Consider the following 68874-nt stretch of genomic DNA (forward strand, 5'->3'; position numbering starts at 1 on the left):
TTTTACGATAGAAAGTTTAGAAATAAACTCTCCACCCTGCAGGTGCTTGGCAGCGAAAGTGAAGGCATAAATAACACGAAATGCATAGCTGTCAATCCGGGTAGACTAGCCAAGGGAGAAGGAGGGGGAACTTTTGTCGAGCTTGATTATGGTGGGGGTTCCAATCAAATTAACGCTTCAATTGTTGGCATTTGATGTTGAAGATTCGTTTTGTTAAGGTAACCACTAAAATTAACCTGCTTGAAATTAATTATTTTGTTGAATCAAAACTGTAAAAATGTGTCCTCTACAAAACAGACATTAATCATATTTATTACTTTAGAAAGTTATTTTTATTTTTTTGTATGTGCACTAATCATATTTCACATGTCATTTTGCAAGATATGTATTATATGATGTTCAGTTTTATACTATAATTTTAAGGATTTAGTTAGGGAATCTAGTTGCACCTTGTTAAACTTCTACTCATTTTATCATTTACGTATGGTAAAATAATTAATTTTGCTGTACCCTTATGTTAGGTATGTCTTTTTTTGACATAATTAGATAATTGATTCATGCGATGAACAAAATAAATATTTTTACATAGTTAGATAATTGATAATATCATATTGAAAAGATAAATGTAAAATAAACTGTTAAAAAATTCTTTAAAGACAATGTAATATAATATTAAGATATAATAAATTATGTCTTAATATAAAATTGTGAATAACTTTCTTGTAAACATTAGAAATTATATCATACATATAATTTCATGTGAAAATGATTATAAATAATGTAATATAACACTTAAATATAAATATTTTTCCAATTCAACAAAAATGTTATCTTTAATAGAAACTAATGCATTCAAATTTAACACTAATTCGATTGACAAGATAGAAATTATTTTCAAGGTTCTATTGTATACTTGCACTGTTTTAAATGTAAGTTTTTTGAAATTATTCAATTTACTCATAATTTTACAGTTGGATTGTGTAAAATTATCTCGTATATTCATTAGCAACACTATCTAATATTGATTACTCCTTGGTGGTAGTACTTCCGCAGTTAGTCATTTAATACTTTACTATTCATTCCTGTTGAGTTTCTCTTGCTCTTAGGTTTCAATTTTCTCTTTTGGAAAATTTTTAGGATTCACCATGCTAGCAACAAAATGATTCCAATTTAGTCGTCGTTCTTGGCAACTTGTTAGTAAAAACAGGTTGTCGAATCTATAAGAACGTGAAGCATTTTTAAAGTCATATACTAGTTAAGTTAATTAGAAAATAAATGAATGGGTTGTGCTCAAGTTTGTTTAACTTCGTAAGTAGATGACTTTCTTTGACCAAAATTTTGGTACTTTTAAAATAAATAAAATTCCGTATGCGGATATTAGTTCGAAAATTTCCAGTCGTGTTGCCTAATTTTATTTGAACAATTTTTTTCTACTTTTTTATGGTCTAAGTAATAAATAAAAAACTCATCAATTTATAAAATCAGCGTCTAACTATTTTACTTAAATCAAATTTATTTAAATTTTATGTAAATTGCAAAATACTGATACATTATGTAATAATATTAGTGATTAAGTTTAGATTAAATGTGTTTTTTTTTCTTGAATTTTTAGAAATTAGTTTTTTAAAATTTTTTGAATCAGTTTAGTTTTTTATTTTTAGAAATGTATAAATTTAATCATTTAAATCAAATTTTGTTTTTATTTAACTTTTTCAAATGCAAATTAATTAAAAATAGAATTTAGATATTTACAAATGAATAACTAAATTGGTTCAAAATTTTCAAAAAATATTTAATTTATTAAATTTCAAGGATAATTACTAAAATGTCACCTATAACATCAAAGTTTTATATGTTAATCTTAATATTTTTAATCTTAATATTTACCTTCAATTATTTTGCCACAACGGAAATATCTCAATAAAATTGACAACTTGATAAAGAAAGGTAAAATTGTTTTCATAATTAACAAACACTTTCTTGAATTTGGTATGTTGAGAAGATTTCTAACTTTATACGAAATCTACAAAAAGAAAAAAAAATCCAATTACGATCGAAAATAATTAAACCTTATGCTACCAAAGAAAGGAAATCTAACTAATTTTTGTTTCCTCTAAACCAAAGTTACTTTTGTAAATATATAAACACATAAAAATTAAAAGTGATAAAATATTTATAATTTATAATTAATATTTAAAATTTTAAAATATCACAATAAAAAACAAACTTCACTAATTTCACTAATATTTTATAATTACTTTGTAGATTGAAAAAATCTAAAATTGTTTTTAAATAGAATCGCATTATAATTATGTTCAAATAACATTTTTCTAAAATAAAAACATTGGTATTCATGACCGAATCGAAATATTACTCTATTCCAAATTCAAGTAAAAAGTTCAAATAAAATTTATATCAATATTAACAAAAACATAACGTATATTAATTTAAAGTTATTGTGTTTTTCATGTATTTTATAATAACAAGAGATATATTTAGGAATTTATATTATAGAATATGAATATTGATGAAATATTGACATTTTGATGCTTGCTCGGGAAAGGGAGCAATTTACCCTAATACATATGTGGTCGACAAATAGCAAATAGAAATTCAGCAATGGGCAGGTAACTAGTTAATAAACATTGCAGTTTCCATAATGAACATCCAAGAAAGAAAGAAAGAAAGAAAAGCTAGGGCAAAGAGACAGAGTTGCTTATGAGAATTATGCCTATTCCGCGAACATGACCATAAATTCCAAAACGGAAAAAAAGAGGCAGAACATCTTGAATTTCACCATTAAGTTCAACTAAGACTCTCCTACGGTAAAACTAACTTAAACAAAACTCAGGCAAAGAACAAACTATGACCTTACAGCAGGAGGGTGCAAAAGCTCATGTTGCCGGTGTAAATAGACTGCCGGATTACATCACCATACCTCCATCAATGGTGAAAACCTGCGCCAACCAATTCTTGTCTACATAAATGCTTTATGTGATAAATGAAAATAGTGTTAACTCAAAATGGAAATACACGTAAACAACGTTAGTTATAGAACCCCAATGCATAACTTTATTTTAACATGTAGAGAATAGTTTGATCCATTTTACTTCCCTATTTTACCTGCCCAGTGATGTAACTAGAAGCTTGATTAAGAGCTAAGAATTCCACCAGTCCAGCAACTTCCTCTGGTTGGCCATATCTTCCTGAATCCAAGTTAAAAACGGCAAGTTAACAAAAAATTCAACAATTTAGAACCTCCATTAAAGTAGTCCCGGTGTTCACCTAATGGGATTGTCTCCAATATCTTTTTCTCAATGTCCTGTCCTAACTTGGCAGTCATGTCAGATGCAATAAACCCCGGAGCAACTGCATTAACCTGGTAAAGGAAACCAGGTTTAAGTTAACTCCGTCAACTGACATTGCAAACCTTTGATGCCAGAAAGAAAATGCATAGATTTTTGGTAAATTACGGTGATGTTTCTGCTAGCGTATTCCTTTGCAACTGTTTTTGTCAGGCCAATTACTCCTGCTTTTGCAGCACTATAATTGGCTTGTCCAACATTGCCAACCAAACCAACAACTGACGCAATATTGACTATCCTTCCCTGCAAAAAACAATTTACATGAAAGTGAAGATCTTGGTTACCATTAGCTGTCATCTTGCAAACCATAAAATAAGATAGCAGTAGAATGGATGCTAAAAGCACTAAATTTACAAAAGGATTCGTTGGAAAAAATATTTCCAGTTCAGGAATAATTAATCACTTCACATATTAATGATAATTACAATGATTAACGGGTAACCAGTCATTGAATTAATTAACCACTTGAGCTGTCCATTGAACTTTTTCACCAAGGATTTCTCCAAACAAAGAATCATAACAAAAGAACAATTTAGCGGTATGTCACCTTCTTTTCTTCATCATAACTTTAGCAGCAGCCTGCAAAAACAAACTAGTTCAGATCCAATTGGAAACAAGAGACAAAACTAAGCTTTTGGGTTTGAGAAAATGCTTTCTTGATTAATTTATTTGTTTCAAAAATACTTGATTTATTTATTTATTTCAAAAATAATTACAGAAATGCCTCCCTATTTTAAATTTGCTTGTTATTGTTTCCAAAGACTTATACACAACATTTTAAGCAGGGTTTTTTTCAAAAAGAAAAAAAAAATTACTTACAAATCTTCAAAAACAGAAATAAGGTTATAAATTAAAACAGAAAATGATTTCTCAAACTAAACATGAATTTCACACAAACTCTGATTGAAAACATATTTACCTGTATGCAAAGAAAAACACCAGTTAGATTTAGATCAATAACCTCCTGCCATTGAGGTTTCTTCATTCTCATTAATAAACCATCTCTAGTTATTCCTGAAAGACATTACAATATTATTTGAAAATGACTGGAGAAAAATAGAGGGGAAGGAAGGGGGCTAGGTCAACCATCGGAGCCTTCCAACTTACCTGCATTGTTTATCAATACATCAACTGTTCCCCAAGCATCAACTGCCTGTAGATGTAAAAGTTACGAAGCAGCCAAAGTAGAATAAGGTAAATGTAATGATTCCAGAGTATCTGCTCACAGTTTTAATCATAGCCTCCACATCAGCTTCATTAGACACATCTCCACCAAATGTAATAGCTTGCCCACCAAATTCCTTGATCTAAAAGAAGATAGTCAAACAAATAATATTAAAACAATGTATAAATAATGCGTAACCAAACAAATCGATGCAATTCAATCACTCCTTTCCCCCGAGTAAGAGAAAACGTTAGGCATCAATGTGTTATCGGGGCAATCCTCTAGCATGGCACCACCAATTTATAATCATAACAAGCATTTTAGACAACAAAATTGATAATGACTATAATAACAAATATGCTGAGATTGTAGGATATCCGAATCTCAAGTATATCGCCAATGAAGAAAATGTAAAATAAAATAATGAAAGTAAACATAGGTTCAGACTTAGTAAATAACTCTACATTATGGCCCCAAGTATGGTATCTGCACGAAAACTATATCACACACAGCAAATGTGCGCACAAAAAAATTATCACACAAACTTCAGGAGGAAAATTTCTACCTCCTTGGAAACCTCCTCCGCTTCCTTCGATGACCTTGCATAGTTGACCAGAACCTGCAATACAAGGCCAAGTTACTAAACATCAGGATCCCAAAGCAAATCAAGATAGTATTACAGAAATGTAGACAACTTTAAGTTCTTAAGAAGGTTCCATGGAGTACTCTATATCGTGACAAAAATTTGAAAAAAAACAAAAAACAGATTTAAATGTGTCCAAAACCTGGATCTTCAACATTGCGTCACAATCGTCAGAAGCATATTTCTTATGTGTCAAATTTTAAATCTAAAGAAGTTCAACTGACTTAAACTTCACATCATCACTTTTAGTCTCAAGCAACTTAAATCGCAAACTCAAAAGCAACAATTTGAAAATGAGATACATATATACATACATAAGTACACTATGTGAAATACAAAAAAAAAAAAATCTACTGTCAGTTTCATTTTAGTTTTTTTTACGACAGCGAATAGTTCATTATAAGATTACGCTCAACGATTGGCGAAGACGAACCTTGCAACCTGCTTTACCTAACGACAGTGCAATTGCTCGGCCAATACCTCTGGAAGCTCCAGTCACCACTACAACTGGCGCTTCCACCTTCTGAGGTGCTCCGGTTCCCGCTTCCTCCAGAGTAGCGACCTGCGCTCTCACACCTGCACTTACGCGCATCAAATAATCACCAAAACTGAACACGCGGACATAATAGCGATTGAAAAGCAAAACGCAACGAAAAAAGAACAAAATCGGTACCAGAGGATCTAAACGGAGCACTCGATTGGTGACGAAGACCGGAAACGGAACGGTGATTCGGGAGAACCGGAGACCATTGCCGGATCTGACAGACTTTCCGGTTACCAGAGGCGGCGAAGTTGGCGGTTCGCAGAGCGACACAATTGGATCCGGCAATAGAAGCCATGAGAGTTCCTAAAACGCGACGAGAAGGGGAAATGGAAGAAGAAGCCAGAGAGAAAAATAAACGTGAATGACACAAAGAAAGTGTGTTTCAGTTTTTAAAACAGAGTTCTGTTGTAGTTGTTAGACTAGTGTTTGCTTTGGGAGCTCCGCAGCGAGTGAATGTTGCTAACGAGAGGGCGATGGTAACGAAGGGAGTGCGGTATGTGAGGTTGCAATTACCGTGTGGGCCCTTGTATTCCAAGGGTGTATAGAGGGTAAAATGGTAAATGAAGGTATTCTTTATACTTGGGAGCATCGTTTTCGTTGGTGGGGAATTGATACACCATTCACCTAAACTAAACCCGTGTCTGACTCACCAAAAGTATGATTAGAGCATACAACATTTTTATTTTCATCTTTCTACATCATTTACTGTCACATGTGTCTATGTGTAATAAAATAGAGGAATCTAAAAGTAATTTCTAGTTTTGTGTCTAAAACAAGCTTAATTTATTCACGTTTATTATAAAGACGTAATTGTTACTATGTCATTCAACTTTATTTCCCTGTATTTTCAAATTTACAATTTACCTATATTTTACCATTCAGTTTTTCTTTTAGCATATTTTAGCATTGTATTAATAACAAAACCACATTACTTAATAATACTGTAGAGTATGCTTGGAAGCAGATTTTTCTATAAATTGTTATAATTTATTTATAATATTGTGCTATCTCACAAGACTTGAAATAATAAATTTTTTTGATTAATGTATTATGTGAAGTATTGTTAAAAAATATTATACAAATGCAATATTAAAAATATATATTTTTATGAATGCAACTACAGTGAAACTTACAAATGTAAATTCTAATTTTTAAATTGTAGAACATAATTTTTTTTAAAATAATTTACGAAAAATATTGCTAAATTTTAGGACATAAAATTTCTTAATATATATTAAGAAGACTATTAAAAAAAATAGAATTCCTTGAAAATTTTGTCTTAAAATTAATTTCTAATATCTGAAAAGTTTCAAAATAATATACTTCGATAGAAAAAAAAAATCAGAAGTTAGAACCATATCTAAGGAGAACTATCTGACAAAGTTAAAAGAATTAAAGTTCATTTTTATATTAAAAGAATACTTTCCTCCATTTTCATCCCTTTAATTTTAAAATGCTTCAATTTTTAGCCATTTTCCAAGTTAAAAGTAATTTTTGCCACCTAAGGAGAATAAGGTGTATATATATAATTTTCTGGTTGTAAACAGTTTTTCATTCACATATTTATTTAGGTCATATTAAAAGCCCAAGCTCCAGTAACGAGTCATAACTCGCCAAAAATAAAAGTGGAGTGCGTGATGACAGAAAGCTTCAGTTTTACCTCTTTTATAACTTTGCCATTCCAGCAAGACAACCCTAGCAAAATTTGTATTCAGAACAAGTAAAATAACAGATCAGAAAACTGTTATCTGTTTACAAACTTCTAAACTGTTTAGATCAGATGCAGAGTCAGGAGCTACAGTTTTAAAACGTTTTACATAGAGACCAATTAAGCACTCTTTTGTGCAGGTTTCTTCGAATTGTTTTTCCGCCGAACCTTCACTAAAGCTTTTTTTAAATCCTACAACAGAAAAAAGAAAAATGGAGATCACACGAATCAGTCATGCTACAATATTTATCTCAAGAATCCATATTCATCAGAAGAATAATAATAATAATAATAAAGACATATGTATATGTAATTGCTCAAGCCTGGTTGACCCAAGCCATATACACTAATATAGACCTAATCAGATAACTCGCTCGAGCCACTTAAGCAACCAGCAATAACTTAAGTACCATTTTGAACTACTTCTGACACAAACTGGTCCAGGAATTGGCCTCAATCACAACGCCTAATCTATAGGAAGATTTGGTGTGGCGATACCATCATAATATAAATCCAAGTAGTGAATGAAAGTTAAGGTGCCAGGTACAGAAGTAAGAAATGTTGAATTCTCAATGGTTTCAAATTGAGTTTTATTTGGTGCACTGTCATCTACAATATTAACCAATAAAAAATTTGATAGGTATGACAGTGTAAATATAAGCTAAAAACCAAAAATTGGATTAAATAGTAAACCTGCAACAAACCCAAACTACATCTAACTATCTTGCAAGTTAAAACAATATAAGCTAGCTTCGTACTTACCCCATCAGGTTCATTTTGAATTGTCCCTCGGGTCCAAAGACCCTCCAAGTTGTAGTAAGCTCTGGCCTTTTCATCAAGTGCATGAACTATCACTTTACCTAAACATAAAAAAAAAATTGAACCAAAAAGGGAAAGCAAGGCAAGGCATGTCAGAACTATAAATCCAATAATTGAAAGTTTTAATAACATAAAAAGCAATGTTCACCGATCTAGAAAATCATACATCATCCAAAAATAAGAGATTGATAGAAGAAAAGTGACAAAGAAAAGACCTACTAAACGCTAAAAACTAACAAAGAAATTCTTTCCCCGAAGCCTTGTCAAGCCACGGGATGCTCTGAGCAATCAAAGGAGTTAACAAGTAAGTGATCCATCAAAGAATCATTAAATTGCAACACCTCTCGAAGTAGATAAAAAGAATTAAACCACAATGTTAGATTAGTTGTAACAGATAAAATTCAATTAATTCTTCAATAGAAGAGTCATAATGTTGAAGGGCAGCCTCACCCACACTTTGGCCCATGGGCTGCAGGTTATACTTCCCCATGCAGATTGACGGGTTTAAATGTCCAGCCCACCCGCACTTTTTTACAGGAGATTGTGGGCCGGCTCACATGACTCGTCTTACCTTGTCATCCCTAATTACCCAAGAACAGTAACTCGCTGGCTCCATTCACCAGTGAAGAAATTGGAATAAGTGCAAGAAAGAAAATCAGAGGTTGGAGAGTGTGGAAACTGATTATCTTGTCTGACTTTATGAAATATCACATAGTAACATAGGCTAAGACAATAATGATGTGGAACCAACAAGTTAATTTAACAACTTTCTGGTACTAACAAAGAAACTAGTCACACAGGTAGCACACTCAATTAGCTAGGAAAGAGTATAAGTCTCCACTTAAACTGCATCAGTAGCTCTCAGATGTGAGTTTCAACCACTATCTGCATACTGGTTTACTACTTTATAACATCACACAACATCTATCGTGTGGATGGAATTGACGTCTCTGAAAAAGAAGACCCTATTAAAGATAGTCAACAAGTTCTTCGTAAATATGAATTATTGGCAAGGCCTGTGAATACCTAACATTCCTAAAAGAATAGAACATTTAGCAACCGCAGTCAAGATGCTAATTCATGACATTGTATCTGTTACCAGCCATTATCACTACTACAATTTTGTTGACTCGGACAAATTTCTTCAAAATTACTTTAGGTGAGAAAAATATAAATAAAATAAATGAATGTCTTCGTAAGTTAAATTAGCTTATTGCACAAGGTAGAAAATAAAAAAATAAAAAAATTATATAAGAACAATTCTACAAATTTGGGTATGTATAAATTAATTCTAACCGAAGAAACTATCTCTTGAAGAAGATTGTCCAAACGACCCGTAATGAATTTTCTAAACTCAACAAAATGAACACAAACAATCATTATAAAAGCACGAGATACCAGAATCAATGACAATCCACTTTCCTCCAGCTTCCCCTTCTACACTCGGTAGCATCATTCGTTCAGCTCCTCTCTGTTTCTGTTTAGCCTGGTTAATTACACAAAAATGAAAACCACTTTTGAGTTTCAATCGAAAATCAATAATGGAAATATAGCGAGAAAAGGGACGAAGAAAGGAGGGTGTGGTGCCTTGTAAATTAGGGCTTGGGCGATGTTCTTGACGTGCCAGGTGGACCTGCCAGTGGCGAGAACCATGAAATCAGCCCAATCGCAGTGCTTGGGAACTGGTATCACCTTAACGTCGTCAGCTTTGATATCCGTCAGAACCTTCTCGATATCCGGCAGATCCAGAAGGCAGTTACGGCCGTCAACGGCGGACAAAGAACAAAACCCTACGTTCTTCTTCCATGGTTGATGAAGAAGAGTCTCTGAATATCGCAAACACGTTCGAGTTCGAAGAAGTCCCCACATTCGAGTTCCACGCTCGAATCAAACCAGAGCAGAGCGAGTGAGTTAGCGAATAACCCTTGGTAACGCGACGACGCCGTTTTCATTTCTAGTTTTTTTTTTTTTCGCTGGCCATTAATCTATCCGCATTGGCAATTTTTCCTCTGTTGTATTCTGGATTGAATTTGGTTAAAAACATTATTTAAATGATTTGATACCATTTTGTTCATATTATCATACGGATTATTTTAATTAATGTCATCATTTAATTTTTTTTATGGCCTCTTCAATTATATTATAAAGTCTTAATATTTTAGTATCAAATGGTCATTTTGTTTTACTATTATTAATTTTTTTAATTCGGTCATATAATTTCTTTAAAATCACTGGTCGTTTTCACTTTCAGTAAGTTACCAACATAAGATGGAGACAAGAGATTTAAAATTATAGTAAAAGTAGAAAAAAAAAGAGAGAGAGGAGATATATCACATGTAAAATATAACATCCAAAAATTATAAATATATTAAGTTATTTGGGCATCACTTACCAGGAAATATAATTCATAGCATATCTAGTAAAGAGTTTTCAGTATAAATTACAGTCCATTAAAAAAATTAAAAAAAAATTAAAGAAAATATCAAAGCACTTCAAAGCATATGGACTATAATTGATATATTTCTCCACACAGATTATATACATTAACTATCCTGAGTTCATATCATTCGTTCATAATATGGTGATATATTAAAATATGATAATTGTATAAGAAGAAAATAAAACAAACAAAAAAGTAAAGTTAATGTAAAATAAAAAACTTAAGGTGTTTTTGAAAATGTAAACATATAAAAATATTCTTTAAACTAGTATATAATGAAATGTTACTCTCGTGTCTCCAAAATTTTATTATAAGTTATAAAAATTAATCCTTATTATTCGCATTAGTTGGCTAGTTTGAAAAAAAATAGAACAAACCAAATAGGCAAATAAGTAGGACATAATGAAGTGAAGAGTTACGTATTATTTTTCGTACAATTTTTTTAAATTTACTAATCAATCTTTTTTTTTATCATCCAATGAAATGTACCCAAATTTAATTATAAGTTACAAAAATCAACACTCATTGCTTGCACTATGTGACTGACTTGAAAAAAAAAAACAGTCAAAACCATATAGACAAATAAGTGGGACGTAATAAAAAAATAACTGAGGAGCTACGTATTACTTTGCGTACGATGTATTAAAATTTATTAATCAATATTTTTATCATCCAAATTGCTTGCACTAGGGGACTGGATTGAAGAGAAAAATAAGCCAAACCAAATAGGAAAATAAATGGGGCACAATGGTGGGGAGCTGCTTAAAACTTTTCGTACAATTTTTTAAAATTTCTTTATCAATCTTTTTTTTGTTATCATTCAAAGGGATGCACTTCTTATGTACCACAAATTTGATTATAAGTTACGAAAATCATCCCTTATACTTGCATTAGGTGACTGGATTGAAGAGAAAATAAGTCAAACAAAGTAGGAAAATAAGTGGGACATAATATACAAATAAGTGGGAAGCAACATATCACTTTTGTACAATTATTTAAAATTTACTAATAATTTTTTTTTTATCATCCAATTGGATGAACCTCTTATATACCCCGAATTTTATATGTTACACAAATCAACCTTATTGTTTGAACTAGTTATAATCAACCTACGTAAATAAGTGGGGCGTAATAAACAAATAATTGGGAGTTACTTAATACTTTTCGTAAAATGTTTTAAAATTTATTAATCAATTTTTTTTATCCAATGGGATGTATATCTTGTGTACCCGAATTTTATGATAAATTACAAAAATTAACCCTTATTGCATGCACTAGGTGGCTGGCTAGAAAAAAATATAGGTCAAACCAGATAGACAAATAAATGGAGAATAATAAATAAGTGGAGAGCTACGTATTACTTTTTGTACAATATTTTAAATTTAATTAATCAATCATTTTGCGATGTAGCTCTTATGTATCCCGAATTTTATTATAAGTTACAACAAAACAAACACTTATTGTTTACAATAGGTGGCTGGCTAGAAAAAAAAAACAAATAGGCCAAACCAGATAGACAAATAAATGGGGAATAATAAGTAAATAAATAAGTAGAGAGCTGCGTATTACTTTTCGTACAATATTTTAAAATTTATTAATCAATCTTTTTAGGATGTACCTCTTTTATGTTCCCGAATTTTATGATAAATTACAAAAATTAACCCTTATTGCTTGCACTAGTGGCTGGCTTGAAAGAAAAAGTAGGTCAAACAAGATAGGCAAATAAATGAAAAATAACAAATAAATAAGTAGAGAGCTGCATATTACTTTTTTGTACAACATTTTAAAATTTATTAATCAATCTTTTTGGGATGTACTTGTATCCGAATTTTATGATAAATTACAAAAATCAACTTTTATTGCTTGCACTAGGTGGCTGGCTAGGAAAAAATATAGGCCAAACCAGATAGTCAAATAAATTAGGAATAATAAATAAATAAATAGAGAGCTACATATTACTTTTCGTACAACATTTTAAAATTTATTAACCAAACTTTTTGGATGTACCCTTTTGTTCCTCAATTTTATCATAAATTAAAAAAATCTACCTTTATTGCTTGTACTAGGTGGCTGGCCTGAAAAAAAAAGGTCAAACCAAATAAACTAATAAATGGGAAATAATAAATAAATAAGTGGAGAGTTGTGTATTACTTTTCGTATAATATTTTAAAATTTATTAATCAATCTTATTTGGATGTACATCTTATGTACCCGAATTTTATGATAAATTACAAAAATTAACATTTATTGCTTGTTCAAGGTGGCTGGCTAAAAAAAATAGGTCAAACCAGATAGACAAATAAATAAGGAATAATAAATAAATAAGTGGAGAGCTCCATATTACTTTTGGTACAACATTTTAAAATTTATTAATCAATCTTTTTGGGATGTACCTTTGATGTACTCAAATTTTATGATAAATTACAAAGATCAACCTTTATTGTTTGTCCAAGGTGAGTGGCTAGCAAAAAAAATAGGTCAAACCAGAGAGGCAAATAAATGGAGAATAATAAATAAATAAGTTGAAAGCTGCGTATTACTTTTTGTACAACATTTTAAAATTTATTAATCAATCTTTTTGGCATATTACTTTGCGTACAATGTTTTAAAATTTATTAATCAATTTTTTTTTATCATCTAATGGCATGTACCTCTTATGTACCCCAAATTTGATTATAAGTTACAAGAATCAACTCTTTTATTGCTTGCAGTAGATGGTTAGGTTGAAAAAAAGAGAGAGGCAAAACTACATAGGCAAATAAATGGGACGTAACAAAAAGATAATTGGGGAGCTGCATATTACTTTGCGTATAATGTTTTAAAATTTATTAATCAATTCAATTTTTTTTATCATCCAATGGCATGTACCTCTTATGTACCCCGATTTTGATTATAAGTTGCAAAAATCAACGTTTATTGCTGGTACTAGGGGGCTGACTTTAAAAAAGAAGAAGGAAAACTAGATAGACAAATAAGTAGGACACAAAGAACAAAAGGTGGGGAGCTGCTTAATACTTTTAGTATAATTTTTGAAAATTTATTGATCAATCTTTTTTTTTATTATCCAAAGGGATGTTGTTCCACAAATTTGATTATAAGTTACAAAAATCCCTTATTACTTGCACTAGGTGACTGACTTGAAAAAAAAAGACTTAAAATTAAAAGAAAATAATTAGAAAAAACAGGAGCTGACATGTGACATGTACGGTTAAAAAACGTTGACTATGTAAATACAGTTAGTAAAAATGACTATATTGATCAAAATTTGACAAAAATAAAGACCTAATTGAACACAAAACGAAAATGATAAACAAACTGAATAAAAATAACAAAAATAAGGACGAAATTGTATATTTAAGTTTTTTTTATGTCACATTATTTAATAACGTTTCTATTAATTTGAATGAAGAAAATAATTGAGTAACTTAAAAAAATTAATTGTAATTTTAAAAAATAATGAAATCAAATTGAAAAAAAAAGACCCCTAAAAGTCTTTCCACTCTTTTCTTCAGAGAAAAAAAGCTTTATGCATTTCACAGTTTATAAATAAATTAATAATTAGGAGGTCAATTTTGTTTATCCAAATCAAATAAAGTCATTTAAGAAATTTACGTGTGAAACCGGGATTCTTGTATTGAGTCAAGATGAATAAAATAAATAATATATAAACAAATTTACAAATTTGTTATCTCCAACAAAAAAAATTGAGTACAAAACTAAACTTTAACTATTGTTTACACTTTTTCGAGAAGCACATACTTACAAACAATGTATAAGAAGAGGAGAATGATGACAAATTGAAAAAGATATTTCTTTTGGAAGATCTATGATGCAACCATGCGACAAAAGTCAAATTTACATTTATTTGCATTCGTGCATAAGCAAAATAGCTTTATCTTATGTCAACATCGATGACCATTTTTCTATAGAAATATTCTTCTGCCATCATTTTCGTTTTTGTATTAAATATTTTCCACAACTCTCATGTTTAAATGTTGAACTAGTCGAACTAGGAATCGCTGCGCTACAATCGCAAAGTTGAAAAACATGTTTTGTTTACTTGACTACTACTTGTTTGATGTTTGTTATACATGTTAAACAGGGTTTTGCATCTCAAACAGTATTTTTACCTATTTTATTTTATTAATGTATATTTAGAGAGTTGTGTTGGAAGTTTCGTGTATTTTATTAATGTATATTTTGAGAGGTTATGTTGAAATTCTCGTATCAAGATAAGACAATTTTATAGTATATATATATATATATATATATATATATATATATATATATATATATATATATATATATATATATATATATATATATATATATATATATATATATATATATATATATATATATATATATATATATATATATATATATATATATATATATATATATATGGGGTGTAGGTTTAAAATTTACTTCTAACATGGTATTAGAGTCATTTTTTAAAAAACTTATCCTAGAGAGATTTATTGGACATTTTGTTTCACCCTCACTGCTAACGGACCACCCATTAATTTCTAGAGCACGAACATTTTGTTACATGTTAAACTTCTTCTTACAAGCCAGCCGATTTTGTGGGATTGAGTTACGCTTAAAGCCTATTTCTAATATGGTATTAGAGTCATTTTTTAAAAAACTTATCTTAACATTTTATTGGACATTTTGTTTCACTCCACTACTAACCACCAATTAATTTCTAGAGCACGGACATTTTGTTACATGTTAAACCTCATCTTACAAACCCATTTTGCGAGGTTGAATTATACTTAAAGCTTATTTCTAACATGATATTAAAATCATTTAAAAAAATATATCCTAACGAGATTTATTAGATATTTTGTTTCACCTATGATTGACGGATCACCCGTTAATTTATATAGAATACGGAAATTTGAATTTAGAAATTATTGTTTTTGTTTTTTTCCTTTTTCCCCTGTTTTTATTGAATCAAATGAAGAAAACACATCGTTATCCAGTGGCAACTTCTTCAAATAGTTGATCATAGCACCGGACTATTTAAGTTACCATAATAGGTTTTTGTGGCAAAGAGGGAAAAGATGTCAAGTCTTAATCATTAACTATTCATCGACGCATATTTCACAGTCTCATGATAAAGGAATTTTTTCAAACTGAATTTTCAAAGGCTTTGTCCCCTCCATAATTACCCTACAAGCATAATTTTATGCTACACGTACCCTAATTTGTTCACCTATTTGTACGTAGTTTTGATAGATGTATGATTACATGCATAATTTATTATATATGTTGGACAATAAATATAAATAAATAGAGAGATAAATGAATAAATAAAAGTGTCGTATTTATCACAAATTATTATTATTTTTTGTCTCCGGAGGCACCTCTTCCTCACTTTCTCTCATTTCTCATTAAAACTTCCTCACTTTAATGAATACAATAAATTTATAATATTTATATTTAGATATTAGGCTTGGATTCATAACAATAAACTCTAATGACATTTTTCAAAAATATATACTTTCATGAATAATGTACACATTTTTCATACTTTTAAAATTGCTGTATAATTTCGCTATCAATATCTAAATTAATTAACTTCAGAAGTATACTTAGTTGTATAATATGTTTAATTTTTACAATTTGTGAAGAAAATCAATAGGCCTATTATGCTTATTTCGGGGGCAATACCCAACTCATTATAAAGTATATATATATATATATATATATATATATATATATATATATATATATATATATATATATATATATATATATATATATATATATATATATATATATTCTTTTGCGTAATTTGTTTAAAATTATAACAAAAAGCTCTGGTTTTGACTGTTTTTTTTTTTATTTTTATTTTTAAAATAAACATGTTGATTTTTTTCTGGTGTGTTTAATCTCAAAATTAAAAAAAAAAACAAAAACTTGTTTTTTTTAAGAATTTTTTAATACTTATTAAATAAGCAATTTTAAAATTATATTTATTTTGTACATTCTTATTTTTTAATGAGATTAAATATGTTTTTGGTCCCTTAACGTTCAGTGAATTTTGTAATTAGTCAATTTTGAAATTTTAGACTAATTTAGTTATTCATGTCTCGAAATACGTGAATTTAGTATTTTTAATTCAATATTATTAGGTTTATTTGATATTTTGTATGTATTTCAGGATTGTCTTTGAGTTGTTTATACTATTTGACATATTTTTATTTTAATGTTAAATCAAATATTATTATAAAACGTGCTTAAAATATCAAATAAATTTAATAAATTTTGATTAAAAAATTAAATTAACGTATTTAAAGAAATTCTAAACTAAATTAATTTAAAATTTTAAAATAAATTAATTCTAAAATTCACTGAGAAAGAAGAATTACCTTATCGTTTTTAATTTAAACAAAATGAAAGCGTTTGAATCATTGGCACGTAGCCTTTTAAGTTCCCTACAACACGTATGAGTCAGGTCAATGATAACTATGTTGTTCTTCTAACTTTTTCCCACACTGTCCCACAAAAATCTATCTACTCTCAAACTTTCCTGCTACAATTGATTTATCGTTTAACACCATTTGGGCATTATATAAAATACTATTCTAGTTTAGAGCAATTTTAACTTCAAATCAACTAATTAGGACATGTCACTTGATTATTTGACAAACCCATCATCATTATTCCACTGACTGTGATAGTTCTAACTTTTTGGTGGAGCTTTAGTTTTTTGATTCATTATCGTATGTGCTTCCTCTCACTGATTGGAAATAGTTAAAATCATGATTATGTGTTTTTCAACTGCAATAACAGTTCTTAAATTTACAAGTATTCTGGTTGGAAGTGATACATTGGTTTGTCCCAATTGATAATTGGAACATGTTGTTCTGCTAGTAACTTGATTTGATCTTGTCCTTGTTTTTGGAAAAACAAAAGTTGATAATGTAGATCTTTGACTCACACTAATTTAACTGTTTTTTTTTTCTATTTTGAAAATAATAATATTTATTGTTTATATGAACTTAAACTATTTAACTGACTTTTTCTTATAGTGAATAAACAAAACTAAGACCTAACATAAAATTTAGTATATTTATTACATTAATCCAAAACTAAAATTAAAGTTATTTTTTTAAGGTTGACACTGAATATAAACTTATAATTTAAATAAACCATCTAAATTAACTTAGAACATATATAATCCCTGTCCAACTATATAAGTTAAACGGTAAATATAACAATTAGAATAATAAATTCGATTTATTATTCCACAACTATTCTCACTCATGGTTATTTATTACCTCACTCCATAACAATCCAATAGAGTAAGTAACATTCACCACACATTTAATACAGTTTCTCAGTTTCCATTTTTACGCATGTGTTTTTTCTTTTTTTTTTTCATCCATTTTCAGATTCTGGGGGTTTTGAACGTGCCAAAAATCTGTCAATGTAGCATTTATTGAATTTGGTGTGGAATTCAATAATTTGTCCCAAACTTCATTGTAATCAATTCCAAGTCTTATTGCTTGTTATGTGCAGCCACTGTATAACGACAGATTCCAAATTTTGTTTTCAGATTTGGAACATATAGCAGACATCAATGCAACGTTTCACATCCTTCGCATACCACTCTATTATTTTAATTTCTAACAAAAAAAACAAAAAAAAAAACAGTGTCCTATGAAAATAATCTTTTATTAGTTTCAGGTACTCATCCTCCTATGTTCTCAGAGAAAAATAAAATATAAGGGTCATGTTCTATCCTCTATAATATCAAACAATATTTTAACTCATTTTTTTTATTCACTTTTAACTCATCACTTCAATCACTATTAGATCATCACATCATATCACTAAAAAAAAATGATATAATAGTGATTGAAATAATAGATTAAAAGTGGATAAAAAAAATGGATTAAAATATCATTTTTCAATATCAAATATCATATTCTACACTAAATACATGCTTAAAACATCTTCTATAATATCAAATAAGTTACATGTTACTTTAGAAAACTTGAAGTGAAATTAAAATTTATCTATAAGTCCAATTTTGATAAGTATTACTTTCTAAATTTAAAAAATAAACAAAGATAACAAAAGAGTAATAAATATTTTTACGTGTTAAATAATATTTCAGATTAACATTTGAGTTAAAACATGTTAAATGTTATAATAATCTCAAACATTAATCTGAAATACAATTTGATATATCTAAAAAATTTAACTCACTTATGTTAGAATAGTTATATGTATTTATTGTTATAAACTATAAAGCAAATCCAATCAAAATTTAGGATATAAAGAAATTTTAATTTTATATCAAAGTTTAATAAATAAAAACATATTTAATAATTTTACATTCTTTAACTAACGCCCTACTTAATAAAAAATGTTAACAATTAATAAAACTATATTTTGTTTTAAATAGACTTTAACTTGAAAGGAATGTGTTGTTAGATTTTATTAAAATTCATTTTATTATGAAAATTAAATCAGTGGCATTGGTGTAAAATTGATAAGCAAAAAAAAAAAAAAAAAAGATAACTTTATAAAAACTAATCATAGAGTAAAAGGAAGAGAGACACTTAATGATGGTTTTGAAAATTACTTGATAATCCTATCCAACCTACTTTAAATGCACTTTATCCAATTCTTCATATTGTAAAACTACCCTTAAGCTTACTTGTAATCATAATTGTTACCCATTGCCAGCAAACAAATAATGAATATCACGAAACACACCAAAAAGTGTATCAACAATACCTTTCATCTACTCTACATCTCTCTACGTGAGGAAATGGTTCTTTCTACACGTCACTGTTGAGCCAGAGCACAAAGCAACTTGAACATGAAGATATTTTCATACAATTCACTAAAAAAATTGCATGCTATTTTCCAAAATAATAATCAATATATTTTATTTTAATTTCATACAATTGGGTGAACGACTTTTGTATGTTTAAATGTCTTTGATTGATTGGTTTATTTTATCTGCTGTTATGGCCAATTATATTAAATTACGTGTTGCTTGTATTTATGGTATTACTAATAAGATACATGTAAAGTTTAAAGTTTCTTAATTATGTAGATAATTTATTCACAGGAGTAGTATAAGTAATTTGTATATATATAGTTGTTTATAATATTTTTCATAATAACTATTATTTTTTCATGTTTTTTATCATTGTTTGTTGTGATCCTCACCTTTTGTTTTTGTAATAATTTTTGTATGTAATAACTATTGAGATGTCAGTATATCTAAGATATCATAATACAATAATAATTAACATAGACTTGTTTGGGAGTTAAAAGTAATTATTTTTCTTTTTTAATAGATTATTTCATATAAAGTTTTAAAAATATTTTCTAACTTTTTATAATGTTAATTGATATATACCAAAAAAAACCTTTATTTTTGTTTCATATGTTAATGGATAAATTATATTACTTCTCCATAGCAATATTATAGTTAGAAAATAAAATTATATGCTTAAAAAAACCATGCATGTAATGATTGGTTAGTTTAGTTTGTTTCGGCTCACATTTTATATAGTATAATCCAAAATAAAATATAAAAGACGTGTTTTTTTTTTATATGTTCCTCAGATATTATTTTATCTTGAGTCAACACAGTATGATAAGTTCAGTAATATTATATTGCCAAATTATGCTTCATGTTATTATAGTCTCTAGTTTTTGTTTTACTATCTTTTGTTGTTTAATTGTTATTACAACTAACGAATGTTGGCACATTAATATTAATTGGACTGATCCAGCTGATATTGTCCTTAATGGTTTAGTTGTTGCTTACAATTATGTAATATATATTTATATATATAGTATTTGCCAAAAGATGTTTTGAATATGATAAATGTAACTAACGACTGCAAAATAAACTTTCATGTATGAATATTTCTCTCCCATTTCTTGCTGTGAAAGAGAATATTAAATATTGGTATAGTACTCGAGTTGTTTAATTTTGTAGATTTTTTTTCTCATATGAATGCTAATTATTATTATTGATTTGTTTCATGTACCGACATAAAAGTAGATGAAAAACGCAATTTCGATTAAAATGACATTAAACTGTGTTTAAACATAGTCAGATTAGGGTTCTATATATTGATTTTTGTGACACAGTAAGTGTGAAGTAACTTTTTTTTTGTCGCGCGATAACATCTTATTTCAACTGTTTTATAAACTTTCCTACCAAATTCTAAGTATGCAAACACACGTTGTTCTAACTAGTTAACTAACTTTTATACCAACAAATTCCAGGTATTTTAATCGACTCAAAAAAACAAAGTGTGTTCTTTTTGACTATTTCCCTTTGATCCTATTTCTTCTCTAAATCATTCTTAATTTGATTGTTTGACTCTTATGTGTGGGTGAAAAAAATAAACCAAATTGATCACAACACTGTCATCACCGTCATACTTTGATCTCTATGAGCCATTTTTCCCGAAACAATTATTAGAAAATAAAAGAATCTGGATGAAACTCTTAAAATAATGATTACAACAGTTAGCAACGCTAACTATGCTAACATATATAATTACATGTATTTAGTTGCCTAAGTAAAAATGGTGTATTTGATTAAATTCCTAAGTTTATACGGTTTATATTAGTCACGTATCTAACTTGATTTGGGAAGTATCTTTGTTTAACGAAAAAGGATTAAAGAAAACTAAAAAGAAAAGGAAAAGGGGTAGAGAAAGAACTTGGATGCTTGCTGTTGAGGGAAGCAGCGAAATCCAAGGACAACAAAAACAAAGGTTTTGGGTATTATTCTTCCACTCTATAATTGTGAGTGTTTTTTAACAGGGAGAGTTAAAGAATTTGGCAGGGGGAGAGAATAATGGATCAAAATTTTATTTTTATTTTCACTTTGATGGCGTTTGTTGCAACCGTTGGATCATTCTAGTTTTCGATCTGTACTTTGGTCGCTTGGACATGGCCATGAATGCTATAGATCCGAGTGTCTAATACAACATTCGTCGCATTGTAATTGACATTTAAGCTCTGTTTTATCTTCGAACTTGGGATCTTAAGCGCACTCTTCCACATTCCACACTCTTTTGCAAGCAATTTTGGCTTGGAAATTTGGTAAGTCAAGCTCAACTGCCACTACTGTTACTCATTACAGTGCTCAATTTTACTACCTTGCTTTCAACTTCAATGGCGGCTTGGTGGGTCCCAAGCTTGAATTTTGGGTTTCAATTAGGTTCCTTTTTAACTCTGAACCCCACAATTGGGATCTGTGACTGGGAAATGTTTTAGGGTTTCTGGGTCAATTTGATTTTGGATATTTGCTGCATATGAATTGATTGAATGAATGCCGAGGAGGCATTGCATTTTAATGGTACAGTTGTTGCCACGAGTCACTATTTTAATGTGCCGAATTTGCTTTCATTCGTCTTGACTCTGATGGCAATGTGTATTGGGTATTTAGGGGTGCTACTAATCTAATCTAATGAACCAAGAGAATATTGTAAGTGGGTAATTCTTTTCTCGCTGAATTGATGGTTGGTGCTTAAATTTGTCGTAGGCTTGAGCTTAATTATGGGTTGCTCGTTGGGGTGTAGAAGGTTTATTGTTTTGGCTTGTGTGGAGAGCTTGGGGTGACACTTATGTGACACTGTATTTGGTAGTGGAGATGCCACCTTCCCCAGCATTGAGATTCTCTCCAGGGAGAGAGCCAAGAGCTGATGGTCACAAACGTGGGCGCAGTCTTGAGAGTGGATTGCTCTTACGGGAGAAGGATGATGATCTTACTTTGTTCAATGAAATGCAATCCAAAGAGAAGGAGAGCTTTCTGCTTCAGCTGACCGATGATTTGGAGGACTCATTCTGTAATTTTCTTTACTTACATCATACGAAGAGAATGTTTCTATTTTTGGTTGCTGCTTTTGGCTAACATTCATGCATTTTTTTTTTCTGGGGTTATACAGCTACAAAGTTGAAACATATTTCTGATGTTAATCTTGGAATCTCCATTCATGGCCGAGGAGAAAGCAGCGAGTTGCTTAATGATGGTGACAAGAACGATTACGACTGGTGGGTCATTTTTCATGTTTTAGCTTTACTAGTAGATTTCATTGTTTAATGTGCTCAGAATATAAAATTCTGATTCTGACTGTATCCAGTTACCTGTAGTTCTTGCTGTTAGTTATTCAAGTTTCTTGATTACAAAGCTTGAGACTTTGTTGTGAATCAGTTTATTTCTGATCATCACCATTTACCTCACTGATGTCATGTCTGTACCATTCATTTTGAAGGTTATTAACGCCCCCAGACACACCACTGTTTCCTTCGTTAGATGATGAGACATCACTGACTAGTTTTGGAAGCAGAGGAAGGCCTCAGAGTAAACCCATTTCCATATCAAGATCTTCTACGGTGAGCTTGAATGCATTTATATTGTTATATTCGATCATGGTTGTGTCTTTAAGGGAAAAAGTCCTCCGAATTTTTTTCATCTCAAAAAATGTAACTGTGCTTATATACTGATCATTCATCATATGTTCAATGCCCTCCTGTTTTAGATGGATAAAAGTCACAGAAGCAGTAGGGGCAGTGCAAGTCCAAATCGCTTAAGTCCATCCCCTCGATCAGGAGCGAATACATTGCAATCGAGGGGAAGGCCTTCATCAGTGCCAAATTCCAGTCCATCCCCAAATGTGCGATATGCCACTCCAACGAGAAGACCATCTCCACCTCCAAGTAAGCCCATGACACCTGCTTCCAAGCATTCCACTTATACTCCCCGTAGGATAAGCACCGGCTCCAGTGGTTCTGTTGTCTCATCAGGAGTTAGGGGAACTTCCCCAGTGAAGACAAATCGTGGAAACTCTGCATCACCAAAGATAAGGGCTTGGCAAACTAATATTCCTGGCTTTTCTTCTGAAGTTCCTCCCAATCTTCGTACATCATTGGCTGATCGACCAGCATCATATGTGAGAGGTTCATCTCCAGCATCCAGAAATGGCAGGGACTCTGCCTCCAAATTCAATAGGCAATCAATGTCTCCAACTGCTTCTAGGAGTAGTAGCTCTTTTCAGAGTCATGATAGAGACCAATTGAGCACACGCAGCAAAGGTTCCATTGCATCATCTGGAGATGATGATCTAGACTCTCTGCAATCCATCACAGTAGGTAGTGTAGACAGATTAAGTTCAAGAAGGGGTGCTTCATTTTCAACCAACAAAAATCCTACCATCTCCAAGAAATCAGCCAGGATTATGTCCCCAAGTTCAGCTCCTAAAAGATCATTCGATTCAGTTATCAGGCAAATGGTATTTTTTCATTTTATCACTTAAAACAACTTCCTTGGTTTGTCAGTGTTATAAATGGCAGATGGTGGAATGTGGCAGAAGGCCAAAATTCCTCCATATAAACATGCCATTGCTGCCAATGACGGCATGGAAATGCCATAGCTGGTCTCACTTCACAAATTGCCTATGGTTATTGGCAAAATGTCCGCCATGACATTCCACCATGGGGATTATGGGATTGCTATTTAACAGCATTGGTTAACCGGAATCGTGAAGTGTGTTTAATTTTCATCAAATTTGAGATTTAGTTCCTTTTAAAGCATTTTCCCCATGTTTCTGCCGACCCTCTGTCTCCACCCTCCTATGCACAACATCGAAAGTTGTCTGATTCAACTTTCTTTTGGGACTGCCAATCTTCAAAATATTTACATTTTTACCTGTGCTTTCTATGCTTGATTTCTAGTGCGTGCATGTGCTATCTGCATATATTTTTAAATTATATTTGATTACACAAGTATTCCAAAGTAATGGCTTCTTATTAAGTTATCTTCTATCTTGTTTGAGGATATGCATACGAAATAACATATTTGCACCAAGCATAATCATTATATCAGGGTTTTTTCTGTTGGTTGACACTCTGAAACCTCTGCTGATCCTTGTAGCAAAGTCAACACTTGGTTAACATTAACCACGGAAATCTGGATTTCTATTGGGTCTTTTATTTGTGCAACTCTCTCAATTATCTATTGCCATGATTAATAGTCAAATTTAATAAAAAATACTCAATTTTGTTAGTTACCGTTAAAATGCTATGCAGGATAGAAAAACTCCTCAGAACATGTTCAGGCCACTTCTATCCAGTGTTCCGAGTACAACCTTTTATGCTGGAAAAGCAAATTCTGCACATCGTTCCCTTGTATCCAGGAATTCATCTGTTACAACAAGCAGCAATGCGAGCTCTGATCAAGGTACAACCTTTGCACTGGACACGGAAGGGAGTGAACATAATCAAGATGATATGACAAGTGAAGCTGATAAGATACTATATCCTGATATGCATGAAGTGTTTGTCTTTGATAAGGTTGATGCATTAAATGCAAAAATTGAGCAAGAGATTAAAAGGGAATCAGTACATGTTATGCAAAATGAAACCACAGACCCAAAGACTGTTTTAGTTCCAATTGAATTTGCGGATTCTATATCCCACATTCACATTGACACTAGAGTTAATGAAAGTTCAGAAATTTCACGGGTTAGAGGCGGCATTTCTGATACTGATAGTTTTGAAAATTCTGCTCGCTGTTCTTATTGTGGTTGTCGTTATGAGGTCACTAATAATCCTGAGAAGAATATTGGGCTGTGTCCAGAATGCAGCAGGAAAACCTCATTGTTGCGAGTCTTCTTCCCAGAGACAACTTTGGCAGTATCTGAAGACACTCCATTGATTGCAGCCAACATTCCTAAAGAAGAAAAAACATTATCTGAAGCAAACCAATTGGAACTGCCTGAAGAGACTAACGTGGTTAACTTAAGGTTTCCCTATGGTGAGCAGGATGCTGAGGAAAGTCAAACTTCTTGCAGTGAACTAAAGCAGGATCACTCACAAAACAATTCTCTTCCAAATTCTTTGGGGGAGGGAGGCAGACAGACATCTGGCAACCAGCTAGAGATTAACCAATCAGGAGTTGATTACAATAAGCCTAATAATGGATTTGGGGATAAGCATCACTCAAGTGATCGCCCTAATTTGAATGTGGGCCCCACAGAAGGCACTGGCATTTCTCTATTGCTGAAAAGGACTAGCAACAATAAAGGGCCTGTTGTTCAGAGCAGGAGTTTTACTGCCACAACCATATCTTACGATGATCTGTCTCTTGCTAGAGACAGTGTAAGCAGTTTTAGAAGCACAAGACCCGGTAGTTATTCTGCCTCATCCTCAATTGATCTTGGCTCAACTAGGCAAACAGACTTTCGTGTGCAAAGGCAGTTGAGTGGCAGGAAACTCGATGTGGATGGTGGATATGACTTGAGAAACAAGCCTCCAAGCACTGCTTCATCCTTTTCTGGAACTTCAAACCATTCTCGCCATGAGTTAGGTCTTGCAACTCAAGAGACAGGCAGTACAGAATATGGTTTTGTAGAGGAGGTATCTCAAGTTTTTCAAGAAATGCCAGCTTTGGCAAACACAATGTCAGAGATAATTGATGCTTCTTCCATAGATTTAGCTGTTGAGGAAGATGAAGTTGAATGTGATGATAGTACTAGATTGAATAATGGTTGCAGCTCAGAATTATTAAGTCAGGCTACTGCTGTCCAGTCTGATGACAATCTAGTCACATCAATTCCAAATCATGGGGATTGTGTGCCACATGAAAATGTTGATGATTGTCCAAATAATGCCAAGGATGTCTCAGACACAGAAACATCAGCCAAGACTCCAGAATTATCCAGTCAAGAGAAACATGATGTACAGAATTCCGATGTTAATGAATTGGAGGCTTTGGTCACAACCAACTGTCCCCCTATTACAGAAGCAGAAATAGAAGGAGAAAACTGTTGTGAGAATATGGTTGACATGGTTAATGGTGACCTGTCAAAGAGGGCTGATGACTTTAGGGAACCTTCTGCTCAAAATCCTTCCAGTGATTCCTGTCCCACTTCTGTTTCAGAGGTCAATGTCTCCGAGTCCCATGGCTTTGGTATGATATCTACATCTACTGTATTAAAGTTTCAAATGAAAGATAGTATTACATTTACTGATAACTGACTGAGATAAGAATAATAACTTCTCACGCTTCTCTTTGAACTTGTTTATGAGGACGCCATACATAGCATAAATTTTGAGCAATTTTCTGAGATATTAAAATATGCAGAATAACAATCTAATGTCAGTTAATCTGCTTTGTCTCGAACAGATAGTTATGATTTTTGGAAATGTTGATTCATTTTGTGCAATGTAAAGTGAGTGGTGTATTTTTTGCACTTTGTATTCTGATACTCATTCATGTGTTCTGGGCACTTTACAGGCAGTTTTATTAGCCTAGTTTCCAACTTCTCGGTCAAGAGTAAGGCTTTCTGTGGTCTTTCTGGCTACTTTTTGAAAACAGCTTGCAATTTTAATTTAAGGTCATTTTACTGAGGATTCACCGGCAACGTAGCTGAATTTATATTTTCATTGTTGGGGGAACCTTAACTTGTATGAAATTCATGGAGCAAAGAACGCCTTTTTAGTTTTCTATCGCTTAAGATATTCTTCCTCTCTGTGTACATGGTGCCTGCAATATATTTTATCAGATGAAACTTTCTTAGGAAAAATATTTGTATGTGTCGTCCAATATCTAATAGTTCTTCAATGCTTTATGCCAGAGGGATCAACAGTTACAGTGGAGTGTCAAGGTGCAGGCAATACTAGGAGCTTGACACTTGAAGAGGCAACAGACACAATCCTTTTTTGCAGTTCCATTGTGCACGATCTTGCATATCAGGCTGCGACATTAGCAATGGAAAAGGAATGTTCCAACCCATTTGAGGGTTCTGAACCGACTGTGACCTTTTTGGGAAAATTCAATTCTGATAGAAATAGTCGCAGCCGCGCTGTCAGCAAACGCACTTCAAGATCCCAGAAGACCAAGATCAAGCAGAGGAGGGTGGAAACTGATGTCAAAACTCATTCTGGCAAGGCTGAGAATGATGAAAATATTGGCGAGTCTTTCACACACAATGTTGGGCTTCCTAACAAAGTAGACAGTATGAAGCCCCCGAAGCTGGAATCAAAGTGCAATTGCATCATAATGTGAGAGGACAATGTCAAAATTGTGCCTTCAATTCATGGCAGCATTTCTGCACTTCCTTTTGGCCACACATGGGAGATAAACCAAGTGCTTGTGCATTTATGGTTTTAGGTTGGAGGCTGTTTGGGATAATAACCACTGCCAATTGGTTTGTGCTGGTTCTAATATATTTTGTAACAAATGCCAAGTTGTGTTTGACATAATTGTAAAGTTATTTTTTTCCCTCCTTATTTTTGTTGGTAGGCCATAAGCTAAAAGGCATTCTGGAGGACTATGATGATGTGCCCCCTCCACTTGCTGCATTCTTGTTTGTTATTTTCATCTCAACTAGTGATCCATCAAAGCAAGTGTGAAGTAGAAGCATTCATATTCATTGTTACATTGTTGCTTGTCAATTCCTATTCTTTCTGACTCAAGTGAGTGAACAAAACTTCACGTGCAGGTTTGTCAGTGACACGACACTCTGTCACCACATGAAGATAGATTGAGATCCATTCGTGTATTTGTTTTTTCATGCACCTCTCTACCCGACAGAATAGTAGCATTTGACAGTTACACAATTTATCACATAACTTATTTTGAGAATGAATATATTAAAAATGAATAAATGAAAGAGGGGGGAGGGGGGATATGCTATTGTGCCCCTAAAATTAGATCAAATGTTAGAAATTATTAAACACAGTAATTAAATTTATAAATTATTTTAAAACAAAAACATTTAATTTCTTTTAATATTTTTATATAATAGATAATCTTAATATTGGGTATAACGTCTTAGCTAGTTCACATAGCAAATACAAATATGAGTGTATAAAACTGATTTGGAGGAGAGTGAATAAATGAATTTGAAGATAAAGTTTGCGAATGATTTGATAGACCTGACAGAAAGATATTTTAATAAATTTAGTGGTAAGATTAGATATTTGTCTTTAAGATTAAAATGAATAAAATACAAGATGTAGTTAGTTAAAATTAGTTTTAAAAAAATTTGGATGAATTTTTTATATAAAACTAATAATTGGTGTAATTAATTTAAAATAGAACATGAATGATTAAAATAATCTTAATTAAATATTGGATTATAGTATAAACAGTACTATTATTAATTAATTATTTTTGTCATCATGATTTTTATTAGTATTATATTTAAATATTGTATCATTTTCTCCATTAATATTATTTTTAGATATTTTATATTTTATTATTATTATCATTAAACTTATTATTATTATTATTTTATTGGTATTAGTTTTATTTTTGTTATTATGAGTATTAGGTATTGTGTATAAAGAGTTGTAAATTCAAAAAAAAAATCAAAGGTCATTATATAAATTCAATAAGAGATAATGTTATCATGACTATCATTTTTTATTCCAGATCTTTACTATCTTCATAGTTTAGTGTGGGTCATTGATTAATGTATCATTATCTTTTTCTTTGAAATAATCAATTACTCACATTAAACCACATCAAAGAAATAAAAGATGAGAGTAAAAAAAAAATATTCATCTACTTGTCTTAAAGGAAAAAAAAATCTCACATCCCTCACTTCAATTCTCTCCATCATTTACCCAAAAATCCATTAAAAATAACAAACATGTCATCTTCATTCACATTTTTTTACAAATAGAATATCCATAAAAGGAAACAAGGGGTAATACAAGCTAGTGAAAACATTTATAAATAAAAATTGTCAAAAATTATAGTTTATGTATTGAAAATCACAGCAGAAATACATTGATAATATTATCCCATAAACACTCTAAAGTTTAATGTTCACAGGATATTTGTCAACATTTTTATAAAATAAAATACCAATTTGCACACGAACATTGTATTGTATGTTATTTATCCGTCGTGCTTAATAGTGTCGTAATTAAGCAGTGCGGAATATAATTTATTATTTTTCATATTGAAGGTAGGTAGCAACTAGCAACTTGCCATAAGAGAAAGATAACGAATTTTTCTTTTCGTTGAAACTATTTCGTCAATATTTTCTAGATGACATTTGGTGGCATGTGTGTCTTCTTTTCCAAGAACTTTCCATTATATGAATTTCCAAATTCCAAATTTTGGGTCAAAGCAGAATAAGTTGCGTTGCGGAAAAGTACTTGCAAGAAGAAAATCATAAAGAAAAAAAGAAAGAGAGAGAGAATTAAATGCATAGCATTGGAGGGCCTATTCTTAACGTAATCGAACAAGGGAAGCATATTCAGTTGAGAAAGCTGAGCTGAGCTAAGAAAATAAACAATTCAGAATTCGGAGCATATTCAATTCCTGTTTCTGCTTGCGTTTGCATGTAACATTTCTCAAAGGAGAAAAAGGAAAAACTGCAATTAATTTGTTTATTTATAAACAAAAACAATTTGACAAATAAGCAGAGAGAAGGGAGATGGTTGAGGTGTCAATTACGACGTCGTCAATAATGCACAATTACCCTCTCGTTTCCGCCATTGTTGCTTTCGCCCTCGCACAAGCCATCAAGTTTTTCACTACCTGGTTCGTTCGTTTTGTTTTTCCATTTTTTCTATCGTATTTCACGAATCCAGTGTCGAATACAATAGTTTAGAAAAAAAAATGATTTCAGTTTCTGGTTGGTCAATGATGTGTGAATTATGAATCTCTTTGGAAGAATTAAATTATAACAGTTGAATTGCAGCTATTTGGCTAATGATGCGTTTAATTGAGGGTTAATAATAATGATAATTTTTTTTTCTTATTGTTATGATCATGGTTAATATGTAGGTATAAGGAAAAAAGATGGGATCCGAAGCAACTTGTTGGATCTGGCGGAATGCCTTCTTCCCATTCAGCTACTGTCGCTGCTCTTGCCGCGGCAATAGGGTTCCATGAAGGCTTTGGAGGACCTCTTTTTGCGACTGCTTTGGTTCTAGCTTGTATTGTATGTCCTAGTTCTTCAAATCAATCATTCTATGGATATTTCATTCTTCTTTTCAAAGTGTGATGTTATAATGGAGATTCAATCTATTATTTTTCTTTTATCTCTCTGCTCTTAGGAAGTGGACATGTAAGTGTGGTTTGCATGATTCACGTTTGGATTGGTAGACAATAGGGTCAAATGGAATGGAATTGGTGCAATACATTCCATTCCATGCCGTTCAATTGTCCTCTAATTTCCCATTTCAATTAAGAGGAGGGCATGAGTTGGATATTTTTTATGTTCCACCATAGAATATAAAAATAGCGAAGTGATAACTTTCTTTCCTTTCATTCCACTCGCCCTTGAATGTTCAAACATAGTCACTTTAAGAAAGGATTTGATGTCCTATACATTGACTAGATTACACAGCAAGAAACTAATTGTTAATGACTAGCTTATGGTTGAGCGAGTTTCTGATATGGGATATTACTGGCAGGTGATGTATGATGCTACTGGTGTAAGATTGCAAGCTGGACGCCAGGCAGAGGTACACTCTTTTCCTTGTTTTACTTGTGTGCACCATATTCTGTCACATGTATTTCTTTCATGCCAAACGTGAGAGTCGAAATGCCACAAAGCCTTTTCTATTTGCCTGTGATTCCAGCAAAAGAGATGTTTTAATTTTTGTTTGGTTGGTTTCCATTTGTTTCTTTTACCGAGTTTAAATGGTTGAATTTTTCCAGATTTTGAACCAAATCGTGTTTGAACTTCCTGCTGAACATCCTCTAGCTGAAAGCAGACCACTCCGGGAACCACTTGGGCATACACCCCCTCAGGTTCACCATTTTTTATTTGTTCGCCTGTCATGATTATTTTATGGATCTTGGTCAAAGGAATTTAGTGTCATTTGCTTGTTTACACTCTTGATAGAATGACATTATTCTTTGGAAAGCTGTTTAGTATAAACATAAGGGATTTTTATTCATACTATGAAGTCTTTTGTTGATATGTAAGGAAAGCATCAGAATCGTAGATTTAATCAATGGAAATCAATCGGAAATGTACTTTGATCTGGTGTAATTAGGATCTGATTTTATTTCTTTCTATCTTTAGATTAGCTTTATAAGAAAGAATCTTTCCAGATAGATATTCAATGGGATTCTTCTCTGATATTTAGGCAGATTTTTCCTTGATATTTAAGCCTACATTAATGTAGAGTATTAACTTCCTCTCCCTATTTATTACTCCTCTTTGAATTAATTTGAATAAGGAAAAATATTCACTTCTCTGAATAGTATCAGAGCTCGATTTGAACCATCTCCAGTCTCATTGGTGACCCAGCCATTGAAGGAATTAAAAGCCTACTTCATGAGTTGCAACAAGGTGAATTTTCAGTCCTTGAGTTTCTCTCAGTTGACATTGGCAGAAACTGGATATATATGAAGAAAATGAGTGGAACTAAGTGGATGAGAAAAATAAGTATAGAGTACTGGTGGAGAAGGATAGAATCTATAATTGTTTATTGGGGGCTTAATAAGGATCATGATGAAGTACGTGGAATGATTCTGGGAATCAAGCCACTTGCAAAGGACAAGGAAATATTCTAAGAAGTGAGAAGAGAAGAAATATCATGTTGGGAGAATCTATTCCAATCCCATTCCCTAAAAGTTCAGAAATGGCAGCAAGATGCAAGCCATTATCGTCCAATACACAAGAAGAATTGTCCTTGGTGCGATGGTTGCAAGAAAAGTGGTCACACCAAGGACAATTGTTGAGACATTTATGGGAAACCTTCGGATGCAAAAGTGTTCTAAAACCAGGACAACAGAGGTAATGCAAGAGCCTATAATCATTAAGATGCAAAAGAACACCCTGGAGCATCTTCATTAAGCAAAGAACAATAAAAACTTTGTAAAAATTTCTCCTGTAATGGTGAAAAGTTACTCTTTGCATGCTTTAAGCACTAGCAAAGGAAAATAAAAATCATGGATCATAGACTTAGAAGCCTTAGATCACATGACTGGAGACATATTTGTGTTTGAAAATTACACCTTGTCATGATAACTCCACAATTTGAATTGCTGATGGTACCCTTTTAAAAGTTCTGGGTAGAGGAAGTAATTATTTTAAAGAATATACACTTTAGACTCAGTACTTTGTGTACCTAAATTGGACAGCAATTTGCTCTCTATTAGCAAACTTATGAAAGATTTGAGATGTGTTGCTAAATTATTTCCTAACAAGTATGAATTTTAGATTTTTGAGTCAAGGAAGATGATTGACAATAGTAAAGAGTGTGCATGACATTATCACCTATGGGTTGACGACTCTGAAAGTGAACCCAAAACCAACGTCTGCAATTTCTCAGAGTAATGAAAATTCTATAATGTTATGGCACTATTGTCTAAGCCACCCTTTGTGTATTTGGAAAATGTTTCCCTCATTATTTAATAAAAATCTGAGGAGTTTCAATGTGAACGCCAGTTATCTAAGCATATACGCAACACCTATTTACCCTAACCATATAAACCCTCTCATTCATTTTCCATAATTCATGTTGATGTATGGGAACCATCCTGAATCAGCAACGTTACTGGCACCAAATTGTTTGTTACAATCATTGTTGGCCAATAATAGTTACTTGGGTATTCCTTATGAATGAGAAGTCAAAGGTATGGTCGATATTTGAATATTTTCATAGCATGGTACAAACGAATTCCAAACCATTATAAAGGTAATTTGAATATTATCAGTCAATGTTGAGTTCCTACTTTTAAGACACATAGAGTTATACTCCAAAGCTCTAGTGTAGATATGGTTGGGAAAAGGGGTTGCAGATAAAAAATAGACACATTTTGGAAGTACCCATATCACTTATGTTGGCTACAAATGTTCTAAAACAATTTTGGGGAGGAACTGTCCTTACTGAAACCTACCTCACAAATAGAATGTCTTCGCATATTTTGGAACTTTAGCACCCTTCACTCCAAACTCTAGACCTTCTTTCCAACTAGTAGGATTTTCTCCTCCATTCTATTAAGCTTATTTGGATGCTCAGCCTTTGTTCACGACATAAGCCCTCACTGCAACAAACTTTAACCAAAATCCATCAAATGTGTTTTCCTTGATTATTCACTTAACATAATGGATACAGGTGCTACTTTCCCTCAACGCTAAAGTTTTACAACTATATGGATGTGACTTTCTTTGGGGATCAACCTTATTATCTCAAAGTTGAAATTCAAGGGAGAAGGCATTGATTTCAAATGAACTGGAAGAACTCCAACTCTTTGGATTTGAGACGGTTGAACATGCCCTTGATGCAACACCAACAAAAACACCACCAACAAATACCAGAAATACGGAGCTTATGGAACCAATAGCCATTTCAAATGTAGAAATTATAGAAACAACAGTTATCTTGAAACCAACAATTACAACTGTTTCAAAACTAGTAGCTGCACCTGATGACAATTGAAAGGTTTACTTTGGGAATAAGGCTCGATTTGGAAGCCAAGTGAATCACCTAATCATATGAACTGGTATATGAAGAGACTTTTGCACCAGTAGCCAAACTTAATTCAATCTGAGTCATACTGTCCTTGGAAGCAATTTAAGTATTGAGCAGGTTCCATCATGCAACCGAACAGGATGTATTCTGACTAAAGCTCTCTCAAGAAATACTTATGGAAGCATCAGTTCCAATCTAGGAATGATAGATTTCTACCACCCAGTTTAAGGGAGAGTGTTAATAATAGTCAAGGAAAGAATCAGAATCATAACTTTGATATACGGAAATCAATCATACTCATAATTTGATTTGGTGTAATTAGGATCTGATTTTATTTCTTTGTTTTTAGATTATCTTTATGGAAAGAATCTTTCCTTATATTCAGTGAGATACTTCTCTGATATTCATGCTTAGATTAGTGTACAGAATTAATGTCCTCTTGCTATTTATTATTCCCCTTTGTATCAATTTGGATAAGTAAAAGTTATTCACTTTTCCGCAATTGTTTTTATTAAATAATAATTAGCGTACACCATGTTATTTACTCAATATATAACTGCGATTGCTTAAAAAAATTAGGTTATGATCGTGTTAATTTTTGTCTTTTATGAACATCTGAATCTATGTTTTATCATTTTATATTATACTTTTTTTGAAATGTTAAGGGCTGAGGTTTTCCTTGTTTTTAATACGCTATTTCAGTACCATCAGGATTCTATTATACTCAAAATATCTGATATAGTAGTATAAGTGAATGACGAATCACACCATACAGAGATAAGAATGTGCCAAAACTATGGTTTCAAGTTATTACAAAAAAATAGTCATTACAAGATTGTGGCCTTCTCTTTGGTACACAATTTGGACACGCTCTGCAATACTTTTGGTTTGAATTATTTTCAGTTCCACTTATCTCACTGAATCTCACTCTCTCATCTCTCTGAATATTAGACAATCCAATTTATAAAATCATTAGCAGATAAGGCAAGTACTTTAAATTTGTTATATATTTTATAATTTATTTTGAAACAAAAAGGAAGGTCAAGTAGGTAGTCCAGTCTTTTAAATTAATGGTTTCCATGATCCGAAGGTTTAAATTGAGTTGATATTCATTTCTTTGGGACTCTTTAATTGTTGGTTTTCTTTTTTAATATTCTCAATACTTACTGCAGGTTGTTGCTGGTGGAATACTTGGAATCATAACATCAGGTATTGGTTATGTAATAACCATGGCTAGTACCTGAAGTTGAGGATTTGTTGTTGACATCCCCAGAGGACCCTTGTATAGGAATCAAAAACACCAGTGTCTTCTAGAGCCTTGTTCCCTCAGATAAAGTCTGACATGTGCTCCTTCATTCTTATCCCAGCCCGCAATCACTTAATCTTATTGTCATTTCAACAGTGACGATAAATTGAATTGTATTGATTACACTTTGATAGAATGGAAGTATGTCTTATGGGATCATTTCTTAACCCTAATATATGCTTCTTAGCCTGTTCAGTTTTAAGAATTTTTGGAATGGATTTATCTGTAAGCATTACTTTAAGTCATTTTCTTGCTGTTATCCTGGTTATATACAACTCTTGTGATATTACAAATGCTTTTTTTCTTTCCTCAGTCAAAAGTAGTCTCATTGGTTATGACTTGTGAATATGACGTTCTTTCAACCTATTTACGCTATCAATTTACTGTATTTGTGTTTGGAATAACTTTCACAATGCTCACGAATTACCTTCCCACATGATGGTTTTTATTTTTTTTATTTTTTTCTGGAAATGAATCCCAATTTGGCTTTTGGTTACAGTGCCCCCATCATTTCTAATATTTCTAATTGCGTCAATAAAATTTCATTTTTACCATTTCTAAATTGTACAATCCAAAATTATTTTTTAAAAGTAAAAAAATGACTTTTTAATAGTTAACCCAAAGTCTGGATTTCGAAATTCATTGTCCAAAAGCCAAAAATTACTTCAATTATGTGTAATTATGAAGGTGCAGGAAGAAACAGTTATGTTCATCTTAAAGCACGCAAGAATGTTGCTTTTGGTAAGGTTACAGTGCCCCCATCATTTCTGATATTTCTAATTGCCTCAATAAAATTTAATTTTTACCATTTCTAAATTGTACAATTCAAAATTAAATTTTAAAATTAAAAAAAATGACTTTTTAATAGTGTAACCCAAAGTCTGGATTTCGAAATTCATTGTCCAAAGGCCAAAAATTACTTCAATGATGTGTAATTATGAAGGTGCAGGAAGAAACAGTTATGTTCATCTTCAAGCACGCAAGAATGTTGCTTTTGGGAAGAGGTTTTTGCACTGTCATCTAAACATCGCTTGACACACACCAGATGTTATTAGAATCGTATAAATCAGAAAATAAAATATGAAACGGTTTTCAACCCAATGAATGAAACGGTAATTTGTAGTCATTCTCTTATTCCTGGTAGCAGCGTCATATGGCCATCAAGGAAAAACCACGAGTAATGGTAGCATTCAACGAAAATTCCATAAAATACACCGTATCCTGTGCAGGGATATAAATTTTAAAGAGAGACACTTCAAATTAGGCTCCTACCATTGAAGATCAGAGGAACTGAACGGCCAAATGTATGCTTCTAACCCTTGGAAAGTTGCTAGAACGTGTGGCCATGACCATAAACAGTTGAATAACTTTAAAAAGAAAAGTATTGTTAAAAGAATCAATACAAATAATCTGTGTATCTGTTTATTTTAACAGTGCACTCCCAGTGTAGCAGAAAAAACCCTCTGCATTTTGCTCTAGGATCCCCAGCAAAAAATCATCTTGTGTATTTGTTTATTTTAACTGTGTTCTCCCAGTATTGCAGCAAAAACCCTCTGCATTTCCACTCTAGGATCCTCAGCAAGTCCTGAACTTGTACGCCAGGCAATATGTTCATCAGGTCTAACTAAAATCGCCCCTCTGCTCGTCATGTTACACATATCCCACCAATTTGAAGTGGATGACTGAGCTTCAATAACATCTGCATAATTCTTCCAAGGTGATAATGATGTTTCACTTCCTTTCTCAAGTCCTTCAACAGAATCGGTAGACCAAAAAATACACACTTTCAGAGAAATTTCTTGTTCCTCAGCCACCTTGAATGCTTCACGAGCTAGATGATAAGATTCCTCCACAGGTGCGATGATGAGAACGAATTCAACTTTATCCCCTGACACAAGATCCAGTGTAGAAATAGTCTCCTACAAAACATCCTTACACTTTAACAAAAGAAGAAACTTGGCGTTTTAATCAGTAAACATCCAGTAGCTAAATCTGAATAACTATAAAATGAAAATTCAAAATTTTAAGGGAGGCAAAAAATAGTTTATTTAAGGTGAAAATTACTAATAATTAGTTTTTAAATAAAAGTAAATAATAATGTCTACTGGAAGGAAGACAAAAGAACTCTCTAATCATTTACATTAGGATGAATAGTCATGGATAATATATGTAGACAGTGCCACAAACCTCACATAACGGGTTTACTTTCACAAACATATGAGGCAATCTTGATCCTGGCTGGGCTGAAGGGGTGTAGTCCCTCCGACGCCCTGTTAGTACTTCTGGGGGACCCTCAATGTCATTACTCTCAGGCACAAGTGCTCCTTGTAGGTACCTAAGTTCAACAGCTGAGTTATACGTCCATCAAATGGATATTTTATAAATGATTCTCTAATAATAAAATTGATCCAACTGACTAATATGAACAAAACCTTATAAATAAATGAACAGATAGAGTTAGAGGAATATGTGAATAGAGGTATATAGCTCAATAATACAAAATGTGGAAACTAATTATTCACAGTGATACCTAAAACCAAGATCTTCAGCAGGGAACTGAAGTTGAAGGCTTTTTCCTTCTTCAAATATATGTTTTAGCTTAGCCAACCTTGAGGATCCAAGAGGGTTACTTTCATTTAGGACAAATTCTGAGACCTGTGCACGACCGATTCCAAAAATTCCATCCAAAGCTACCTTCTGAAGTCCGGATGGTAAGATGGAACCAATCCCATTAACAATAAATTGATGTACTGCAATTAAATGAGGACAAACAGTTAAATTTCAGTTCATTAGCAATGGAAGTGTTGAGCATCGTTCTTTGTAAGATTAACAGATTGATGATGAAGAAAACAACAGAAAATCATTACATACGGTGATTATAAGTACCTGTATTTGCAATAGTTGGATCAAGACCAAGTGCAGCAGGAACAGACATGGCAGCTTTATAGTTTTCTAGACTTAATCTTGTATTGAATAAAGCAATCTGGCAATAATAGACAGCAACCAATTTCAATCAGTTTATCTAACGTAAAAAATTATACACATTCAAAAAAATGTAACAGGAGATAAAAGCACTACCGGTTTACGTTCGATTTCATAGGTATTTAACATTGAAGTTGGGGCAATACCCTTAATCACAGAAGCAATTTTCCAGGCAAGATTATGAGCATCCTGAATGCCTGTATTCATTCCTGGCATATCACATCAATATACTATGTCAAATTGCTTCATCTAAACTGCATCAACAAAAAAGAGTTTGAATCCAAAAGCTGTGATATGCCACTTGTTATGGTTAACCACATATTTGCTAGTGTACTTTATTCAGTAACTTTAAAAATAATATACAGGACTACTGCTACAAATATTTTTTGAAACAAACATTATAAAAAATATCCACATACTGACTTTAAACAAGTACATATCATGTGGTTAATTCATCCTGAGTACATGGATATGTCTTAGCTTCGTTGAAGCCCCAATAGCACACATCTAACTAGTATTCACTTGAGACACTAGATATTTACAGCATGTTTATTATTCAACTTTTCAATTATTGATTTCCTTTCCCATATTGGATTGGATTCCTCTTCTTTTCCTTAGGTGTATTTGAGGGTGGAGGAGTTTGTATGGTAAAGAGAAGGGTCAATTTTTCATTTCTAAATTTGGAGAATTATTAAATATTTATACCAAAAATTAAGGTATGTTTTTAGAAGGGCACATGACAATCTCTAATTTTAAAAACATTGTGAAATATGGAAAAATGACAACACCATGCCCATAAAAAGAAAGTCTTACAATTTGAACTTAGAGTCTAATTTAATTTCACAAAACCTGCTTGTAAGATGAAAGTTATCCAAGCCTTATAATACTAGTTAAGCTATATCCCTACCCTTTTAAGCCAAAGGCATAAGGAAGGTGTTAGGAATTTGCCTTAACTGTGGTCACTCCTACCTGGCCTCTATAACTAGACATATGACTTAAGTAGAGCTCAGAAAGCATGAACACTCATCACCTTATAAAGCAGTTTTGTACTTTGATGGGTTTGAGTTAAGCCATAAGCCTAAATTCAAAGAAAAAGATACAAGCAAGTTCTGCAAATGAAACATGAATCTGTCTCTTGATGTGACACTATCATGCTCCTAAGAAAAAAACAGGAAAAGTTCAGATTCTGCCCCATTTTGCATGGACCAAAGGTAATATTAATACAGATTACTTTTACTTATACCATTAGACATCTACTATCTGCAATGAAGATAAAGCAACTAACCAAATCCACCAGCAGGAGGAAAACGATGAGCGGCATCACCGGCAAGTAATATACGGTTGCCTCTACATATAAACCTCTCAGCAACTTCAGCATGCATGATCCATGGTTTTATATCTATTACATCTACATCTCCAAACTCTCGACCAACAAGTTTGCTGATCAATTTCTCACATGCCTACTATAAATCAAATATTACTTAGATAAACGTCTTATGCTTAATCATATCAAAAGGAATGAATAATATCATGCATGTTAGTTTTTTACTTTATATGCATACTACAACATATTGCTGTCCTCCTACAAATTCTAAATTTTAATGTCAAGACAGAAATTTTATCTATTATATTATGATTATGACAAATTTATTGAAAAAAGGGTATAAACCATCTTTGATGGGTGAATGATACCTTTGGACTGAAATCCTCAATTGTTTGCTGAGGTGGATAAAAGGGTATCTGCAATCATATAATTTGAATCATATATTTGATTCACAATAAATCAGTTGAAAACAATAGTGACATTTTTACAATTACTATAAAGCCTATCATACCCATATGGCACAATATCCATATCTCACGGGTGGATCTTAGTGAAGGCTATAGATGGAAGATTGGGGATGAATCTAACATAAAGGTTTGGGCTGAACCGTGGGTGAGGATGAGGATAGGCTTGGGAAGGCTTGATGATCCACTCCAAGATAGTGAATACTTAATTGTCAAAGACATTATGAACAGGGAGCAGAAAGTATTGGATGAAAATGTGATACAAGTTCTGTTTGACAAAGATGAAAAGAAAGGATGTGTTGAACACACACTGTACAAGTTGGTCAGGGAGGATGCAAGGATTGGGCTTGGGAGAACGATGGAAATTACATTGTTAAGAGCGCATATAACCTGTTCCAGGAAAAAGGGTTGAAGCCACTCATCTGCAAGTGGATGGGAATTGGATGACTATTTGGGATATGAAAATACCACCTAGGAGCAAGGTGTTTCTCTGGAGACTATCCAGGAATGTTATCCCTACCCGCATGGGCCTTAAAGATAAAGACGTCAAGTGTCCTGCTATCTGTCCTGTTTGTGAGGCAGGGCTTGAAAACCCTTGCCACCTGTTCTTTTGTTGCTGGGAGAGCCACGATTGATGAAAAAAAAAAAGAACAACTGTCATGTGGGATTGTATCAGTGCTGCTGTAATGCCCAGCGGTCTACAGCAGATATTGTGTTTCACATTCTGGATAGATTCAACCTTGAGCAACAAGCTATATTCAGAAATGAAATGTGGGAAAGAAAGAGCAATCCGGATTTTCAAGTAATCTATATGGGAAATCAATTTCTGCCTGAATGAAATCAAGCACTTGCAAAGGCAGACAACAGAATTGCCCTGCAAATTGTGCAATGGTGTCCCCCAGGCCAAGGGATCATAAAATGTAATATTGACGAGCGTTCAATGAGAGACAGGGGATCAGTAGTTGGGGCATGTGCTGTAGAAATGAGAGACAAGCTCAACATTCATCATCACACTCTTACTTGTATTTACATTTTGATCATTAACGATATGAGAAGTACAGATTCTGTCAGAAATAAAGCATAACATACCTGCAATACAAATTCCCCTTGCCTGAGATCATGCGCAACAAGGACCCCGATAGCTTCAGTGTTGAAGATAAAAAAAAGCATACCAGGATTTTCCTCAAGCAAAAACTGGCCAAGGTCTCTGCTAAAGAAATGGACACTGACAAGTTTTTGCAAGTCCTTCTCACCTCTCATTTCTATTCCTACAAGCTTTCTTACAGTACTACCTGCACCATCTGTGCCAATAAGGATGTTACAGTGAATATTCTGTTCTACACGCTTCCCCTTAATGACAGAAGACGCAGTTACTGTTATAAAATCATCACTGGCATCAATGGATACACACTCGTGGCCCATCATTATTTTCTGTTCACAAGACTGTTCATTCCCTTCCAAGCTTTCAGGTGTACATATTTGAAAGCCTAGATTTTGAAGTTGCTTGAATAGTAACATAGTTAGCTTGTACTGTGAGAAGTGTGAAACGGAGACTGGGCTGACAACATGCTCAAGATCTGATAACAAGTAAAAGATATATGAATATTCTAAAGCTCAATATTGACAAAAATGAACAAATCATGCAGTCTGTTTGTTGATATACCGCATATTTTGAATGCCACATTATCAAAACTATACTGAAAATATATATCTCCCTATTGCTATGACACCAGAAATCGACTCTCATAAACTATGGAATAGCACCTTGAGGTTGAATGTGATCTACAGATCCAAGAATTGAACCAGAGAGGGAAGTACAATATATAAATTTCCTCCATAAATCTACTGGTGGTTGAGACCTTTGAATCTCTTCAACAAGGCCATCAATTTTGCGGAATATCTAAAATTGCACCACTGATCAAAGTAAATCACAATGCTCTTTTGGAAATAAAATAATTTATCAGAGAAATTTTTAACCTCCATGGATCGATTGTTGATAAAGTGTGCTTGAGGATGTTTAGAAAATGCCTTGTTTCTCTCCAAAACTGTGCAATTAACACCTATAAGAAAAAAGAGATACAAAAATCATGAGCAAATATCAACTTGAATTAAAGCATAGGAGTAATTGTATAAACAGAGGATTAACATGTATTGGAGCTAATTGTCAAACCTACTATTAATATCTTATGTAAATAAGTAGTCGATACTACTATCACATACAAACATGTAAGTATTTCATGTAAGCAATTAGATAAAATATATACAATGCGCTGAAATTGCATAATTTTTAAAAACTCAAGAATCAAATCTGCAATTAAAATTTTATAAGGACAAAAACTGCATATTCATAAGACTACAGGGATCAAAAGTGGATTTAAACGAAAAAAATACATGAACAAGAACAGTTTCCTAACACGCACTTTAATGTCAGATTTACGACAATAGAATCCAAAACATGCAGTTGTATCAATCAATAGGAATGCCTTTACCATATAGAGTCTACCTAATTTTGTGAGAAGAATAGAGAGAACAAGACCCACAGGTCCAGCGCCAATGATCAGAACTGGATGCACCACATCATTGCCATTAGGAACTCCCTCCTTTGAGAATCCTCTCCTTTGCATATGCTGAAGTGCGTAAAGTCTAATTCGAGTTTTGTCCCTAAAGGGGTAAGCATACCGTCTTATAAGCCTTAGAAACCCCATGACACTACAATTTAAAAGCCGGGCTCAATTGTTCTCCAAGAACAACAAGACTCAAGGCTTAAAAGTAATCTGGAAAAAGAATAGCAGAAGAATCATGAACAAGCTAAAGTAAAAACCTCACTACTACCACAAGCTATCATCATAATAATCACGACATTAAACGAAACAGTTCACGTCATTATTTGAATCACGAGGGTACTTGTAACAGCACTGAAAATGAAAGTAAAAGACAATTGAGCTACCAAGTTTCCAATGAAACATTGTCAACACACAACACTCAGATTTTCTATGATTCAGACATTGTATCAAACATGTTATGGAAGCTATAGAGCCAAGCAATTTGACTACCTTACTCCTTTCTCACAAGACCACGTGTTTACCCCTTTTCGGTTTTCGCTGCTTTGTAAATTGGAGAAGGGTAACCAAAATGTAGAGAAAAGTTGATTACACCGTTTTCCAAACTTGTTTAATAGTTTTCTGACATTCTTTAACAAAAAAAGTTATTAAATTCTACAATAATTTGTTACAAGTTGAATGAGTAACAATTTATGATTGAATGAATAAAAGTAACCAGGTATGTAAGACTATAAAACCTTTTTGTATTTTGATTTTGAAATGACATTTTTATTTATTCACTGGGGGATTTGTTAAGAAAGTCTAATAACAGAATTTAGAATTATGGTGAGGAGTGTCTCATTAATACATTTTATTTCTTTTAAAGCTGAACACCTTTAAATAATAAGATTTACACTAAATTGATTTAATAATCATTTTTTAAAATAAAATAACATGTTATTAACTTTTATAAAATCGATTACTATATTTTAATGCATTGTTATTATTTAATTTTATTTCTAGTTCCTAAATTTAGACTACAAATTTTGATTCCAAATTTCTTTTATGAAATGAGTTTTCCTCCTTTTTTTAAGTCCGAGAATTAGGAATGGTAAAGTGTATTTTGATTCACGGTCCAATATCAATTCACCCAAAATTTGATAGGTCATATTGATATTTTTAACCCACTAATTTACTTTGGTCTATCAACTTTTTTTAAATTAAAAAAATAATTCAAAAGATTAATTTTTCATATCATATTATTTAAATAATACAAATATATAATAATATTTTAAATTAAATTATTAACGTTTAGAATTTCAAATTCAATTATTAATTACAATAAAATAATTTAACATGTAAAAAAAAGTTATTTTAAATTATATCATCATATTAATCAATTAAAAACATAACAAAAATTTGATGTGTTATATATATATATATATATATATATATATATATATATATATATATATATAATTATAGAAACACAAAAATTAAAAGAAGTTAACATATGGATTCAGAGACTATTCTACCTATCCTACTAAAGTGGACCAACCCACATATCTCATTTTTAGGGGGTCAATGGTCAAAACTGACCAAAATGACTATCCATACCAAGTATAGAAGTTTCTCAAAACACAAACTAAATTGAATAAAATTTTATTAAATTTTCAAATAAACGAAACAAATAAAAAATAATGGAATCTAAACCTCAAACAATCAAAAATAATTATTCATGGAAACAAGTAATTATTTCAACCACTTGAACAAGTGTAGAAACCTCAAACAATCGAAAATAAAAATAATGGAATCTAAACCTCGTATAAGTTAAAACATCAATACCACCGCTCCCTCCCCCGGCGGGACATTTCAAGCATGAACAACACTGAACATTTTGATTGTGTTGATAAAGTTAGTTTTACTAATAAGCTCAACAATAACCTTAAAATTTGGATTTTTGACAAATGGTACCGCAAATCGAATGTGCTCCTCCATAAAAACCAACACACCATTTTCTCTTTGCAAGAGTGAGCATTAAAATAACCACAAGTGCTGGTTTTAGTCATTTCAGACTTAAAATAATAATTTACTAAAATCATGCCATTGGTTATGAGTTTGTAGGGACACAGTAATTTGTCCGATCAAATAATTAAAAAATATTTTCGCCTGTCCCAAATGAAAGTTCTAGATGCAATCATGCACCTAAAGTGAAAGAACCAAAAAAATTTATTGATTTTGAATATCTATCAGCATGATAATGTTCATGCTTACTTAATGGTTCTTTGAATAAAATTGTGGATTGCACACGCACTTTGAGTTTAAAAGAGGAAGTAATTTCTTGAAAGAGGAATAGTCTTGGCTGCAGTGCAGGTGAGAACCTCTCCATCTGCTGTAACTGTGTATGTTTCGGGATCCACAGTGATTTCTGGAAGAGCATTATTCAGTTTCATGTCGAGCTTGGTGAGTTTCCTTACATTTTCCACAGCTTCCACTCTCTTGTTAAGTCCATACAAAGCTTTTACCCCATTGGCCAAAGCTACCTGCGTGTGACAGAACAACATGTGATGTGAATTTTGAAGAGAAACGAAACAAACCCGCATAGGTCTCATGTTGTTTATGCACAAATCCATGAAAGAGAAAGAGGGGGGTGATACTTGCCTTGTTCACAAAAGCAATGGAGTGTGCACTACCAGCCTTGCCAAATGCACCAAACATAGGTCTCATAAACACCTACAACAGTTTGTTTCCTAGTTTAGTTGAAGAACTTCTATTTATAGATTGATAAAATTAACTTTTTTATAACTTTACAGAAGTGTGATTTATATTACTGGTTCAGGTGTTGGAATGCTTGCATTTGGGTCACCCATGTTAGAATATGCAACCTCACCACCTTTGATCACCATTTCTGGTTTTGCTCCAAAAAATGACGGCTTCCATAGTACAAGATCAGCTAACTTTCCCACCTGCAAAACTGGACCTAAATGAGGGGCAAGATGATAATAATACTATTATAAGGATCAGGTTTATAGCATAGCCAAGTTGATATAACAATTTGATGTAGATAACTATGAGAACAAAAAAAGAGTGTAGTATTTAGATGCACAATAGAAAGCTATCAGTTTTCTTGGAAAATTCATGTTCAAATCGATAAAGCACTATGCATTCAAACATCATACCTCAACTGAACCAACATATTGCGAGAAACCATTTGCTATAGCTGGGTTTATAGTGTACTTTGCAATGTAACGTTTGATCCGAACGTTGTCATTCTGTTCACCAGGTTGCAGTGGTCCTCTATGTGACTTCATTTTATCCGCAGTTTGCCAAGTTCTGCATATCACCTAAGCAACAAAATGATTCAACAGTATGATTTATCTATTTTATGAATATACTGTGAAAATTCAGGGGTGTCATATTAACAACTGTAAGAAACGAGTGCATTGTTCCACAGACACTTTCTGCACAAAAACAGTAACAGAGACCTGAAACCAAATTGAGAGAACTTTCACTCGTTTACTGGATTTAATTTGCCATCATCAACAATCATTCTGTTTCATTTTTCATAATTAATGAGCACAACTAAGTTAAGGAATGACCTCTCCAATTCGACCCATAGCCTGTGAATCAGAAGATATAATGCTAATTGCGCCCATATCATGCAAAATATCTTCAGCAGCAATTGTTTCAGCCCTTATTCTTGAATCTGCAAAAGCTACATCTTCTGGAATATCCTTATCAAGATGATGGCACACCATCTGTATACATCATCATCATGAGTGTAAATTAAGGAACGAATACACTATTAGATCTGTGATTTATTTCATACCAACATATCATGATGCTCATCTATGGTATTAGACGTATAAGGGCGCGTTGGATTTGTCGAAGATGGCAGAACATTCTTCACACCACATACTTTTATGATATCTGGAGCATGGCCACCACCTGCACCTTCACTGCCAATAAAATGTTCGAGGAAAATCCAGAATCAGCCAACTTAGACTGGTAAGCATATCCAAAAATATCTTTAAGTTAACACATACCTGTGATAAGCATGAATAGTTCTTCCTTTAAATGCAGCAATAGTATGTTCCACAAAACCAGATTCATTTAAGGTGTCAGTGTGTATGTTAACCTGTTATAATACAAGTTCATGATCAAAATCAAAAACAAATAACACAATTAAATAAGTAACTAAGTCAAAGAAATTTGTGCCTGGATATCATATTGTTCTGCAACAGACAAACAAGTGTCTATTGCAGCTGGTGTAGTTCCCCAATCCTCGTGCAGCTTCAATCCCATAGCTCCAGCGCTGATTATGTGATGCAGTTCATCAGGTTTGGCACTGTTCCCCTGAAGAAATAAATGGAGGATTTAATTAACTTCATACATACATCAAAATTTTCTACATAGACAAACAAAAAACTCAGAACAAGCATTATATATATATATGAATAAAACAGAAAGAAAAATAACAGACTTTTCCAGTGAAACCAAAGTTTAAAGGCATGTCATCTGTTGATTGTAGCATCATTTTCATCTGATTTGGAGCTGGTGTACATGTCGTAGCACGTGTTCCATCAGCGGGTCCTGTTCCTCCTCCCACTAATGTTGTGATACCTATATACAATGCAGAAAAGGACTGAATCAAGAAGTGTGTTTGTAAAATAAGAAATTTGGTTGTTACTGAAGTTTTAATGCATAAAAATGTGGCATAATCACAACCAAATTGTCTCGAACAAATTGCAAAACTTTCATGAATGCAATGCATTAAATGTTTACTGCACACTCTCAGAATAAATTGCTTCAAGTTTTGAAACTTACCACTTGTTACGGCATCATCTACTAACTGAGGGCATATAAAATGAACATGACAATCTATAGCCCCAGGTGTCAAAATCAAGCCCTCTCCAGCAATAACTTCAGTATTAGCCTAGATATGAGGGGTGTTTTGTAAATTGTAAGTGGTATCACGATAATGAGAAAGGAATTCATTTTGATATCTAGAAGGGAACTTACCCCAATTATCATATTATGAGATACATCATTCATAATGTCTGGATTTCCTGCTTTTCCAATTGAGAAAATCAATCCATTTTTAATACCAATATCTGCTTTGATAATTCCAGTATAATCAATGATCACAGCATTTGTTATGACAGTATCCAAGGAATCCTTAGGTAAATGACCACATGATTGACCCATTCCATCTCTTATGACTTTTCCACCTCCAAAAACACATTCATCACCATACACAACAAAATCTCTTTCAATTTCAGCAAACAAATCGGTATCACCGAGACGGATTTTGTCACCACTTGTAGGACCATACTTGTTGGCATATTCCTCTCGAAGTATAACTGTAGTTAATGAATAGTCTTCTCCAGTAACACCTTCCCTGAGAAGTTCATATTCTGGTGAGAAATCTTCTCAGACATGGAATTGTAACACATTTAAGAGAAGTTATATAATAACCACTTAAAAAAAAAATATCTTAAACCTAGCATTTTCCTCTTCTACGTGCCCAAATCCCCTTGTGGTCACAGCCTCCATGGCTGCAATGCAATTGGAATCATTAACTGGACCATCAGCAATGTTATTACCTCCTCTGATGACTTTGCTACCTCCAATGCTGACAAGTACAACACTTTTACATTCCCCTGGCTGAAAGATTAAATATTTTTCAATTAATCATTTGTAATATAATAATTGATTATAATGCAAAAACTCAATGAACTACACATTAGAAATTACTCTGGTAAATTTGAAAACTGGGATCAACAAAGTAGAATTTCACCTCAAAGCGTGTGGCATTCCCAGCGGCTATGTTGAGGCGCATGCCATACGCTTTCCTTCGATCAAAGGTCAAGTAAGGATTTACTTCAATAAAATGATAGTGGCTTCCAACCTGAAATTTTCAGAAGTGTTGTGAAATGGTTGCTATTTTTAACTTGTTTTTATGTAGGAAAAGGAATCAGCTAATAGATTAGCTGGAATATTTAAAACAAGTAATTTTACTATGTTATATGGAAAAAATGAATTAATCATTTTAAAGCAAAAGAAAAAAAAAATGATAAGGTGCTGCTAGGTGCAACACATAGGCAAACACCTGAATTGGCCTGTCTCCATTGTTGATAACTCTAAGAATTATTGCACGCCTTCCAGGGTTAAGAATCAGATTTTCACCTCTAAATACTATTTGTCCTGGAATTCTATGATCTTCTTCGTTCTCTGTAAACTTGTCAAGTGAAGGTACTGTAAACACAGTTTCCACACAAGAGAAATACAAATGTTAGTTAGAGGCTTCAATTTACAATTTGTGCTTCTGTATGTGAACTTCAAAAATTCTGAAACCACATGATAGAAGATCGCAAAATTTCAATCTGAACATTGTTTCACTATGGATATATAACTCACTAGGATAGGTTATAAATAATGACTCTGATATCATGTTAAGAAGTAAACTTTAAATCTAACTCAATTCCACAAAATCGACTTAATGAGATTTGCGTCCACTTAAATATGAGTTGATACGGGACTTCCAACATAGAGATATACATTAAGATTTTAAGCAAGTTTCTTTTTTAGGGAAAGATTATCCAAAAAAGTTTGAAATCATTTACGTTTGACTACAAAGTAGAGACATACCCGGAAGAAAAGAACCAAACAATGCTAGTTCAAGGTTTCCATTCTCGCAAGCGATTGGGTCATGAATGGTCACTAACTTAGTCCCATCACGAAAGGTGGCTTCAACCTACATTGAATTTCACTTAAAAACAGGATGCCAATAACATGTGACAAATTCTTGGTGAGACAACATAATTTATAACAAAAATTGAGCTATATCCTTTTCAAGATTTAATATCCAAAATAGAGGTTAAAGGGGCCATAAAAATAGTTTTTTTGAAAATGAAAAATTATTTTAAAATTATTATTCTTCGCAGGAAACGTTGAAGACCTCTTGTAGTAACAAATTGAATGATTATCTAACTTCATGCAATATGCACAAAACCATTTGGGAAAGTGTTTTGTACGGTATAACTACGTTGCCACAATGACACATACCTGAACACTTTCCACGAGATGTCGAACAGCTGGAAGAACTTGTTTCCTGTTAAAGTATGAGATAAATTTAGGTCTGTTCTAAAATAAAAAAACGGTTCCCAGTTTCTTTTCTAGGGTATTTAAAGAGAAAAAACTATAATCCAGCAAGTGCAAAACAAAAATAAAACACCAGAAAATGAAAAATTAACACAGTACCTTCCCAGAAGTTCTCTCCCAATGGACATTAACTGTGCAACACTCTTCTCACCATCACGAACAAATTCCAAAATCTATGCAACACACAAAAGATATAGTACCATACAAACAAATTAAAATAATTTCTAAAGGATTTTCAGCAGATAGAAAAAAAAGAGAAACTGTGTAACAGATAACCCATATTTTAACTTGGAATTAAAAAAAAAAAAAAAAAAAGAGAAGAAAAATTAAAAGGGTTGAAAATTTACACCAAAGAGGAACAGAAGCAAACCTGTGTTGCTATGAGAGCCACAGTTTCAACATAATTGAGTCTTAAACCACGAGCAAGACGCTTCTGTGCAAGGTAGCCAGCATTGTGAAGGTCTAGTTTCTCGATCTCCCTTGGACTTAGTTTCATTTTTCAGTCTTAAACAGAAGAAAACACAGAAATTAAATAAAAATAAAATCAGAAAAAATTACTGGGTTGTGAATGCTAACTAGAATCATGAACTCGAAGAAACATGTTTATGGATAAGAGCAGCCCAAGTCTTATGGTTCTTACGCCGCACTTCACTTCAAAGTGTAAAACATCACAGTACTATACTAATGTGATCAACAAATTTTTTGTTTGTTTGACGAGGAAGATGCTAATATAGTATTATGTTTTGTCCAAGTGCAATGTGGCATCGGGAATCAGAGTAAAAAGTAATCGACATAAAAGACAAATTTTCTTTTGAAATGCCACTGGTTCAACTCTTTTGAACTTAATTTTTTAGTTATTAAAAATAGGATTAGCGAATCAGATAACTGCCAATAGTTGGTGGGTTATATAATAAGTGGACAGTTTAGTTGGTGGGGGTTTCTCGGGTGTATAACTGTACTTTTTTTCATTTTATTTTTTAGTAATAAATATTTAACTGCTATATGGTTATCACTTTATATGTCTTTTTTTTTTTACTTAAAATATCTCTTCTACTTTTCATATTATTTGATTATCTATTTATATGTGATTTCAATTACATTAGAGTCGTGATATCTCCATCGTGAATCTCAAATTTAATATATAACTTTAACATCATTTACTTATTGAAAACAAATATGGTTACAATTCATAACATCTTATATAACATTCATAACATTGTATATTTTCATTTATATATATATATATATATATATATATATATATATATATATATATATATATATTCAACTCAAATTAAAGGTTAATAAATTATAATTACAATTAATTATTCATTAACGTATATAAGAGTATCAAAATACAATATATTAATTAAACAAAACAATAAAGTGAGAGATAAATAATATTTGACAATTAAAAAATTATTCTCTTAAAATATATAAAATTTTCTCTCACTCAATAAGCACATGAGTTGCCAAATCAATTAAACGCAATATAATTTGACTATCAACTACTTCGTTCATCCCACCACCAAGTAAGCATATGTTATAATTTGCTCATCTACCAGTATGGATGACAAAACGGGCTAGAGCCCGTGTTAAAAGGAACGGATTGGGTTAAAGAGTTCAATCTGTTAGCCCGTTCTGGCCCATCTTGTCCAGTTCGTTCTGATCTGTTGGTTCGTTTTAAAAAATAAAATTAAATAAAAATAATTAAAAAGATTAATTTTTTACATTATATATTTTAAATGTATGAATATATAATAATATTGTAATTTAAATCATTAACCTCTACAAATTAAGTTTGAATTATTAGTTATAATTGAATAATTTAATATGTAAATTTAATAATTATTTTAACTTATCTAATTAAAAACATTAATTAATCAATTAAAAGTTTAAAAAATATTTTATTTGATTAAATATGACTTTAATAATATTTTATATGTATATATAAACAAATTTAAAAAGTAAAAAATTTGAAAAGAAAATAAAAGACTTTTAAAAAAATATAAAAAAAAAAGAAAAAAAGAAACTGGATGGCTCAGTCCAACCCAACCTGTTAGTCCGACTCGGCCTGTTAGCTCGTCCTATACGGAACGGGTTGTGATTATTGGTCGTTTCTATTTGATGGGCCAGCCTGACCCGATCCGTTTTTGACAGACCACATACGGGTCGGGCTGACCCGTTTTGCCACCCCTGTAGTAAATTTTGGTTAAACTAGAAGTTTGGTCTTGTAAATTCCACCCTTAAATTATAATTTTGTATCATTATATTAATATATATTAAATCTCACTTAAAATAAAATAATTAAATTATTGATATTTTAAAATATTTTGAAAAATACGAATTATATGTGATGATTTTGATCTATATAAATAAGACACGAAAAATTTTATACTAACATTAATTTTGTACATAGGTTATATCATTTTATATGAACTTTGAAAATGAAAACATGATTAAATAAAATCTATTAAATAATATAGTATTTACTAAAAGTTTCACCAATATAATTATATATTAATTTGGACATAATATCTAAATAATTTTGTTTGTTGCTAGTAAATGGCCCTTTAAAATAAAACATAACGGTTAAAAACTCTAGGGCATGTTTTCTGCAACAACTTTCTAGTTTTATTCTTTAATGAAGTGATTTAGTTTAAATTGTGTTAATGTTGTTTCAAGTATGAAATAAATCATGTTTAACTTTTTTATTTTTATATTTTAAAACCTTAATTTTAAATTTTATTATGTCTGTATTTAAATTTTTGTAAAATAATACTTTAGTATATATACACACACTAAAAATAATCATAACATCATTGGAGAGGATAATCATAAAATTGAACCTAATTTTACTAATGTAAATACAATCTACTTTTTACTTTCTATATACTCTAAGATTTAGAAAATTCTCTTTTATCATTTTTCACTAATAACATGGCATTCTATTAGATGTTTAAAGCTGAGATGGATATACATGTAGAACACTAGTACTTCCACAACCTTCTCCAAGTGTTTTTTAGCCATGGTCCCTTCAAACCTCACGAGCTCTTCTACCAGAAATGGCTTCTCTAGTTACTAATTGAATCCCCCTTACCCACAAATCAGCCATTTCAACCCCACCTTCACACACAAAATGTACCTGTTTACCTTTTGTAGTAACAACATAGAACAATCCTGGTTCCTCAACATCAAACTTCCTCCTACGATTCCATCGAAACTTCTCACTAGGTCCAACCTCAGCCTCTTTACAAATCACATTTCTCTTACTTGATTTTCCCCAACGTAAGATTCCAGCAGCACCAATCATCTGTAGCAACTTACCATGAGGTGAACCTTTGCCACACTTTGTATGCTTCTTCACACCAGCTCCACCCAAGACCAGTTTTCTAGCTAGCTCATCCAAAATCACACGTTCAGCATCATTTCCTGCACCATTTTCTCTGGAAAGTGAAAGGGCTGTCTCATGTCTCTCGTTCTCAATATCACATTCGGCTCCATGTGAGATCAAAAGCTCACACATTTCACCACGGCACCCTCTTGCTGCTAACATCAAAGGGGTGTATCCTTCACCATCAAAAGCGTTTACATCGTACCCTTCTTTTAGTAGTTTGTGAACAATGTTTGTGTCTCCGTAGCATGCTGCACGGTGGAGAGGGTTTGCCTCAATTGAACCATCGTCTACCCTTTTGAGTGCATATTCAAGCATCACCTTGTGGAACACTTCACTATTTTGGCTCACATCTACGAGGTTAAGTGCCGTCAAACCATACTTGTTTTTAAGCGTAGTCACGTCAGCCCCTGCATAAAGAAGCAACTTGAAAGCCTCCACGTTACACACTACTGCAGCTATCATAGCAGCAGAAAATCCATTTGCATTTTGCTCATTCAGATTCATGTTCCCATTTTCAATGAGTTTCTTCAAGCCCTCTATGTCATTTGCACGAGTTGCAAATAACAAAGCGGAGAATCTAGCGGCATTGCTTGATTTAACAACCTTCCCGGCTCTGATTATGTCTGATATCACTTTATGGTAGACTTTAGTCCACTGGACAAAGTTTGCAATTGAAGTTGCACAGTGATCAGATGAATTTACAATTCCCAAATCAGCACCTGCTGATGCTAACACCCCAAGGCACTTCTCATGTTTGTTCCTTGTGCAGATCATCAGTGCTGTATCTCCACATTTTGTCTGGGAATCCAAGTTACAGCCACCATTAATCAGGCACTGAAGAATGTTGCATGATCCAACCCGTGCAGCAATGTGAAGAGGGTGCTCCTTGGTTTCTTCAGTGGTTTTCACAGTCACTTCTGCATCAGCACCGTTGTTTAGAAGAATATTTACAGCTTTTTCGTTGTTACAAATGACAGCATGGTGCAAGAGACTCCTCCCAATGTGTAAGCTATTAGGTGAGAGATGGCAGAGCAGCATATGCAATATAGCACCGGTGGATTCAAAATACTCCACGGCACACCAAGTGATTGGATAAGCCTCAGCTAGTCCAACACCTACACGAAATTCTTCTCCTGTATCTGTGTCCCAGGACCATGCCCCCAGTTTGACCTTCATGTCAAGCCTCACTCCAACCTGTTTCCAAAAGTATGAATTATCATGATCATACAATAGAAAATAAGTGTACTTGATGCCAAAATATGACCAACACAATTAGATTTGTATAAAGATCGGTAGATTATATAATCAATTGAACCAGTTGCAGAACCATCATAATATCCCATATGGTAGCAGTAAAAGGTGATGCTTTTAATTATGCTCTTTTCATTTTCATATGACAGAGCAATTCGGTAAAATTGCCAGTGATGAATACATTTTGACCATACAAGGGTCTCTCAATCCATTTCAAAGCTAACAGACATCAAACATGGATGAAGTTTTCTGACATTGTAACGACACAACCAATATTAAAATAATAAAAAAGACTTGTTAATCAACACCATTATTGCTTTCAGAACCAGACATGTTTTTTCCATGTGAAGGTTACTTATGCAAGTCAGAGAATCCCACCTGCAACAGTAATCTAACAACATCAATCTGCCTGCTGACCACAGCAGCAAATAATGCATTGCAATCAACATTAGCATGAAGAAATGGCTTTGAAGATTGAAGCAAAGTCCTATCAATTGCATTGGCATCCACTCCATGCTGCCAACATATAGAACAGTGTCATTCAATAATCAAATATAATCTTTTGCATACATGAGGAGCTACATTACCACATCGATTATTCAGAAAAGAACACACTACACAATCCATATTATTATCAAGCAGAATGGTGTTACCTTGATGAGTACATCAACAACCTCAACGAAGCCTCTGCAACAGGCAGAGACAAGGGCATGAACTGCAACCTGAGGACGAATCATGTTGGATTGCATGAGTAATTCAACAAATCTGGCCCTCCCCAAATAGCTTGCTTCCATTAGAGCCTCCTCGCATGCAAGTTGTGATGCCCCAGCATTGATAAGGACCTCCAACACTTTTAGATGCCCTTCTCTCACTGACGCTGTTGTGGCATAGCCCCGGAACATTCTCATATTTACATTAGCTCCAACATTCTATCACATGAAAACATCAAAACTAAGTTTATTACGAACGACATAACAAAACTTAAAGCGTGTCTCTTCTTGTTTCATCCACATGAAAAAGATCTACCACATGAGCTACATGAATAAATACTTTCTACTATTACTAGCTTGATTTGCTTATCAGGGTTTTAGAAGGAGATTGAATTGAACACTCTGAGATGAAACATCTCGTTCCCATTCTGTTGCCTCTAATCTCTCTCCCGGTGCACTATTCTATTCCATAGATTGCTGATAAGATCTAATGTAAGGGGACAAGAAAAGACTTCAAACTGCATCATCACTAACCAACCAAGATGTCATGGACTAACTTAAAAACTGTAAGATACAATCTACTATCAAACACATGACACCACAACTAATATTTTAGAACTTTTCTGTGATGTCAGTGTATACAAATATTCCAGAGTTCAAAAGCAAATTTATGGAAAATAAATAGACAAATTAAGGATATTGTTCCAACATCGCCCTTAGAGTAATGCCAGACAAGATGTACGACATATATTGATGAATATCTCATAACAACATTTAAATGTGTTTTGGTTCAAAAAGTTTAAATGGAGTTTAGCGTTAGATAACAAGATCAAATTTGAGAGCTGACCTGTTATCCGAAAGAATAAGGATGAAAGATACTCCCAACGTAGATAAAAAAAAACGTCAAAATCAACCGAACCCACAGTTTTGCATTTCTTTAACAAAATTAATGACATTTTGTACAAAAGTTTAATTTTGCTAACCTAATTAATGTTTCATGCGTAAATTTCACATTTGACATCGCAAATGACTCCTTCGACTTTCAAATTTCGCGAAAAGCATATTCAACGGTGCGACTCTATGCACTAACACTAATAGGGCAAAAGAATTTACTCTATCATCCATCACGTAAATTAATACAAATCATATTTTTCTAATAAATAAATAATCAATAGTACAAAAATTTCTTCAAACATAATACATAATAACTAAATTTATCCAGACCCTACGGAATAGTCACATGCCTCCATGTGACTACAAAAATTAAGAAATGAATGGAGAATTATATATATTATATATACATATGCATATATATATATATATATATATATATATATAATAAACAAACGTTTTAAGTTTTAAAAAACTAAGATAAATTAGGTGTACACTATATTTTGAGCCTTATTGAGGGCTGAATGCATTAACCGCCAAAGGAATTCTTCTTTTACCCTTTTTCAACACATGCATGAAAACGAATGGTTACTTTCTTATCTAACTTGATTAGTGCAAGCTGAAATTCACTTTAAGAAATTAAATATAATTTTAGTTTCGGTTAAAGTTTTGATTTTGGGAATGTCAAAAGAAAACTATTATCTACATATTAAAATCAGTTTTCATTCCAATAAAATAATATATTTTTATTTAATTTTTTTTATAAAAAAACATTAACCTAAATCTGAAATATGTTTTTTTTTCTTTTTAACATTTATTTTAAAATAAATAAAATAATAAAATTTAGGAATGTCACGTGATACTGCAAACGCCACTTTGTCTAACCTGGCATTGTGATTTTGTTCAGCACAAAAGTTAACGAGAAAAATATTATAATAAAAACTAAAAAAAAAAAAAACAAGTTGGTTTTAGTTCATAATTTCACAAAGAAAATCCAAAAGCTTTTCTAACAAAAATCAAAAATCAAAAAATAAAATTATCTATGCTCTTAATTTGGCTTGGTTGCGAAAATTGAAAAACTGGTAAATAAATTAAACGGAAACAAAACGAAAACAAATCGCCGGCATTAGCACTTCCAATCTCACATAACGCAAAAGAAGGCACTGAAGTATCAACAAAAACAACAGCGAATATTTGCAAATACCAAAAGTGAAAGCACAATAAAACTTCGCCACGATTTTCAGAATCGCGTTTCGAGAAAACAAAACAAAACAAAAGGACTGTCGGAACACCTTCATTTGGTTGTGTCGAATGCTTCGACGTCGTTTTAAGAAACGTATCACAACAAAACACAATGAAAACAGCATCGAGAAGCGTTACCAGAAGCTTCCGAAGAAGTGTCAAATTCCCTGTGTGCGCGGCCAGGAACAGAGCGGTGAGCTCGGTCTTGAACTCCTCGTACGCCGAGTTAACTCGGTGAGGCGACTCGTCCTGCAGCACGATCTCCGTCGTTTTGGACTTAAACGACACCGTTCCGACAAAGTTAACGTCGACAGAGGGATTGGCGACACAGTCAAACGCAGCGTCGGTGTCGCCGTAATACGCCGCTTCTACGAGACGCTGCGAAAGCTCCGTTTCATAATCAACGGGAAAAACCTGTCTCCGAAGGCCCGAACCAGAATTTGCCAACACCATCATTTCCTTCTTTGTTCTTTTCCTCGGAACCTACGAATTTTCGTGTTTTGTTTTGTGAATGAATGTTGTTACTTGCTGTAACCAGGTACAGAGCAGGGACTGCATGTTTTTATATGCAAAAGAAACGTTTCGTTTTACTTTTAGGAAACTCTGTTTCACTATCTGAATAAATAAATAATTTTTTAATTTAATTAAATAAATCAATTACAGTTTGTGTTTTGGCTCGGTGTGGTTGAAATATTTTGACGTAGTTATGGGAAAATTATTTGGTAATTGGTTGTTGCAGCTACAATTTTATCCCATTCTCATTATTTGCGATTGGTATACCGGTTTTAAATCAATGTGGAGGCTAATCAGAGTTTAAAGAAATATTTATTATTATTAGAAAATATAATTACCGATTTGATATCCAAATTTTTTTTAGTTAAGTTGGCATTGTTAGCTCCAATTTAATGAAAATGATCAAATTAAATTTTTTAGATAAATGAATACTAAATTGAACAAACAAAAAATATAGAGATCAAATCGAACTTAACCAAAAAATTAAAATAACAAATAAGTAATTATACTTTATTATTATTATTATTATTATTATTAATTAACATATTTTATATGTACTATGTTTTGCTTAATATGATGTTTTTTTAGAAAATAATTGCTTATTTTAATTGTTATTTTATCAAATTAATAATGTATTAATTTTGTGTTGAACTACCTTAATCCATGATTAATTCATTAAAAGTAAATAAGTAATTAATCACATAAATTAATTTCATTTCTTAATACATGTGTCAAAATTTTAAACATGATATAAATAAGGTGGAATAGAAGGTATATGAATGTATATATTGCTGATAAATAATTATAATGAACGAGTTTTTCCTTTATCATTTTGCGTGATTAATTTTTTTTTCATAACTTTCTTTATTATTTCGTGATTTGATTGTTCTGAATTTATTTCAAGCTATATACTATATTTCTAATCAATGACTTTTCTTATTAACTTTCACAATTAAGTTTACCATTAATAACAACTTTATGTTCTACAAGACTTTCAATATATATATATATATATATATATATATATATATATATATATATATATATATATATGGGATAACAGCTGGATGCAATTTTTTAACTTTTTATCCTTTAGTAAAAAATTACGGTTTCAATTTGATATTTTAGGGTTAGTAAAAATATTTACTATATTATTAAAGTCAAATTTTTATTCTGAATAAGAAAACATAAATTACATTTATAAAATTGTGTTTAAGTGTTTTTCTATAAACTTATTGTAAAATATCAGATTTTATTTAGTTAAACAAGTGTAATGAGTGAATTACCAAAATCCAAACAAGTTCATTCCTAATAATATAAAAGGTGGGGATCTGAGCTTTAAAATATGTATTTAAAAGCTTCATTAAATTGCACATATGCATCCTCTTACAAATATAAGTAGTTAAAGTTACCATTAATGATATGTTAAACCTTATCTCATTCATATTTTATGATTTATTATTTTCCTTTTCAAATGATCATCTTTATTTGTTAGTATTTTTCTTTCTTGTAAATTTAACCATTTCAGAACTGTATTGTGCTGTCTTCATTTTCTTTTATTTATTACATAACTTTTTATATCAATAAAGAAAATGATTAATGTATTAAGACTAACATTGTCTTGATTATATTAAAGTACGTAGACAATATTACGTGTATAATATCGAAATTAAGAAAGAAGTAAATTATTAAAATTTTAGTGAAGTTGATATACACCTATTAAGGTAAGATATTCATTAGAAAAAATAGATTGACATTTTCAACCATGTTATTTATTTATTATATACTTATTATTCATATCATTTTTTCACTTTTTCAGACAGTTAAAGAAGAGAAGAGAAATGTAAAAAATAATGAGATCTACGAAGGTCTCAACCACATAAAAAGAAAAGACATAGTATCGTAAAACCATCAACTATTATAACATATTTCGTCACTTTTGAGATGTCATATAAACTATATTTATATAATTAATATTTGTTTTTTTTTTGGGAATTTTTCGATTTTCAAATTTACCTTCTATTTTTTCTATCCAACAATACTTGCAGCTTTTCTTATTTCAGAGTTCAGTTGACCATAAATTTATAAAATAGGATTTTTTAAATTGGGTTAAGTCATTAGGATAGAAGACGACATTACAAGTAAAGTCGTTATCCACCCAATCGATTTCTATATTTTTTTTAAAAAAAATAAAAAAACAAAGTCGTCCTTACACAATATCAGTGCGATCTTTGTGTGCATGAACCTGTGCCTATGAACATTAATTGTGCAGTGCAGATTGCAGCAACGCATGCCTCTGTCAGCAGTTTTGGACAAAGTAAAGTCAGTATTAAAACGGTTTCCAATATGAAATCGTCACCACTGTAGTCGATTTCTATTTAATGGCCCCATTTGACAAAAAGAAATTGAAGAGACCAATTTTTACAATTTTGACTTCAAATACATTCTCAAATACAAAAAGAAAAAAAAAAGTCAATACTTGCTTTTAATTAACATAAGTTAGCCACATGGAAAAAGAATAATAAAAAATATTTCTTAACAAAAATCAATAAAGATGGAGTGAATGACTATTTTAATAAAAAAACCTTTATTTGAGAAGTATCATCCTACTATATAAATAATCAAATTATACTTATAGTCCTGCTTGGTAACAAATCACAACTTAAATTAAAGAAGAAAAAGTATTTAACATTGAATAATTAAATGGATAGAGATTATATTTTATACGCAAAAAAATGGGTATAACTACCTATATCTCTGAGTCTATTAAATTATTTTTTTAGGACAGACAAAAGTTAAAAAAAACATATATTTATTTAAAAGAGTTAAATAACTTTTTAGATTTTAAAATGTAAAATTATCCCAAATTTTGATATAATTATTAAATTTTGATTTAATTTGGTTTTCAAATTTTAGACATAAATAAATATAATCCTCTTGATCTAACTAACATTTAATTTATTTATACAATGTAATAGTTTCAACTCAAATATCAGTTTATAATGTTTAACACAATATATATATATATATATATATATATATATATATTAATTTTCTAAATTTGGATAAAAAATATATTTAAACTTGCGAAAAACTATGAACATATTTAAATATTTTTAAATTACAATGTACTCGTACATATTTTCTATTGATTTTTCTAAAGTTAATTTTTAAATTTTGAGATTTGTTTTTCTTTCGATAAGTATTTATGTCATTATATTACGAAATATTTTTATAAAATTAACCACCTTATAAGCATAATGTCAATGTATAGATAAAATAAAATAGTTTTTATTACCATATAATAAAAACTCATGATTAATGTTTCTCTATGTTTTCACTATAAAAATCAACTATTTATTTCACACATTCGTTTTGAAGTAAAAGAGAACGTAAAACTATTTATACTTTGAATACATTACTTGTTTTCTTTTAACCTATCTGGTTGATATATTATAACAAGTAATTTTTGAAATATTGAGATGATAAAAAGGAGAAAGAGATAGGTGAAAGGAGACAAGAAATGTGGATGTTTTTCCAATGCAAAGCATTTTTCAACATATGATAACACCATTTTACCATCTTCATCACCCTAACCGGATTTGGCCTGCATTTCTTTTCTAACAATGCACCACTAAATCAAATAATAAAACCCACTTAAGCTTTTGACAATGTCATTATTTTATTTTTTATCTTTCGTACAGTGATTCTGACAGTGATTAACAAATAATCTATCCACATGCCTTATTTCGTTGATTAACAACTAATATATATATTTCAATGTTTTGCTATGTTTTTAAGAGAACAATGGTGGTTTTTACTTTGTTTTGTTAAAATTAATTTTAGGTATTTTCTGGGTTTTTACTTTATAATTATTTTTAACCAGTGGAAACTCCTATGTGTTTTTCTTTTGTGAATATATTTTTGTATTTTTTATCGTAAGTGGATAGTTTAGTTTGAAAAATAATTAAACTTAAATAAATAGTCATTTAAAAGGTAAAATATTATGAAAATTATTTTAATTTTAAAATGAATACATTTAAATAAATGTTCACTTAAAAAAATTTGTGTATACGACAATCCTTCAATAAGATAATTATTTTAAGTTAAAAATGATTAAATTTAAATAAACAATATAAAAACAATAAAGTAATTAGTTTTCAAAAAATAAAATTTGAAAAACGTTTAGACAAAAATCTCATCTATTAATGATATAAATAATATTTTAAGTAAATTCATAATTTATTTTAACTTACTAATTTTAAAAAATAAATTAACTTCTCCATTGAATGTGGGCCTGATTAAATTTGATTGCATGCAATGTCCAAGCAAGGCCCATTAACATCTAAAACATTGCTAACTGAAATGTGTAGAGGCTTCTCTCTGCACCTCCAAACACTCTTTTTTTACCTCAATTTTCTTTTTATTTTTCATTTTTCCCTTCAGTTAAAATAATTAATTTTTTTCTCTTTAAACGACCCACCTCAAGTGTTTTTTTTCAAGAGATCCGGTTCTTATTTTGTTCTACAAAACTAAATATCCGGTATTTGTTTTAAAAGTTTTTTTTTTCGATATACCGAATGTCAACATTCGATATATTTTTCTTTTCATATATACAAAAGTCGATATCCAGTGTTTAATTTTGTTTTACAGATATCGACATCCAAAACTTTAATTTTTTTGAGTTATAGTATGTCATTCAATAAATATATAAAAATCATATATTAAGGAGTGCAAGATTATCTTCTTTAAACGTTAGATTGTCACCGAGGTGTATTCACTTGAGGGGGTTGATTTAAAGGAGAAAGATAATGAATTTGAGTTGATTAGATCATGAATTTTTTGTTGTTTACTTGAAGAGAGTTAGAGGTGAAAGTGAGTAAATTTAAGAGTAAAGTTTATGACTGATTGAATTGATTTGATTAATTAAAGATTAAGTTTAATGAAAAGAAAAATAGATTATCAAATTACCCTTGATTTTAAAAGTAGTATAAAATTAAAATGAGAAAAATTACAATTATTTTAAAAGAAGTATTTAAATGAATAAATTAAAATAACATATTTTAATAATAAAATATCTATAAAAAAAATAAAATTAATAATTACTTTTTGAACTTTATTTTCTTATAATAATTTTTAAATTTTTGATATTAATTGTTTTTTTTAAATATCTTTCTAAAAGTTAACCTGTGTTGTGTTGCAGTATCAGATGGCAGCATGAAGACAACACTTTAGGCTACACGTGAATTACTTCCATAAAAATCAACACGAAAACAAAAAAAAAAAATTAATGGAGGATATAATCGTAATGTGACTGATATAATCTTCAAATCTTTTCCAAAAAAAAATTAATGGATAATATAATCGATAATGTGACTGATATCATCTTCAAATCTTCATGAGAGAGGATGAAAATATAAATTAATCCCTCTATTTCTTTTTTTTCTCCGTCCCTCTAATCCATTAAAGTGAACAGACCCTCAAGTTCACAAGTAATGGTGTGTGACTTCGAATTTTAGCGGGTCATATATGCACATTTTGTATTCATGGTATTCAGAAATTATGTGAGACAACATTATCATCATGTCACTCCATATCATATAAATTGACTAATAACTCTATCATTCATAGTATTCATTGTATGATGTAGAATTTCAATTAGTTTCCACAAAAGACATTCATATATAATAATATGTGCACATTCTCAACAGTTAGAGCAAGCATGAAGAATATCAAAGCTAGCTAAGACTGCACATAAGTAGAGGAACACTTCAATAATGCATCGTAGTGGCCATAACCATGATAAATAACTCCAATAGGGTTCTCCTTCCCATATTCCTCACCGTATTCAGCTATAACTTTAAGGTTACTCGAATTCTTATCCTGCATCACCACTGTTATTGGCATCCTACAACCACAACCATTATTAGAAAATTATCATAATTTGGAACTCATGCCACTTAGAAGAAATACACTTAACTGTAAAACATGTGAGGACATGAGAAGTTCAGGTTCTCCTCCCCATATGTGAGGTTTTCTCATCTGTACCGTATAGGTCTCAAAGTCACCTTCTAGAAACCTGTTTTACAAGTTAAAAACACAAAAATGCCTGCATGAAACTTCAAAATTATATACCGCTACAAGTGAAAATAAATTTATATTTTAAGGTTTTAGGTTAAGAATGATGTAAATATTTTATATAGATTAGATTGAAATCACATTTAAGTAATTTCTTCCTTTTGACTTTGTGATAAAGACGTGCATATAAGAGATTAATACTAATTTCAACTCAAAACTTAAGACGATGAGTTTAATGGTGGTAGTATTATGTTGTTTTTATCACAAAATCAACATGAAAAGATTACATAAATGTGATCTGAACCGAACTTAACCCACATATAGTATTAACTTCAATTCCAACCTAAATCTTACAACAATGGATTAATGGATATTTTTTTTATACCGTGATCAACTTTTTCATTTTTTTTCGAAACAAGACTTAAACTCATATTTGAATTCTCAAAACTTAAAACTTATATGAAGCATATGAAATTAGAAGATTCAGATGATTTATCATTTTTTACATTACTTACCACTCTGTGTCTGCCCTCCTCTTGATGAATTCATCAACAACCTACAGAAAAATAAGATTTGATGTTTTCCCAAATTGGGGTCAGAATAGATCAACGTGAAACAATCAATTTTGACGGAGGATATACATGATCACATAATTTTGAGCTGAAAACTAGTCACAAATCACAATCTATTTGCAATTTTCAGTTAGATGGGGGAGAAAACAGTACTTTGGCTCTAAGTTCATCTGCAAGTTCTTTTTGTCTACTAAGACTTGGAGATGGTTCACCTGATCTGAGGCATGCACCATACACCACAGCCCTAAACAAACATCTACCATCTCCTGGAATGCCTGCAATAATGAATATAATAAGAAAAAAAAAAATGCTGCAAGAAGTTCATCATAACAAATTTTCTATTGTAATCTTGCAGCATGCAGTGATGTATATGCATACTTTTCAAGTTCAGAGAGGTTACTCCTTTCGATTTAAAATTTGAGTGCCATGAATTACCACCTTGCAGTTACTGTGTACTAAAAAAACTACAAGTAACAAACCAACACCATAATCATTACCTTTTATTGAATGATACTTTTGTAAAAAAACTGATCAAGTATTACCGTTCAGAAGCAATTCAAGCAGAATAATAAAGTAGCAACAAAATGAAACTAGCAAAACATACGAATTATTGGGAGGTTGTTACCGAGCGATTTTTCTGTCTGTGGCATCACTTGGCAAACTAATGCCAAACCAGGTACTGCATAAATTAAGAAAAAGAATAACAGTATATTGCTGTTGTCTTTTTGAGTTTTTTGGAGTGTGGATTATCAGGCATTTCCTCCAAACTTTACTACTCCTTTTCATCTATTCTTTTGCTTGATTTGTGGCATAAATTTCAGCACCACACTGCAGAATCTGGTTCTTTTTTTCTTCTTTTTTTCCCTTTTAACTTTTTCTTTATACCCAATTCATTCTGCCAATAATCAAACGTTTCAGAAATCAATGGAACAGATTTTTTTTTTTTTTTAAAAATCCTGCATTTTGTTTTCTTTTTTGGCTGAGATCTCTTTGTGGCCGTGAAGTATTGACATTAGTGTTATTCATTGTACCGTGTGTTTAGCTTCACAATAGAATCGTCCAAATGTTGAGTTAAAGAATAGATTCTCCCTCTGTATTTGATTTTGAATTGAGACACTTTAGATAGAAAATATATATATATATATATGGAATTTTATAATTGACTTGTTTTTAGAATTAAAACTTCTAAACACTATTTACTTAATTAAAAATCAATGTTGATATTGCTCCCACAGACACACACATTGAACACTAAATCTGTTTTAGTCTAGTAATTGTAAGATCTATGTTTATTAAGGATTAATCTAATGATTTCAGGGTCGATTTCTAAAGTAGTGTTCGTTCAATAAAAATCAAATCCTACCAACGCATTAATTGTTGTTTGTAAGGTTTTTTTCTATACAAATCATTTTCCTGAGAAAAAGAAAAAGAAAATGACACGTTGGTTGTTTGAGTTGTTGCTTATTAGATAAATGCATTTTGAGTTAACATTTGAGTGTCACTGTGATGCCCGTCACGTGAAACTTCTTCAGAATCGAGTAATGATTTCAAAATTGGTGGGTGGCTCACACTAATTGCCAAATAATACAAACTCTGCAGCAAGAGATATTGAAGATGTCGCTTTGGTATTACACGTTTTGATGGAACTATCAACCAAACTGGTTGGACCCCCCAATAATTTGTGGACAAAGCTCTGCAACAGTGTGAATATTGGAATCCTATTATTCTCTATTGATAAGGAATCGGTTCTTTGGCCAACACCTTTGTTTCTTGTCTTGTGTGAAGTTCTTGTATTTTGTTCTTTATTTTGATAATTTAATAATTTAGTAATTTGTAACTTTAGGTGAAGTATAAAATGTTTCACTGAGTAATATGCCATAAAAGAATTTTCTTTTTCCGGTGAATATCAGTAGCTGATGTTTTTTATCGTGTTTTTAACTGTATAGAATTTTAGTGTAGTAATGAAAAATTTACCTTAACTTCGTCGCTAATTACCTATGCAGAAAACTGTCAGTTATTATAACTGTACATGCTTTTGCGAACAAGTCCCCACTCCATCGTCACTAATCATATTAAGGTAGTTATGCGTTTTTCTAAAAACATATATAAAACCCAATTCCCCGCCATAAATGTTTTTGTTTCTTTTAGGATTTCTGTCAACATTATGTCTTAACAGACAAAAAGAAACAAATCATTTTAGTAGTTAGAAAAAACCAAATCAAAAAGATACCTTGCAGCTGGCACACTACCAGGCGAGTAACATAACATGCAACAGCATCTATCATAAGATACTAGTTAGTTTCTTTGCACTGGTTTGTTTCTTCGACGTTAAGACATAATTCAAATTTACCTCAACTTTTAAAAGGGAAATCTAACTCACGAAGCTGGTTGAAATGCAAAAACTCTCTTTCCCCGCAAGAAGAAAAAAATGAGATCGATATTAAAAGATGGATGAGACAAAAACTCCCATAAATAACACATGCCTGTACATCTCATCTTTGGGAACCAAAAAGTAAGCAGCACCCGTGGAAACGGGTGAGAGGGTGAAAAGCAGGGCCCTAAAAGTTAAGAATCGAACAGAAATTTACATGAGACTTAACACTGGGAAACAGAATAGCTCTTGCTTTTCCAGAGAAATCTAAAAGCTTTCCCTACCACCTTTTTTCTGGATATTGATTTACATAGCGGTTTCGTTTCAGGAGGAGGCATAGAGAAATCACTACTTTCAGGTTCACATTGATTTGTGTTAACAGGTGAATGGTCCCGTTGTCGCTGCTCTCGGAAGACTGTCAAAAGTTTCTGAGCCTTTTCTCTTCCTCTTGATGTTCCATTTACCGATAATGCCACCAACGCAGGGATAACGCCTTCTTGCAGGACCATCTCACAGCATTCCTCACTCCTGTTACACAAAATTAGAAGACAAGAGGTAGCTTGCTCCTGCTCCGAGAGCTTACCGGTATCCAGCGTGGAAGCCAAGGCACTTATGAGTGCAGGAGCCAAAATCATTTGCTCTCTTCCTGGTGGAGAAACAGCCAAATTTATCAAAACAGCTAGGCATTTTTCTGTCAAAGCGCAATCACCCTGGTTTGCAAGAAGGGATTGTAGGGTTTCAATGATGCCAGATGAAAGGAGATGTGGAATGTTGGAGGACAATGTAGAAAGGTTATAGAGTGCATGGAGGGAATCTATCTTGCACTGGACTTCTGTCCTGGCGTGAAGAATCTGGATAAGGAACTGGACAGCCTGACTCGTACCAATCACGTCCTTGGCTTCTTCAAGGCAAGAAAGATTCAGATACAGGGCGGCTACACAACCATGGGAACTAGTTTTTGATATCATTTCTTCCAACAGCGACAAGATTCCTGCTGATATCATAATTTCCTTATTTCTGTCGAAAAAAGAAAAAGTGGGCAACCTTGTGTTATTAATGATTAAAAAAATAAGAGTAGACATTGAGCCAATTACATTAATTCTATTATTTCTCAGCAAACTTCATTGCGACATGCTGACTAAAGGGATTATCAATTTTCATCATACACTTGTGCACTATGCACGTCTTCTGTGTTTTTCTACTATGATAACATTTACAAACCAGAAAAAGGGATTTTTAATTTTCGAAAATAAGTTTAAAAGGTTTTTCTGGACCAATGCCACTGTATTTTACTGATATACAGGAGGTCAATCGAAAATGGCAGCAGCTGATATATGGGTTAAAGGCTATTTGAGGGCGAGAGGAGGAGCAAAAGTTCATTTTTTTGTGATACTGAAGATTTTTTAACCAAAAGAAAACAAAGCAATTATGGTATGGAATAAATGCAAGGTGTCAATTTTGAGATAACATAACTTTTAAGTTTGTAATTGCATTAAAAGCAGTTATACTTTACCATTCAATACACACCTGTTGTTATTCACAGCCAGGTTGAACAGAGCCATGGCTCCATTTTCAAGAGCCGTCGCATTCCTTTCGTGCATGGCTGATTGCAGAAACTGCATAAGTGCATCAACAAATCCATTAGCCCCCATAAAAATCCTGGCTTCCTCATCATCCCGCAGCAACAGCCTCAACTGTTCAACTATTTTGCACTTCCCCTTCCAATCGTCCCCTTCTGACAAGACTTTAAGAAAACTAAGATACCGTTCATGATCTTCCTCTTGTGCAGAAAAGTTCTCAGCTGCATTCCCCCTCATTTCCTCTGAGATACCACTCTCTTCTACAGGAACAACTTTGACACCCTTCAACTTGCAAGAGCCAACACTGTTTGCAGATCTTGAATTTGTGGATTCAGTATCTGATAACGCCAA

At 31.9% G+C, this 68874-nt stretch overlaps 10 protein-coding genes across 15 annotated transcripts in view; 3 read left to right on the top strand and 7 right to left on the bottom strand.

Moving 5' to 3' along the window:
• The window catches only part of LOC114176705 (DNA polymerase alpha subunit B), a 5581-nt gene extending 5141 nt beyond the window's left edge, over nucleotides 1-440 (top strand). The window contains exon 16 of the mRNA XM_028061833.1: nucleotides 43-440. Within this exon, the coding sequence (XP_027917634.1) occupies nucleotides 43-195 (153 nt within the window). The 3' untranslated portion in view covers nucleotides 196-440. The remainder of the gene's footprint in view (nucleotides 1-42) is intronic.
• A 2101-nt stretch (nucleotides 441-2541) lies between these two features.
• On the bottom strand, nucleotides 2542-6211 carry LOC114162829 (3-oxoacyl-[acyl-carrier-protein] reductase 4). Its single transcript, XM_028046810.1, has 11 exons — nucleotides 5847-6211; nucleotides 5607-5749; nucleotides 5096-5149; nucleotides 4592-4672; nucleotides 4473-4518; nucleotides 4285-4379; nucleotides 3914-3944; nucleotides 3474-3610; nucleotides 3286-3379; nucleotides 3124-3206; nucleotides 2542-2957 (listed from the first exon to the last, which is right to left on the bottom strand). The coding sequence occupies exons 1-11, from the start codon at nucleotides 6010-6012 to the stop codon at nucleotides 2925-2927; spliced, it is 963 nt and encodes a 320-aa protein (XP_027902611.1). The 5' UTR covers nucleotides 6013-6211; the 3' UTR covers nucleotides 2542-2924.
• A 1144-nt stretch (nucleotides 6212-7355) lies between these two features.
• Nucleotides 7356-10195, bottom strand: LOC114193820 (protein Iojap-related, mitochondrial). The gene is made up of 4 exons (XM_028083803.1): nucleotides 9832-10195; nucleotides 9643-9730; nucleotides 8188-8285; nucleotides 7356-7617 (listed from the first exon to the last, which is right to left on the bottom strand). Exons 1-4 carry the CDS (start codon nucleotides 10111-10113, stop codon nucleotides 7546-7548), a joined length of 540 nt encoding a protein of 179 aa, XP_027939604.1. The 5' UTR covers nucleotides 10114-10195; the 3' UTR covers nucleotides 7356-7545.
• An 11140-nt stretch (nucleotides 10196-21335) lies between these two features.
• Nucleotides 21336-28125, top strand: LOC114180246. Of its 2 annotated transcripts, none has more exons than XM_028066540.1 (7): nucleotides 21336-21787; nucleotides 22333-22533; nucleotides 22633-22738; nucleotides 22960-23080; nucleotides 23227-23976; nucleotides 24773-26654; nucleotides 27322-28125. In XM_028066540.1, exons 2-7 carry the CDS (start codon nucleotides 22338-22340, stop codon nucleotides 27750-27752), a joined length of 3486 nt encoding a protein of 1161 aa, XP_027922341.1. In that variant the 5' UTR covers nucleotides 21336-21787; nucleotides 22333-22337; the 3' UTR covers nucleotides 27753-28125. The 2 variants fall into 2 exon arrangements, with proteins under 2 accessions (XP_027922341.1, XP_027922336.1); XM_028066535.1 differs by having other exon boundaries at nucleotides 21337-21787; nucleotides 22230-22533.
• Nucleotides 28126-29781: 1656 nt separating this feature from the next.
• LOC114195548 (uncharacterized membrane protein YuiD-like) lies at nucleotides 29782-35763 on the top strand. The gene is made up of 5 exons (XM_028086093.1): nucleotides 29782-30245; nucleotides 30492-30648; nucleotides 31124-31174; nucleotides 31371-31463; nucleotides 35311-35763. Exons 1-5 carry the CDS (start codon nucleotides 30139-30141, stop codon nucleotides 35380-35382), a joined length of 480 nt encoding a protein of 159 aa, XP_027941894.1. The 5' UTR covers nucleotides 29782-30138; the 3' UTR covers nucleotides 35383-35763.
• Nucleotides 35764-36556: 793 nt separating this feature from the next.
• Nucleotides 36557-43386, bottom strand: LOC114164246 (putative polyketide hydroxylase). 3 transcript variants are annotated; one of them, XM_028048841.1, is made up of 12 exons: nucleotides 43268-43386; nucleotides 42718-42988; nucleotides 42192-42274; nucleotides 41979-42114; nucleotides 41304-41791; nucleotides 40119-40166; nucleotides 39712-39886; nucleotides 38523-38635; nucleotides 38331-38427; nucleotides 37975-38194; nucleotides 37632-37779; nucleotides 36557-37363 (listed from the first exon to the last, which is right to left on the bottom strand). In XM_028048841.1, exons 2-12 carry the CDS (start codon nucleotides 42917-42919, stop codon nucleotides 36962-36964), a joined length of 2112 nt encoding a protein of 703 aa, XP_027904642.1. In that variant the 5' UTR covers nucleotides 42920-42988; nucleotides 43268-43386; the 3' UTR covers nucleotides 36557-36961. The 3 variants fall into 3 exon arrangements, with proteins under 3 accessions (XP_027904642.1, XP_027904651.1, XP_027904659.1); XM_028048850.1 differs by lacking the exon at nucleotides 43268-43386 and adding an exon at nucleotides 43162-43264; XM_028048858.1 differs by lacking the exon at nucleotides 43268-43386 and adding an exon at nucleotides 43036-43144 and having other exon boundaries at nucleotides 42718-42875.
• A 1574-nt stretch (nucleotides 43387-44960) lies between these two features.
• On the bottom strand, nucleotides 44961-50672 carry LOC114194774 (urease). 2 transcript variants are annotated; one of them, XM_028085190.1, is made up of 19 exons: nucleotides 50559-50672; nucleotides 50289-50422; nucleotides 50018-50091; nucleotides 49823-49868; nucleotides 49406-49511; nucleotides 48867-49012; nucleotides 48555-48665; nucleotides 48258-48421; nucleotides 47777-48155; nucleotides 47582-47690; nucleotides 47238-47377; nucleotides 46973-47110; nucleotides 46801-46892; nucleotides 46584-46713; nucleotides 46354-46512; nucleotides 45934-46098; nucleotides 45586-45720; nucleotides 45416-45487; nucleotides 44961-45297 (listed from the first exon to the last, which is right to left on the bottom strand). In XM_028085190.1, exons 2-19 carry the CDS (start codon nucleotides 50412-50414, stop codon nucleotides 45076-45078), a joined length of 2514 nt encoding a protein of 837 aa, XP_027940991.1. In that variant the 5' UTR covers nucleotides 50415-50422; nucleotides 50559-50672; the 3' UTR covers nucleotides 44961-45075. The 2 variants fall into 2 exon arrangements, with proteins under 2 accessions (XP_027940991.1, XP_027940981.1); XM_028085180.1 differs by having other exon boundaries at nucleotides 50495-50623.
• Nucleotides 50673-52735: 2063 nt separating this feature from the next.
• On the bottom strand, nucleotides 52736-57973 carry LOC114177670 (ankyrin-3). Its single transcript, XM_028063123.1, has 4 exons — nucleotides 57548-57973; nucleotides 55220-55495; nucleotides 54945-55082; nucleotides 52736-54509 (listed from the first exon to the last, which is right to left on the bottom strand). The coding sequence occupies exons 1-4, from the start codon at nucleotides 57863-57865 to the stop codon at nucleotides 52956-52958; spliced, it is 2286 nt and encodes a 761-aa protein (XP_027918924.1). The 5' UTR covers nucleotides 57866-57973; the 3' UTR covers nucleotides 52736-52955.
• Nucleotides 57974-63523: 5550 nt separating this feature from the next.
• LOC114180516 (OTU domain-containing protein At3g57810-like) lies at nucleotides 63524-65365 on the bottom strand. Of its 2 annotated transcripts, none has more exons than XM_028066833.1 (5): nucleotides 65198-65365; nucleotides 64726-64847; nucleotides 64516-64556; nucleotides 63903-64001; nucleotides 63524-63830 (listed from the first exon to the last, which is right to left on the bottom strand). In XM_028066833.1, the coding sequence occupies exons 1-5, from the start codon at nucleotides 65220-65222 to the stop codon at nucleotides 63665-63667; spliced, it is 453 nt and encodes a 150-aa protein (XP_027922634.1). In that variant the 5' UTR covers nucleotides 65223-65365; the 3' UTR covers nucleotides 63524-63664. The 2 variants fall into 2 exon arrangements, with proteins under 2 accessions (XP_027922634.1, XP_027922631.1); XM_028066830.1 differs by having other exon boundaries at nucleotides 65177-65365.
• A 1625-nt stretch (nucleotides 65366-66990) lies between these two features.
• Nucleotides 66991-68874, bottom strand: part of LOC114183089 (U-box domain-containing protein 45-like) — a 5004-nt gene continuing 3120 nt past the window's right edge. The window contains exons 5-6 of the mRNA XM_028069946.1: nucleotides 68471-68874; nucleotides 66991-67960 (exon numbers count right to left, since the gene is read on the bottom strand). The exon at nucleotides 68471-68874 is cut by the window's right edge and continues 756 nt beyond it. Of these exons, the coding sequence (XP_027925747.1) occupies nucleotides 67168-67960; nucleotides 68471-68874 (1197 nt within the window). The 3' untranslated portion in view covers nucleotides 66991-67167. The remainder of the gene's footprint in view (nucleotides 67961-68470) is intronic.

The sequence above is a fragment of the Vigna unguiculata genome, chromosome 1, assembly GCF_004118075.2.
Source record: "Vigna unguiculata cultivar IT97K-499-35 chromosome 1, ASM411807v1, whole genome shotgun sequence".
NCBI lineage: Eukaryota > Viridiplantae > Streptophyta > Magnoliopsida > Fabales > Fabaceae > Vigna > Vigna unguiculata.

What these genes read in the sequence shown, in the direction of transcription:
- LOC114162829 (XM_028046810.1), bottom strand. Translation starts at nt 6,012, where the DNA reads ATGGCTTCTATTGCCGGATCCAATTGTGTCGCTCTGCGAACCGCCAAC. An exon ending in TGCTCCGTTTAGATCCTCTG is followed by an intron (nt 5,750 to 5,846) that starts GTACCGATTTTG and finishes GCGTAAGTGCAG; the next exon opens with GTGTGAGAGCGCAGGTCGCT. An exon ending in TAGGTAAAGCAGGTTGCAAG is followed by an intron (nt 5,150 to 5,606) that starts GTTCGTCTTCGC and finishes CTTGTATTGCAG; the next exon opens with GTTCTGGTCAACTATGCAAG.
- LOC114193820 (XM_028083803.1), bottom strand. Translation starts at nt 10,113, where the DNA reads ATGTGGGGACTTCTTCGAACTCGAACGTGTTTGCGATATTCAGAGACT. An exon ending in GTGGATTGTCATTGATTCTG is followed by an intron (nt 8,286 to 9,642) that starts GTATCTCGTGCT and finishes TTTTATGTTTAG; the next exon opens with GTAAAGTGATAGTTCATGCA. An exon ending in TTCAAAATGAACCTGATGGG is followed by an intron (nt 7,618 to 8,187) that starts GTAAGTACGAAG and finishes TTTCTGTTGTAG; the next exon opens with GATTTAAAAAAAGCTTTAGT.
- LOC114180246 (XM_028066540.1), top strand. Translation starts at nt 22,338, where the DNA reads ATGCCACCTTCCCCAGCATTGAGATTCTCTCCAGGGAGAGAGCCAAGA. An exon ending in CCATATCAAGATCTTCTACG is followed by an intron (nt 23,081 to 23,226) that starts GTGAGCTTGAAT and finishes CTCCTGTTTTAG; the next exon opens with ATGGATAAAAGTCACAGAAG. An exon ending in ATTCAGTTATCAGGCAAATG is followed by an intron (nt 23,977 to 24,772) that starts GTATTTTTTCAT and finishes AATGCTATGCAG; the next exon opens with GATAGAAAAACTCCTCAGAA.
- LOC114195548 (XM_028086093.1), top strand. Translation starts at nt 30,139, where the DNA reads ATGGTTGAGGTGTCAATTACGACGTCGTCAATAATGCACAATTACCCT. An exon ending in ATCAAGTTTTTCACTACCTG is followed by an intron (nt 30,246 to 30,491) that starts GTTCGTTCGTTT and finishes GTTAATATGTAG; the next exon opens with GTATAAGGAAAAAAGATGGG. An exon ending in CTTTGGTTCTAGCTTGTATT is followed by an intron (nt 30,649 to 31,123) that starts GTATGTCCTAGT and finishes TATTACTGGCAG; the next exon opens with GTGATGTATGATGCTACTGG.
- LOC114164246 (XM_028048841.1), bottom strand. Translation starts at nt 42,919, where the DNA reads ATGGGGTTTCTAAGGCTTATAAGACGGTATGCTTACCCCTTTAGGGAC. An exon ending in TATTCTTCTCACAAAATTAG is followed by an intron (nt 42,275 to 42,717) that starts GTAGACTCTATA and finishes TTTTTCTTATAG; the next exon opens with GTGTTAATTGCACAGTTTTG. An exon ending in AAGTAAACCCGTTATGTGAG is followed by an intron (nt 37,364 to 37,631) that starts GTTTGTGGCACT and finishes GATGTTTTGTAG; the next exon opens with GAGACTATTTCTACACTGGA.
- LOC114194774 (XM_028085190.1), bottom strand. Translation starts at nt 50,414, where the DNA reads ATGAAACTAAGTCCAAGGGAGATCGAGAAACTAGACCTTCACAATGCT. An exon ending in ATGGAGACAGGCCAATTCAG is followed by an intron (nt 48,666 to 48,866) that starts GTGTTTGCCTAT and finishes TGAAAATTTCAG; the next exon opens with GTTGGAAGCCACTATCATTT. An exon ending in CTATGGGTCGAATTGGAGAG is followed by an intron (nt 46,099 to 46,353) that starts GTCATTCCTTAA and finishes TTTGTTGCTTAG; the next exon opens with GTGATATGCAGAACTTGGCA.
- LOC114177670 (XM_028063123.1), bottom strand. Translation starts at nt 57,865, where the DNA reads ATGATGGTGTTGGCAAATTCTGGTTCGGGCCTTCGGAGACAGGTTTTT. An exon ending in CACTTCTTCGGAAGCTTCTG is followed by an intron (nt 55,496 to 57,547) that starts GTAACGCTTCTC and finishes TTCATGTGATAG; the next exon opens with AATGTTGGAGCTAATGTAAA. An exon ending in TTGTTAGATTACTGTTGCAG is followed by an intron (nt 54,510 to 54,944) that starts GTGGGATTCTCT and finishes TTTTGGAAACAG; the next exon opens with GTTGGAGTGAGGCTTGACAT.
- LOC114180516 (XM_028066830.1), bottom strand. Translation starts at nt 65,222, where the DNA reads ATGCCACAGACAGAAAAATCGCTCGGTAACAACCTCCCAATAATTC. An exon ending in TAACAACCTCCCAATAATTC is followed by an intron (nt 64,848 to 65,176) that starts GTATGTTTTGCT and finishes TCATTATTGCAG; the next exon opens with GCATTCCAGGAGATGGTAGA. An exon ending in CAGATGAACTTAGAGCCAAA is followed by an intron (nt 64,557 to 64,725) that starts GTACTGTTTTCT and finishes ATTTTTCTGTAG; the next exon opens with GTTGTTGATGAATTCATCAA.